The 58,273-nt window shown below is 44.8% G+C and overlaps 12 protein-coding genes across 12 annotated transcripts; 6 read left to right on the top strand and 6 right to left on the bottom strand.

The window, feature by feature from the left end:
• Positions 1-18: 18 nt before the first annotated feature.
• F5147DRAFT_780554 (uncharacterized protein) lies at positions 19-1,013 on the bottom strand (the record flags this gene model as incomplete). Its single annotated transcript, XM_041442477.1, has 2 exons — positions 19-98; positions 122-1,013. 2 exons carry the CDS (start codon positions 1,011-1,013, stop codon positions 19-21), a joined length of 972 nt encoding a protein of 323 aa, XP_041286010.1.
• A 3,086-nt stretch (positions 1,014-4,099) lies between these two features.
• Positions 4,100-4,615, bottom strand: F5147DRAFT_780552 (uncharacterized protein; the record flags this gene model as incomplete). Its single annotated transcript, XM_041442476.1, has 2 exons — positions 4,100-4,273; positions 4,523-4,615. The coding sequence occupies 2 exons, from the start codon at positions 4,613-4,615 to the stop codon at positions 4,100-4,102; spliced, it is 267 nt and encodes an 88-aa protein (XP_041286009.1).
• Positions 4,616-14,265: 9,650 nt separating this feature from the next.
• F5147DRAFT_787586 (cytochrome P450) lies at positions 14,266-16,608 on the bottom strand (the record flags this gene model as incomplete). Its single annotated transcript, XM_041442965.1, has 12 exons — positions 14,266-14,702; positions 14,754-14,890; positions 14,939-14,963; positions 15,014-15,070; positions 15,121-15,310; positions 15,359-15,372; positions 15,425-15,554; positions 15,611-15,726; positions 15,782-15,933; positions 15,983-16,171; positions 16,221-16,350; positions 16,404-16,608. 12 exons carry the CDS (start codon positions 16,606-16,608, stop codon positions 14,527-14,529), a joined length of 1,521 nt encoding a protein of 506 aa, XP_041286008.1. The 3' UTR covers positions 14,266-14,526.
• A 1,776-nt stretch (positions 16,609-18,384) lies between these two features.
• On the bottom strand, positions 18,385-19,745 carry F5147DRAFT_725600 (Arl8a protein). Its single transcript, XM_041439127.1, has 11 exons — positions 19,637-19,745; positions 19,538-19,583; positions 19,438-19,482; positions 19,236-19,381; positions 19,150-19,171; positions 19,012-19,092; positions 18,904-18,962; positions 18,822-18,855; positions 18,757-18,765; positions 18,683-18,708; positions 18,385-18,618 (listed from the first exon to the last, which is right to left on the bottom strand). The coding sequence occupies exons 1-11, from the start codon at positions 19,672-19,674 to the stop codon at positions 18,579-18,581; spliced, it is 546 nt and encodes a 181-aa protein (XP_041286007.1). The 5' UTR covers positions 19,675-19,745; the 3' UTR covers positions 18,385-18,578.
• Positions 19,746-20,840: 1,095 nt separating this feature from the next.
• On the top strand, positions 20,841-22,935 carry F5147DRAFT_725592 (Creatinase/aminopeptidase). The gene is made up of 7 exons (XM_041439126.1): positions 20,841-20,936; positions 20,994-21,061; positions 21,116-21,804; positions 21,854-22,074; positions 22,125-22,210; positions 22,259-22,567; positions 22,616-22,935. Exons 1-7 carry the CDS (start codon positions 20,915-20,917, stop codon positions 22,826-22,828), a joined length of 1,608 nt encoding a protein of 535 aa, XP_041286006.1. The 5' UTR covers positions 20,841-20,914; the 3' UTR covers positions 22,829-22,935.
• Positions 22,936-24,037: 1,102 nt separating this feature from the next.
• F5147DRAFT_841092 (mitochondrial protein Pet127-domain-containing protein) lies at positions 24,038-27,935 on the top strand. Its single transcript, XM_041444346.1, has 12 exons — positions 24,038-24,629; positions 24,693-24,908; positions 24,968-25,037; positions 25,091-25,223; positions 25,280-25,426; positions 25,690-25,818; positions 25,942-26,064; positions 26,171-26,293; positions 26,436-26,533; positions 26,596-26,839; positions 26,897-27,188; positions 27,251-27,935. Exons 1-12 carry the CDS (start codon positions 24,092-24,094, stop codon positions 27,841-27,843), a joined length of 2,706 nt encoding a protein of 901 aa, XP_041286005.1. The 5' UTR covers positions 24,038-24,091; the 3' UTR covers positions 27,844-27,935.
• Positions 27,936-28,374: 439 nt separating this feature from the next.
• Positions 28,375-31,029, bottom strand: F5147DRAFT_31793 (cytochrome P450). The gene is made up of 14 exons (XM_041429200.1): positions 30,601-31,029; positions 30,421-30,550; positions 30,183-30,371; positions 29,979-30,130; positions 29,802-29,917; positions 29,620-29,749; positions 29,548-29,561; positions 29,310-29,499; positions 29,203-29,259; positions 29,122-29,146; positions 28,939-29,075; positions 28,753-28,885; positions 28,520-28,695; positions 28,375-28,468 (listed from the first exon to the last, which is right to left on the bottom strand). Exons 1-13 carry the CDS (start codon positions 30,809-30,811, stop codon positions 28,608-28,610), a joined length of 1,572 nt encoding a protein of 523 aa, XP_041286004.1. The 5' UTR covers positions 30,812-31,029; the 3' UTR covers positions 28,375-28,468; positions 28,520-28,607.
• Positions 31,030-32,442: 1,413 nt separating this feature from the next.
• On the top strand, positions 32,443-34,510 carry F5147DRAFT_780546 (cytochrome P450; the record flags this gene model as incomplete). The annotated part of the gene is made up of 12 exons (XM_041442475.1): positions 32,443-32,653; positions 32,704-32,833; positions 32,883-33,071; positions 33,125-33,273; positions 33,335-33,450; positions 33,502-33,622; positions 33,680-33,693; positions 33,741-33,930; positions 33,981-34,037; positions 34,092-34,116; positions 34,164-34,300; positions 34,359-34,510. 12 exons carry the CDS (start codon positions 32,443-32,445, stop codon positions 34,508-34,510), a joined length of 1,491 nt encoding a protein of 496 aa, XP_041286003.1.
• Positions 34,511-35,972: 1,462 nt separating this feature from the next.
• Positions 35,973-38,302, top strand: F5147DRAFT_755550 (cytochrome P450). Its single transcript, XM_041440335.1, has 12 exons — positions 35,973-36,128; positions 36,179-36,308; positions 36,358-36,546; positions 36,595-36,746; positions 36,809-36,924; positions 36,974-37,103; positions 37,230-37,412; positions 37,459-37,515; positions 37,581-37,605; positions 37,652-37,788; positions 37,840-37,972; positions 38,031-38,302. Exons 1-12 carry the CDS (start codon positions 35,981-35,983, stop codon positions 38,113-38,115), a joined length of 1,485 nt encoding a protein of 494 aa, XP_041286002.1. The 5' UTR covers positions 35,973-35,980; the 3' UTR covers positions 38,116-38,302.
• Positions 38,303-40,715: 2,413 nt separating this feature from the next.
• Positions 40,716-42,110, bottom strand: F5147DRAFT_780544 (uncharacterized protein; the record flags this gene model as incomplete). Its single annotated transcript, XM_041442474.1, has 5 exons — positions 40,716-40,871; positions 40,937-41,548; positions 41,603-41,704; positions 41,753-41,805; positions 41,879-42,110. The coding sequence occupies 5 exons, from the start codon at positions 42,108-42,110 to the stop codon at positions 40,716-40,718; spliced, it is 1,155 nt and encodes a 384-aa protein (XP_041286001.1).
• Positions 42,111-45,043: 2,933 nt separating this feature from the next.
• On the top strand, positions 45,044-45,558 carry F5147DRAFT_587027 (uncharacterized protein; the record flags this gene model as incomplete). The annotated part of the gene is made up of 2 exons (XM_041431962.1): positions 45,044-45,225; positions 45,336-45,558. 2 exons carry the CDS (start codon positions 45,044-45,046, stop codon positions 45,556-45,558), a joined length of 405 nt encoding a protein of 134 aa, XP_041286000.1.
• Positions 45,559-45,602: 44 nt separating this feature from the next.
• Positions 45,603-46,538, top strand: F5147DRAFT_542268 (uncharacterized protein; the record flags this gene model as incomplete). The annotated part of the gene is made up of 4 exons (XM_041430264.1): positions 45,603-45,776; positions 45,826-46,197; positions 46,240-46,412; positions 46,463-46,538. Coding segments are annotated over 4 exons (795 nt in total), but the record flags the coding sequence as incomplete, so codon positions are not given.
• Positions 46,539-58,273: the final 11,735 nt, after the last annotated feature.

The raw sequence follows: 58,273 nt of genomic DNA, 5'->3' as shown, positions 1-58,273 counted from the left end.
TGAACAGGTACAAGGCGTCTAGGCCAGGGGCGGGGTCATAGCATCAGGCGGGGGTCCATAACGCCATGAGGCGGTGTCATAGCGGTCCAGACCGCTGTCTTTCTAGGCGCAGGCGGCGTACCGCCGCGCGGGGAGTCTAGCAGAGCGGGGGCAGGTGTAGGGAGAGCTGGGGCTCTAGTAGGTGTTACAGATCCCTGTAACATTACCCCGTTACTAAGGTTGAAGTCACCGGCTTCAATTAACACTACGTCCAAAGGCTGGGAGGATGGTGCGGGTGTCGAGGGAGTTGCTGGCACAGGCGTCATGGGTATCGGCGTCGCGGGCATAGGGGAAGGTGGAATGGGGAAGGCGAGCGCGAGGTCGGCGAGTGCTTTATGGTTCTGCTCCCAATCTAAGAGAGCTTCGAAAAACTTCTCTTCATCTAAAAACTCTTGGAGCACGATGCGTCCCTTGAGTCCAGGGCAGTGGATCGATAAATGATCCGGTCCAATCTCGCTGCAGATGCAGCAGACGTAATCAGGACACTGTCTAAAAGTGTGCCCGTATCCACCGCAACGCTTGCAGAGCGTGCGGGTTCTATCCATCGTGGCCGCTCTTTTTCTAGGCAGAGGTCGCACGGGTCTAATTTCTTCTTCGGCGTGTGGCTTTGACATAACCGTTCTAACCGCGAGGTTCACGAGGTCGGGGAAGTCGAGCGGTAGGAGGTGAAGCGCCATAGCGCGAATTCTTTTCTGAAGGTGGAGTACGGCGAGTGTACGAGAACCTTCGTCTAGGTCTTTACGAAGTGCGGCGTCTTCTAGCAACTTCGTGGTCTTTATTATCTGTACGGCGAGGGAAGTGCTCGCGGCAGTGGTTGCACTCATGTCACCGAGGATGTTGTCGATCTCTCGGGAGTACGCGGGGGTGAGGATGGCGGTTTCGCTAAACGCGCAGTTCTCAATTGTGCTGACGATCCGTCCATAGTCGGAGTCCTTCAGCGTCACAGTGGTAGGGTTTTCGATGGGAGTCGTCATGATGGTAGGAGTTTCTGAGGAATGTACAACCGTAGGGAGAGTGTCTTATATGTTTCTCCAGGTGGTTCCAAGCTCCGCTTGAGTCAGACTTATCTTTCGTTGTTCCTATCAGAGTTCAATCAGCGAGGGCGTGTCGCTCCTCGGTTCTAATCTATGCATCAGAGGGTGATAATCATTGCCATGATGGGTGGGCGCGTTCCGTTATCTATTGTTGATACGGTCGGCGGATCTAGAGGATCTAGCGGGCTTGCAGGAGTTTCCGAAAGGTTCGCCTCATGATAGTTTAAGCGTCTTTCCGGACGATCAGGGGGAAGTAAGGGCCATGAGGCTTGCAGGAGTTTCTCTGGGGATTCCCTCGTCTTCGTCGTCTTCTTGATCTTTCGTTAAGTTGGATCGTCGAAGGGTAATCTAGTTTAAGCGTCGTTTCGGACGTACGGTGTCTTAACCTTTTGTTAGTACGCGAGGTCGTGGACAGGGGGTATCCAAGCATAGGGGGCCGGAGGGGTATCCGGGGTCGTCCAGCGAGGAAAGTAGTTTAATGTCGTTTTTCAGACAATCTTAGTTTAATGTCTTTCCGGACAATCGCGCAGTTTTATAGTCGTGCTGGACTCAGGTCTAGTTTAGCGTCATAGTGGACGTGTCGGCGAGAATCGAAAGGGGTAGAGACCTATTAGATAGCAAAAGGTGTGGAAAAGGTAAAAGTAATGATGAATTTACCCCGTCACAAGGACGTTAATCTACCACGATTAGCGAAATTAAAAGTCCAATTCGAGTTCTCCGCAGTCAGGGTCGTCAGAAGGAGAGGCGAAAATGAAATCGCCGATCGTCCGAATATATGAGGATCCGGGGTAGTCTTCTTCGTCAGAATCGGAGTCGGACTCATTAGAGTCCTCATCAGCCGATAAGGCTGGATCAGGAAGCGCGGGGGGGTGTCAGAGGACGCGCATTCAAGCGCTGAATTACCATGTCAAAATAGTTTTCAACTCGGTTCTGGTTGGGATCAACCGACGACATTTGTACGTCGGTTGCTGGGGGTGTCGCGGGGCTTACAGCATGGCCCGGTTCGGTGTCTTCACTGTCGGACGTAGGCATGTCTTGGTGACAGAGAGGGACGGGTTCTTCGATATCGAACCGGAGTTTCTTGGCTGCCGGTCGATCTGCCGTGAAGGTGGCTCTTCCTTTTCCGAGAACAGAAACTGGCTCTCCGGAAAACATAAACTTCGTCTGAGTTTTCTCTGGTTCAGGGGCCAGTCTAGGGTGCTTGGCAGGGGGTGGCTCTGCGGTAGCGATAGCGCGTCCTTTGCCAAGGACAGACGCGGGTTCTGCCGAGAATGTTAATTTCGGCTCAGAGGCGACGGAAGGCCTCTTCTTTTCATTAAGAGTCGGGAAGGGATTCTTCGGGACTGATGGGGGCGCCAAAGACGTAGAAGTCTTGGCGGCTTGGCTCCTCACAGCTTCTTCGGGCTGTGGTGCGGTCTGCTGCGGCTGAGAGGTTGCGGCAGTCTGGGGTGTGGGTCCTTCTTCGGGGATTTCCACAATCGTGGCATAGGGCATGGCAGCCGGTGCCGGTGCTAGTTTATACTCTTTACGGAGTTTCTTCTTCGTCTGAGAGCGGTCAGCGACTCGCTTATCTTTCTTCTGGAAGAGAGGCTTCAGGCCGTTCTTCTTCCGTTCTATATCTATATCCCGTTCCATGTCTCTGGATTCGGGGGTGGCGGCGAGGGTCAGGGTGGACGCCGTCCAATCTATGCTAGGGTTGTTGGCGATTAGCCATGGTTGCCCAAGCAGGAATTTATCTGAGTATGATAACTCAGCGAGGTAAAACCGAACAGGTGTTACCCGTTCATCAACTTTGACCGTGAGGGTGCAATATCGGGAGATAGGCCCTCCGGCCGTAGTAGATCCGTCCGCGTTAGTTACCGTGATTGGCTTCTTCAGCGGGTGTGATGAGATGCGGTGCTTCTTGCAATAATCCTTATGAATGAAGGATCGGCAGGCACCCGAGTCAACGACCATAGAAGTCGTTATCGGTGCTTCTCTTCTTTCTGAAATCAAGGTTACAGGAACCCTAAATTCACGTTTCTTACCGATGGTCTTAATTGACCTAATCGGGTCTTCATCGACAATCTTTCTCCTATCTCGGCAGAGATTGTCACTGGCTCTGTGGCCGGTCGCGTTGCAGTTGAAGCATCGCCTGCTGTTAAGGCGGATGCGGATTTCTTTCCCTTTGAGATGGGAGGCCGCGGCGATCTTCGTGCGTGTGGATGAGGGTCGGGCTTCATTCTTTTCTCGCCTGGCCAAGGCGGTCTTCGATTGATTCTTTTCTCGCCGTATCACGGCGGTCTTCATCGTCAGCGCCTTCTTTGGGGACACTACGAGTGTACGGCACTTTTCTTCGGGAGTCGTCCGTGAGGATGATGCTATTTGGTTGTCGTAAGGCATGTCGTCCTCTACAATGCTGGTCGAGGCAAGGTGCGTATCTGGGTGTGCGTCGCGTAGATAGGCGACGATCAGATAGACTTTAATCTTTTGTTACGTCGACTGTTGGTCGGCGTAGTGGGAACTAGGATAGGTCTTCTCTGCGACGAGTCGAGTGACTCTACTGAAGCTGAGCGTGGTCTGACTCTGACGGAACGTCAAAGGTTCCTCCGGCGATCTCGGTAAGACGGCGCTCGTCGAGATGCAGGGCTAGCGGATACGTGCAGAGGCGTATGGGAACGACTCTGAAGTGCGGTCTCACACAAGGAAGCAGTTAAGCTTATATGAGCAAGTTCTTGGTAGAACCTAGTAGATTAAAGTAAAGATAATCTATGACAATGTAGCTACTCTTATAGGGTTTAGCTATAGGTATTCTAGCTCAGTCTGTAATCTATAGTATATCGGTAATCTGAGATAACTAGACATGAGGAGAGATAGCATACATGAGGTTTTAACCTCTGATCATACATGCGGCGCCAAGGGCTGCTGCGCATAGGTACAGGAGGCGCCAAGCGCTCCGGGTCTTCATGAAGCGACATGCTGTATACATGCGCTGATCTAGGGTGTCCATGAGACGTACAGCCTCCATGGAACAGGTACAAGGCCGTCTAGGCCAGGGGCGGGGTCATAGCATCAGGCGGGGTCATAACGCCATGAGGCGGTGTCATAGCGGTCCAGACCGCTGTCTTTCTAGGCGCAGGCGGCGTACCGCCGCGCGGGGAGTCTAGCAGAGCGGGGGCAGGTGTAGGGAGAGCTGGGGCTCTAGTAGGTGTTACAGATCCCTGTAACACTTATTGCAAAAGACATCAGAATTCTTTTGGGGCTCTTGACTTCAAGACCTGTTTATCTAGCAATTGCTCTGAAAAAGTGCTGATGACAGACCACCATGGTCGGCCAATGATGTTTGTGATGTCTTGGGATTAACAGCTAGGTCATGAGTGAGGACGGACAATGGAAGGATCACATGTGATTGGACTCAAGAGGGATGTTAGAAATTAATGTTAGAACTGATAAAATGCAGATAAATGTACCTTGAGGATTTGGTTCTGAATGGGCTCATTGGGAGTGCATCTAAGTGGTCTTAGCCAAGCAGTTGATACAACAGAATCTAAATCTGTCTGCATGGGTTCAAAACCTGCTAAAGATGAAATTGCAAGTGAACATCAGAGTCAAAATCTGTTTCTCTTGGACTGTGCAGGTTTGAAACCTGCCAATGATAACATTTTTATTTTATGAAATCACACCACCAGTGAGATGGTGCTCTCAGGAAAGTGCACACGAGTCCATGTCGAGGCATGTTCTAACAGGAAAAAAATAAAAAATAAAAAAATAACATATATCATCCATGAGAAAATGTCAAGGTGTGATTTCATGAAATAAAAATGTCATCATTGGCAGATTTTGACTCAGATGACAACTTGACTAAGACCAATGAAGATCAATGTCTGGGTTGCTGTCTATGAGCAAATATTAAAGGCATGTTCTAATAGAAAAAAATGCGACATTCAACAGGTTTCAAACCTGTTACATTCCAGTGGAAACAGATTTTGATTCTGTTATGAAAACCACTTGGCCAAACACAACTCTGATGAACTTTTAAGCAAACCAACCATGAGAACATATCAAGGCGCATTTTTATAGAAAATGAAAATTATCCTTGGCAGGTTTTAAAGCTGCACAGTCCAAGAGAAACAGATTTTGACTCTGGCGATCACTATTTGGTAGGTTTTGAACCCACACAGTGTTACGACAAACGGTCGTGTGCGACTAGGATAATCTAACAGCGACAACCACGACAGTGGTACCGAGTGCTGAGAGTCGTTGGCCTTTACAGACAAGCAAAGGTTGCGTACTTGAACGTAGCTCGTGGTGGTTAACGAGGGGTTACGCTGAGATGATAGCAGGGTTTACAGACAGTGAGAGGCGTCACTGAAGGTACAAGTCGATGTCGAGCAGGTAGCTTTAGTGGGACAAGGAGTTCAAGGGTAAACCTAGTAAGATTAAAGTAAGGAACGTCTGCTTGTAATCTTCGACCTTATATAAGGCTACTCTTCGTATCTAAGCTCAGCCTAAAGCTGGGTTCTAATCTGCTTATCTACATGAGTCAGAGATAGCGTCCATGAGGCGGGCTTCTATCGTAGATAGGGTCCATGCGGTGCCCTTCTATCAGTACATGCGGCAGCACGAGGCTTGCCTTCTATCATCCTCGAGGCAGCACGAGGCTTGCCTTCTATCATCCTCGAGGCAGCGCAAGGCTTGCCTTCTATCTTCTATCAGTCCATGAGGCAACACGAGGCTTGCCTTCTATCTTGATAACATGAATAGGTCTTCTAGACCTATGTCGTCATGTGTCGTCATATGCGGTCCAGACCGCTTATCTAAGCCGGCAGTTGCCACTTATCGTCTATCATCATCTGTCGTCATCTATCGTCATCTATCGTCTATCGTCACAGAGCTGGTGAGGCTCCGGTATCGTCTATAGCCGTGCGGTGGCAGAGGGCTGGTCTGCTGGCAGGGGACTCGTGCCATGTTACTGTAACACACAGACAGATTTAGATTCTGTTGTATTGACTGCTTGGCTAAGACCAGTGAGATGCACTTCCAATGAACTCATTCAGAAGTGAACCCTCAAGGCACAAAAGTTCAATGTATGACCAAAGTCTTGATGCAAACTCGGAATGACAAGTACAAGAACAATTTAATTCTCTCCAAAGATCTCGACTTGATTGAAGAAAAAGAGCAGATTAGACATCAAACTTTCCAGTTTGATTCTAATGACCTGAGGAAGTTCTGAGATAAAGCAGAAGTATTTAGACAACAGTGCGACATTCTGCGCTTAGGTGCTTTTGAGCGCTCAGTGTCAAATAGCAGTTATAGCGTATTTTAGACTTTGAGTCCCACAATATGCAAGATGGTGATGGAAAGATTGTTCAGAGTCAAAAGATACATGGTGCTATGTAAGTAATTTTAATTGTGTTCTCAGCATGTGGAAGCAAGTCAGAAGTGCAGCCAATAGGCAAAAGTATGTGAGTCGCTTCTGAATGGGTTCATTGGGAGCACATCTAACTGGTCTTAGCCAAGAAGTTGATACAACAGAATCTAAATCTGTCTGTGTGGGTTCAAAACCTGCTAAAGATGAAATTGCAAGTGAACATCAGAGTCAAAATCTGTTCCTCTTGGACTGTGCAGGTTTGAAACCTGCCAATGATAACATTTTTATTTTATGAAAACACACCCTGAAATCTGCTCATAGTCGGTTTGCTTGCAAGCTGATCACAGTTGTGTTTAGCTAAGTGGCTGTCATAACAGAATCAAAATCTGTTTCCATCAGAGTGCAACAAGTTTGAAACTTGTCGAATGTCACATTTTTTCTCTAGAAATGTGTGTCTTGAATATTTGCTCATAGACAGCATCTCAGAGATTGATCTTCATTGGTCTTGGTCAAGTTGTCACCAGATTTAAAATCTGTTGGTCTTTAACTGTGCAGGTTTGAAACCTGCCAATCACAATGTTTTTATTCTATGAAATCCAAAATGGTGGAATGCGATGAATCATGAGTTAATGCAAAATACACATCATTATACAGATTACAAACCTGCTTAGTTCAAGAGAAATATATTTTGACTCTGGCAATCACTTGAATAAGCACAATAAAGAATCTCAGCCTTAATAGATTTGTATTTTTACTAATTCCCCAGGTTATTAGGATCAAACTTGAAAGTTTGATGTGTAATCTGTCTGCTCTTTTTCTTCTTCAACCAAGTCAAGACCTTTAGAAAGAATTATATTGTTATTGTACTTATCCTTCCGAGTTTGCATCAAGACTTTGGTCATATATTGAACTCTGTGTCAAAAATACACTGTGTGATCCTTTCATTGTCAGTTTCCACTCATGGACCCACTGTGGTGGTCTTCCATCAGCACTTTTTCAGGGAAATTATTAGATAAACAGGTCTTGAAGTCAAGAGCCCCAGCAGGAAGTCTGTGTCTTTTTCAATAAGAGTAGGATAAAAAATCAACACTGACTATGCTATTGAAAGAGCTGAAAAAGATGCAGATAAATGTACCTTGAGTACTCACTTCTGAATGGGTTCATTGGAAGTGAATCTAACTGGTCTTAGCCAAGCAGTTGATGTGACAGAATCTAAATCTGTCCGTGTGGGTTCAAAACCTGCTAAAGATGAAAATCTCAAGTGATCACCAGAGTCAAAATCTGTTTCTCTTGAACAGTGCAGGCTTGAAACCTGCTAATGATGACCTTTTTATTCTTATTCTATGAAGGCACACCTTGACATATGCTTCTGGTCGGTCAGCTTGCAAGCTGATCAGAGCTTTATTTAACCAAGTGATTGTTGTACATAACAGAATCCAAATCTGTTTCTATTGGAGCGCAACAGGTTTGAAACCTGTGAAACATCACATTTTTTTCTATAAGAACATGCCTCAAATATTTGCTCATAGACGGTGTGTGCGAGGAATGATAGCTAGTTGAGAAGGGGTGAAAGGAGAAGAAAGGGTGAAGTGGGGTAAAAACACAAATAGACCTCTGGATGCGAGTATAGATTCGGCCCAAGGGGATTGCTGCTGAGAATGATTCCTCTAATGTAAAATATGAGGGGAAACCTAGAAACTGGTAAGGGTAACTGAGAGTAGAGGGAACACGAAAGTTAGCGCTGGTGCGATGCGAGAACAAGTGAGTCACCAAAAGCGCGATATGATGCGCAGCCATGCAGCTGAAGATTTGACAAAGTGCAAAAGCATGTGGTCGAGCTGAAAGGTTATTGCAAAAAGCCACGAGCGCAAAAACGAGGTGGCACAACAATAAACAGAAAGGGATGTTTGATGATAAAAAGTGGGTGTATGCAATGCAAACATTAGCACAGCCATTTAGAGACATGCGCGCAGAGGTATGCTGAAGGTTTAGATTTTTAGTCCTAGTGTTATTGCATGCAAACAGATGATAATTTGATGGGAGAGATAGATGTTGCATGAAAATCATAAGTACTTAGTATATATGAGAGCGCGCCGAAGCACTATTTGGAGCCGAGTAGGTAGCAGTGATATGTAACAAGGGTTCATAACACAAGTAATGAAAATATACTTCAGAAATATGGTCAGTCTAATATGAATCAAGTAAAATATGCACCAATGGACAAGCGGAGGACACAGATAGGATGGAGGAAGGACATGTCACTGAGCCAAAGAAAAGCCAATGTGAGCTGATGCACATCAAACTCCATGAGGAAATGTCAAGGCATATTTTTTATAGAAAATAAAATTTATCATTGACAGGTTTCAAACCTGTCATGGTTCAAGAAAAACATGATTTTGAGTCTGTTGATCACTTGCAATTTCATCTTTAGCAGGTTTTGAACCCGCACAGACAGATTTAGATTCTGTTACATTAACTGCTGAGCTAAGACTAGTTGAATGTACTTCCAATGAACTCATTCAAAAGTGAATTCTCATAGCACATTTATTTGCATTTTGTCAGTTCTTTCAATACACATCGATCAAAGTCCGAGAAACTGACCATGAGCAAATATTCAATTGAGCATGTTGTAACATGAAAAAGAAATGCATCATTTGACTGATTGCAAACCTGTATGCTTTGATTGAAACATATTCTGAATCCATCGTGGCAATGATGTGGAAAAGAGTATTTATGATGGGTTTTGGAGAAAACTATCCATGAGAAAATATCAGAGTGTAATTGCACAGAATAAAAACATAATCGTTAGCAGGTTTCAGATCTGCAAAGTCCAAGAGACACAGATTTTAACTCTGGTGACAACCTGACTAAGACCAATGAAGATCAATGTCTGAGATACTGTCTATGAGCAAACATTCAAGACATGTTCTCATAGAAAAAATGTGAAATTCAACGGGTTTCAAACCTGTTGCATTCCAATATAAACAGATTTTGATTCTGTTATGACAACCACTCGGCCAAACACAACTTTGATCAGCTTGCAAGAAGACCGACCATCAGCATATTTCAAGGTGTGATTTCATATAAAACAAATATCGCAACTGGCAGGTTTCAAACCTGCATGGTCCAAGAGAAACAGATTTTGACTCTGGTGATCACTCGACAATGACATCTTCAGCAGGTTTTGAACCCACTCAGACAGATTTAGATTCTGTTGTATCAACTGCTCGGCTAAGACCAGTTAGATGAACCCCCAATGAACCCATTCACAAGTGAATCCTCAAGGCATATTTATCTGCATTCTGTCAGTTCTTTTAATTAATAACATGGTCGCTGCAATTCATTTTTTTTAATTCTACTCTTATCAGCAAAAGACATCAGACTTCTTCTGGGCCTCTACTTCAAGACCTATTTATCCAGCAATTTCTCCAAAAATGTGCTGATGATGTAATGTTAGAACTGACAAAATGCAGATAAATGTACCTTGAGGATTCACTTCTAAATGAATTCATTGGGAGTGCATCCAACTGGTCTTAGCCGAGCAGTTAATAAGACAGAATCTAAATCTGCCTGCGTGGGTTCAAAACCTGCTAAAGATGAAATTGCAAGTGATCATCAGAGTCAAAATCTGTTTCTCTTGGACTGCGCAGCTTTGAAACCTGCCAACAGTAACATTTTTATTTTATGAAAATGCACCTTGACAGTTTGAAACCCATTGAATGCTGCATTTTTTTCTATTAGAACATGTCTTGAATATTTGATTGTAGACAGTCTCTCAGACACTGATCTGATCTTCATCAGTCTTAGTTGAGTTGTTACCAGAGTCAAAATCTGTTTCTCTTGGACCGTGCAGGTTTAAAACCTGCCAATAATAACATTTGGAGCTCTCAAAAAGTATGCATGAGTCAATGTCAAGGCGTGATTTCATAGAATAAAAATGTTATCGTTAGTGGGTTTGAAACCTACAAAGTCATTTGGAGATAGTGCCATCCAACTCGGCCAGCAGATATGAGCCTCCTTTTGTGCATGGTCCAAGAGAAACAGATTTTGACTCTGGTGACAACTTGACTAAGACCAATGAAAATAAATGTCTGAGATGCTGTCTATGAGCAAATATTTGAGGCATGTTCTTACATGAAAAAAATACAATGTTTCACTGGTTTCAAACCTGTTGCACTCCAATAGAAACAAATTTGGATTCTGTTATGATAACCACTCGGCTAGACACAGCTCCGATTAGCTTGCAAGCTGACCGACCATAAGCATATGTCAAGGTGTGCTTTCATAGAATAAAAATAAAAATATTATCATCGGCAGGTTTCAAACCTGCACTGTTTGAGAGAAACATATTTTGACTCTGGTGATCACTGGATCGATTTCATCTGTAGCAGGTTTTGAACCCACACAGACAGATTTAGAATCTGTTGTATCCACTGCTTGGCTAAGACCAGTTATATTCACTTCCAATGAACCCAATGATTCAGAAGTGAGTCCTTGGAAAACTGACATAATCTGTATAATGATTTGTATTTTGCATTAACTTGTGATTCATTATGTTCCACCATTTTAGATTTCATAGAATAAAAACATTGTCATTGGCAGGTTTCAAACCTGCACAGTTGAAGAGTTGTCATCTGGGTCGTTGTACCAATCAATGGTGCTAGTGTCTTTTAATTTACCATCAGATCCAAGTGCACACGCCATTCTCACTGCCAGAGGAGTGAATATTGTACCTGTAGTAGATCATTTATACCAAATTTGTGGTAAGAGATCAGCAAAATGTGACACACCTTGAACATATTGTTGCCATGTAATTGAGTACCTGAATGAGCATCCCAAAGATAAGTCTGGACATAAATTAGATTATAATCCGAATAATAATGGACAGTGAGCTTACTGAAACATCGAGTAGATTACTGACGAAGTCAGACATTGCTAATAGACATGTGTTGAGTGTTTTGGTCCTAAAGAGCCATTCTTGGTCATTCAATGTTCCCAGGACTGACAATGGCCATATTAAGTTTGTTGCCAGACTGTTACGCACTCAAATAGATCTGTTATACAGAGCCCTAAGAGGGGTGTCGTCCGCTAACGGTCATTGACGTAACTGGAAGGATCCGGTATGGCGAGTGAGACTGGCGACGACAAGTCGGCAGTGGTCACAGACGCACGTGTCACGTGACTTCTAAGACGGATGTCTGTGAAGTCACCAGGCTCAAAGTAAGGACAGTCTTGTCCGAACAATGAGTGTCGATCGAGGTAGGCTTAGTTGCGATGAGCAACTAAGAAAGATACTAGAGACTGAAGCTAAGGGGGCTTCAGAGGGAAGTATGTTCCAGGGAAGATTGAGTAGATTCAAGTTAGAGAATCTAGTACAGGGTGACCGACTACTTATACTAAGTGGAGAGGGTTAAGGGCAAGGCTACCGCACTGTAGGTAAGGGCAAAGGGAAAACGAGAATGGTATAGGTGTGTTGGCAACAGAGCCAGATTAGTGATGGATGGTCGAATGTGGAATGAGACCGAGAAACATTGGAATGGTCCAACGGTAAGAATACAACGTGCGGGAATCCACAGTCAAAAGGGAACTGGAAAGGAAAGCCACATTGGTGGCATGAGTCAGACCAAGTCATAGGTGTGGGACCACATTGGTGGTCGAGTCAAAGGAGGAACGTGTGTGCACGTTTATAGAGGCAAGTGATGCGAGGGACAGGAATGGTCCCGAGGATCTGGTCAACGGAAAGTTGGTAAAGGAGGACGAGCCAAAAGATGGTGAGGGCAAGGATGAAGGGAAAATGATAGGGGGGCCATGTGACCAATGTTACTTGTAACACAGACGATCAGAGAAAATATTAAGATAGATGGATAGTAATAAGCCTGAGGACATTGAGTGGATCATATACAGATGTAGGAATGGTTTAAACACGTCCGGACGGGTTTGGACGGGTTCAGAACTTTCAGGCATCAGCCAAACGCCAAACGTCATGATGCATTCGGTCCTGAGAGCATGTCGAACGTCGGACCAGACCGACGGTCTGGTTCGGAAGGGTTCAGGTTCGAACCGAAGTTCTGAACCGGACTTCCACATCACTATTCTAGTGCAGTCAGACACTCGACATTGATGTTGGCCACAAAGCTGTTGGTGTTACGACAAACGGTCGTGTGCGACTAGGATAATCTAACAGCGACAACCACGACAGTGGTATCGAGTGCTGAGAGTCGTCGGCCTTTACAGACAAGCAAAGGTTGCGTACTCGAGCGTAGCTCGTGGTGGTTAACGAGGGGTTACGCTGAGATGATAGCGGTTTACAGACAGTGAGAGGCGTCACTGAAGGTACGAGTCGATGTCGAGCAGGTAGCTTTAGCGGGACAAGGAGTTCAAGGGTAAACCTAGTAAGATTAAAGTAAGGAACGTCTACTGTTAATCTTCGACCTTATATAAGGCTACTCTTTGTATCTAAGCTCAGCCTAAAGCTGGGTTCTAATCTGCTTATCTACATGAGTCAGAGATAGCGTCCATGAGGCGGGCTTCTATCGTAGATAGGATCCATGAGGCATCCTTCTATCAGTACATGAGGCAGCACGAGGCTTGCCTTCTATCTTGATAACATAAATAGGTCTTCTAGACCTATTTCGTCATGTGTTGTCACGTGCGGTCCAGACCGCTTATCTAAGCCGGCAGTTGCCGCTTATCGTCTGTCATCATCTATCGTCATCTATCGTCATAGAGCTGGTGAGGCTCCGGTATCGTCTATAGCCGTGCGGTGGCAGAGGGCTGTCTGCTGGCAGGGGACTCATGCCATGTTACTGTAACAGTTGGTAGGATAGCTTATCATGTGATCAGCCCAAGCCATCTGCACGATAGTAAGGGTTTCTTCTCTAGGTCAGAGGAGACAAAATGAAAGAATGCTTAGTAAAATAAATTTTTTACTGCCTATGGACAATTACAGTGTACGATGTCTAATTCTGTCAGGATAAAAGGAACACTGTTAGAATATCAATTATTATGACAAATCTAAAATAAAATATATCTAAGTTATATGGATAGTGTGACAGTTGAGGTGGTGAGGTCTGATGCGGCATGTGCTACTTGTGACGCAGTATGAATGAAGTTTGACGCAGCACTGACATGGCATGGAGGAGGTTTGATGCAGCATTGATGTAGCATGACTTGTTCGATGCAGCACCGATGCACATGTGATGTGGCACTGATGTGGTATGTGCTATGGTTGACATGGCATAGAGTGTGGATGTTGATATTAGTACAGAGACTGTGAAGATATTTGGAAAAACTTGTCATGGTGTGAGTGGTGCTTGACCCAGCCTAAACGAAGCTTCTGACATGCCATGGTTGGGGCTTGACATGGTGGTGCAGAGTATAGAGAGTGGATCAAACTTGACACGGTGAGGTTGAGGCTTGACACAGTGAGATAACACTTGACACTGCGTCTGAAAACCAACATATTAGATAAATGAATTATAGGTAATGCAACAATACAGGACTGACATGCAAGATGCATACTAGTAGTAGTGTGGTCAGAGGACAAGCACTGTAAATTTGGTGAGAGGTGAATACAGCACTATAGAGCCTGTATGCAGGCAGACACTCATAAGCAGATCTGAGATTTTGCTGATGTGGCAATTTGCATTGTGTACCTTACAGACAGACTCCACAAAAATTGATATCAATTGAAACTACTGAGTACTTAGGGTCACCAGCGAGATCACCATACCAGCATTTTGAAAATGAGCAATGTTAGTTTGCTTATTTATAGCACCAGTTGAAGTGTACCGTTTCTTCTTAGTGACCTTATTTCTCGTACTTTGCACAAAATTGCTAATGGCGTGACGGATGACTCGAAATTTCAAGTCGTGCATACCACGTGCGGAAAACGGAGCTAACGAAAAGGGTCAAACAAGGGGTTGTCAAATGTTGTACAGATTGGCGGTGTGGGCCCAAGAAAGGAAATATACATATACAACCCATTCACCTGATAACATTTCATACTTCTGTTCGGAAAACATTCACAAGTTCCGAATGGGCACGAGAGCGTGATGAGATATTGCAAGGGAAGACCATTAGGGAGCTAAAGCGATCAAACTGTTAGTGACGGGAAGATGGAATGATACGAGAAAAAACCAAGTACCGGAAGAGTCCCATCGTGAATTGGGGGGTGAATTCGATCACTTTGCCCTGATCATCTTTGGCAGAAGAAAACTCCACCGTGGCTAACATAGTAACAATAGCAGACCATACAGAGGCATCAGCAGCATACCGGCCTGATCGAAGAATGTATTAGCTCTATACGGTGATGAAATGACTCAACCCACCTGGACATCCACGCCGGCCAAAGCCAAAAATATATCCAGCGGGGTTATCATCTGTTAACGCGCCATTGACGTCTAGGAACCTTTCCGGCATAAAACGAGATGCATCAGGGTACCGCTTTTCATCTCGTGTAATGCCCCTACAATATAACATCAGTATTTTGAAAGCTAGAGAGGATCTATCTGACCATGTATTCCACATGATGGTCGTTCCTGATGTACGATATTACAAATGATGTACTCGATGAATAAGAACAGCAGACCTTTCGGAATGAAATAACCATCATATACATCATCACTCATACTGGCATGTGCAACGCCTACAAATCAACCTTCAGCAAAGCTAAAATAGCATAGCAAGGGGGGTTACCAAGGGGTCCGATAGGCTGCCATCGCAAAGTCTCCCGAAAAACTGATTCGATATATGGCAGTGAGGGTCTGTCCTCAAAGGTGGGTAAGCGATCCAGCCCAACGACTGAGTCAATCTCCGCTTGTGCGCGTTTCTGAACATCTGGATACAATACCATGGCGAGAGAGAAAACCATCAAGGTCGACGTGGTCTGTCAAGAGGTTGAGCACCAGACAATATGACTCGGACATCTGCTGACCGTCTCATATGAACCTGCATAGACATCTATTAAAGAGCACCGTACCCCTATAGAAAGGTGACCAACCTATAATAGCAGTAGTCGCTGCTTTCTTTAAGGCAGTCTTGAACATGGGTTTTGATGCCTGATCTATCTTCTCCATTCGTTGCAAATTGTCTGATACCATTGAAACCTGGTCGAGGGACAAACTTTCGGCCTTAGCGAGCACATGATCAACATCTAGGACCGAACTAGATTAAACAAGATGCCCACCATATGGTCCTGCGCATATTGGAACGGCACGTCAGTCATTTGTCTCATGCGATCGGCCGACGTTCGAGCATCGCGTTTGATTGAGGATCCCCAACACCAGTCAGGTAACTTCAGTACTGCGTGATGGTACAGAATGTCAACTCTTTCCACGAGAAAGAATGCTGAGCTTACAAAAGGAGAAAGTCTTGAGCAGAGCTGCTCTCTCCGGGGTCACCACTGCAATGCCAACAGCCAGTGCATTTTCTACGATTCGAACCAGAGGATCATCACGAGGACTAGTTTGGTAGCCGTAGGTCGTTGACATTGCAACAGATGACGAGAACCTATGGACAGGTTAATAAAAATTCGATGTTTACAAACACATCGACTGACGTTGCAAAGTGAGAATGGTAATGGTGAGGGTCATCGATTAGATTGACGATCATTTCACCAGCCTGCTTGATTTGCATTGGACGAAACTTGAGCGCAGAGTCGGGACGGAAAGTTTGGTGGATGAGTCGTCGACAAAGACGCCATTCGTCACCATAACCTGTGAGTACAAAGAAGACCGACCAACCAAATCTGCCTGTACTCCATAACGACTGAATGGAAGAATTTTAGAAGAACGCACGGCTCGACTGTGGCTAAATATGGCCGATCAGAGTGAATGCGACCACGCTTGTCCATTAAGGCTTCTGCAACGTGCTGAGAACTGATCACTACGACATCCTGATCCAGAAGTCGCACGAAAAATAAATCTCCTGATATAACGATCTGCACCACATATGCACCGTAGTACTATCTGGCCACATACCATAAGCAGCAGCCCATTCTGTATAAGTCAACCATGGCTCCTTGGCGTCGAGAGACAAGAAGTTTCCTAACAGTGGGAGCGGCACGGGGCCGGGGGGGAGTTTGTTCTGTCGGTTCCTAATGAACCTCTTGAGGGATGTGATGATAACAACAGAAGCAGGTAAGATGGCGAGGATAGCAAGGCGACGATCAACTGAAGGAAACATGGTTAGAGCGGTGCGTGGGCAGACGCACAAAGGGGACTTTATAACTGCACGCAGAACTGCTTACCACACCCTGTACGTGGTGTTCAACTCCCACGTTAGCGGGAGGAGGGCTTTGTCCGACGTAAAAAGGTTCTAGTGTGGGCAAGTGAACTGGAGGAAATGAAACGGAGTGAAGCTTAGGTGATGCGAAGACGGGCCTTCCCCAGGTTATGCGGAGTTTACAAATAGTCTTATCGGATTGACCATAAAGGAGATCAGGTGTATGTCGAGGGGGGGACAAGGGACTCCCGCCCCAAGCCGTGTGCAAGACAAAGGCACAACTAAACTGGGAAGCAAGCCTGAAAATTCTGCATGCAACCTTGTTAGAAGTTCGAGAGTGCCAGTAGTGGAGGACAGAATGGGAGGACTGATATCCAAGAGCTTGAAAGATATCGGGTGGGACTCCTGACAGTAGACATGCCATTGTTCCATCAATGCTAAATGAGTGACCTAGGCAAGTGGAGAGACCAAAACTGGTCTCGTTGATGACACAGGTGACAGAATGACATCTTCGTTGCGCGTTTTTATTACTTTGGTGGAAGTTAAGTGTAGTTTGCGCGATCCATTGGAGTTAAGAAGTAGCGAGATTGCGTCTGCAGGCAACATGTGTCAATGTTGCGATGGATGAACTCTCCCACTGCGATAAAATTTCTCCCAAACAGAGTCGACCCTAAGTTGCACAAGTGGCGGCGTGAGACAGCAGATCTTGCAAGGATTGGAAGCATCTAACTTGAATGCAAGGATCAGAGCATAGCTCTTGTAATGGGTGGTCACGAGTCGCAGGGAACGTTTCGAAGAAGCTGGCAGGCACTAATTTAGATTTGCGATTCGGCCCCAATGTAGTTACGAAGGATGTTGTTTACATAATGATGGTTGGACCCGACATGAATCTTTTCTTATGTATTATGATATTATCGTCTTCGTTGTCCTACTCGTCGAGCTCGCGTTCTCATCCTCTAACATCCTGTTCCAACCCTAGTGCCCATGAACGCCGCCGATGATCTATTTGCATCCTGTCCATAATGGGACCTGCAGGATAGTTATGCCACCGACATCGTCGCCAGTTTTTTTAACAGCGCATCAAGACCAGCCAGCACGTCCACACCAAGATTCAACGCTAGATCTTATTGCGCACGCAGTCGACATCCCCTCCCTCGTTAGTCACCGGTACTGCTAGCATTGGTGCGGCCTTCACATTCTTTCCACTGCATCCCGAAGTTTTTCTTATTTCCCTAGCTTGCAGCTACACATTGTACATACTACCCTACTCAATATCAGTACCAGTCGAAGTGTAGTACTTCGTACTAAACCGTTAATGGCGTGATCATGGATAACCAGTCGACTTCCCGCAGGTAACGTTGTTCTAAACCTAATTCTATGTTTGTGCCGATGTGCCGCTGTCCAATGTCAGTATATTTTACATGTCCGCATGTCCGTCGTTCGATACTACCACTCCTCCTCTGAGAAACCAATTACCATTCGGAGGGTCCCCTTCAACAGCACGTTCATGCGATCATGTGTCTTGTAATTGCACTTTGCATTGTGTACCTTACGGACAGACTCCACAAAAATTGAAGCCAATTGAAACTGAGTACTTGGAGTCATCACGCTAGGGTAGCACCCGGAGGTATATTCTATGTATTTTAAAAATGTGCAATGCGCAATTGGTGATCCCATAATATACCAAGTTAAGCAATGCGGTGCAGATGTCGGACTACGCCAGGTGTCACAAATTCATTCCGTTCAAAGAATTACAGTCTGATGTGCTTCTTCCCCATGTCGTACTAGGTCTCATGACAGTATGTCTACATTAAATAATGCGAGTATCGCACAATGTGCTTCAATCCTATTAGATGCCTGAAAATGGGTGATGTTGACTACGTCCAATCAATCATGCGGTGAGTCGGCACAACACTTTACAGGTGCTAAGCCTAATGACTACGATCTGAGAGCCAGCGGAGGACTATGTCCCTACAGTATAATTAGTCAAGAATTCAAGGTTCAAATGAGTTCATGATAGAAAAGTGGAACGCACAAATTATGTTGGCTTTTCATCGAACACTGATTCGGAGAATTAGCGCACGTGGTATCCAGTATGAGAAGGCTCACCGAGTAACACTGAAACGATATCTCATTAGTGGGTTGAAAGCTCACAATAATTCCGAGAGACGTACTGAGACTGGGCGGTCTTGTATCTTGTCCAGTTGACTTCCCTCAAGATGAGTGGGCATGCAGTACTAAAGACACTGTACTCACAGGTCGCGTATAAGATCCTTGACAGATGCATGCGAGGGAATGTCATTCTTGTTTCCAAGCTACCTCAATGTAAGCAATCCTATAGATGCCTCGAGGTAGTAAACTCACCACCAAAAGAGGGACACCTGTTAGATTAGGCTGTGCCAATAGTTGGTGCAATTCGAAGCATGCCGTGTCAAACTTCTCTTGCTGTGAGCAGCCATCGGCGTTAGAACTAAGACCTGCCAATTACACAGTGAAGCCTACATCAGCTGAGTCGACTACAAATCTGTAGCGAAAGAGCATTCTGCAAGTAAAACATGCTATCAGACGCAAAGAAACGGACGACGTACACTAGAGCATCGACTCCGTTGCAATAGCGCTCCCACATTGAGCGAAACTTGGGCTGTCCTGCGACATCCCATATCTTTAGGGTCACAGCGCCCTTGCGTACCTTGCGATAGTTGAAGGCGATAGTTGGAACGACGTCTTCTGACCACTAAGTGAGGGTGAGCCGCTTGGGCGAAGGAAAAGCCGTGAATGAAACAGTCGCACCTGCCCCGACCCGATGACATTCACAAACGAAGTCTTTCCAGAAGACTTCGTGAATGTATTTCAGTACCATGTCCTGAACTTGGAATACGGATCCACGCACCTGCAGCCCAACCACAGATATTTCAGCGGCTTTGGAGAAGAATATGCTGCGGGATTCAATATGTAAGATCTTGTCCACTTCAAGAAAAGGTTGGCTTACCTACTGAACCAGGAGAGTATCGAGGATATAAAGGTCATGGTGGACTGCCCGGTGCTCGACTGCCGAGTCCTTGAAGTTACAGTGCTAGTGATACTATTAATGACGACGCTGCAGGACTACAGAGTGCGTGGGAATTATATATTAATTATAGTAAAGCTCCCGTGGGCCGTGGCCCAGGCCATTTCTGCGGACCTGACTCGGAATCAAATTGCTTGAATGACTTTTATCGTCTTGGATTGGTTACCCAAGCCGGAAACCCCCACTAGTCAAGTTGCATGGTAGGTCTAAAGTTCGAACTGAACGGTTCATGGCTGCCAACTTAAGGTATTTGGCTGGTAGTGCAAATTTCAATAATATGATTTGACGAATTCATTTCAGTTCAGCGTTGCTGGCCTCAAGCTGGCCCTCATCAGACGTAAATATACCACATAGGCTTCCGGACGAGAATATTGCATATATGGGTATATAAAGCTTGTCGCGATATACCAGAGCGATGTACATGTGAGTTTTCAACTCTGTCCAAGTCCCGTTTGCTGTTAATATCACCTGGCACAAGGGAACTTCGATCGTGTTCGCAATAAAATTTCACGGATGACATTATCTGGCGAACGTCAAGCGCAACTAGCATGCTGTATGTAATATGCTGCAGAAAGTCTCATGTCCTGATGGACATGAGAACATGACTGCATGGAGGCTTTGCACACTTCCTCCATCTTGCTTTCGTCAAATAGGTCAATCAGGATACTGTTCGAATGGAGCCTGATTTCTACACTTGCGAAGTGATCAGGCTGTCCAGACTCTACATCCTTCAAACATCCTCGTCATGAATATTGTTCACTGCACATTGACACTACTACGACATTGCATGCACTTTCCATAGCCAGTGTGATAGGTCAGTAGTTTTTTTTTTCTACGACTGTTCATCGTAGTGAAGATCTCAGATTTCAATAACTAGTTGAACGATGCGGAAGATTGGGGACGTTGCTAATCAGGTTTCGAAAGCATACAACAGGAGATATGTCACGTACACTAGCTAGGTAGTAGGGCTTACTCGTCACTACTTCATATTGGAGATTGGAGATTTAGGTACAATTCAGCCAAAAAATTTAGGACTGACATGCCTTGCTACGATGTTAACGAAGCAGTTCCAAATCAAGTGACCGGCCCGGCGGTCCATAATGGACAACTTGGGTAACACCCGGCACGGATCTGCTATTGCAATCTCTCAGTCATTTACAAGAATCACAGCTCATTCACTTCATCACTTCATTCAATATCATGTCCGGGTCGACTTACTTCGGTTAGTGCTTGCAATATGGACTTATCGACGAAGGGAGACTGACTTATTTGAACGCAGCGAGGTCGCACGTGCAGAGGACGTTCGAACAACTTATGAATGTGCTCCCATCGCAGCTGAAGGAGAAGGTAGCTCGATATGATATCCCGCAGACCAACGTTAGAATTGATCAACGCGATTAGCCCCAAGTCATTCTTCTTGCAGGAGGAAACACACCCTTCCGAAATGACACAGATCGCGAGCTACCATTTCGCCAAGAGTCCAATTTTTACTACCTCACAGGATGCTCTGTGCCTGGATCATTCCTTCTTGCTCTGTATCAGCCTGAACAGACAAGTTCTTCTACAAGGCTGAGCGTCAGGCTGTCCATCCCGGAAGTACAGGCCGCCGACCTTATGTGGAGTGTTCCTCCACCCACGATCAAGGAAGCGAAGCAGTTGTTCGATGTAACCGATATTTCGTATAGCTCAGAGCTACAAGGTGCAATCACATTACTCCTCCAGTCACATCCCGAAGCTGTCTTCCATACCCTGCCACGCAACTCGCCTCAATTTCCCACCTTGCCCGAGGAGTACATGGTGACTATTGTTACATCAGAGACCCACACCGCAACGGATGCGTACTTACTCTCTTCCTTGCACAAAACACGATTGGTCAAGGATGAGAATGAGATCACAATGCTCCGACGCGCAAATGATATCAGCTCCAGGGCGCATGAGACCGTTATGCGCGTTTTGGGCAACGCAGTACAGGGTAAGATTGCTCAGGGAGAAGGTGCAGGCATTGATCGTCCACTTCTTCCCGGGGAGTGGCTGATTGAGAAAGAGGCGGAGGCGGAGGCAATCTTTGTTGCGTCATGCCGACGTGAAGGGTACGAACGCATCAAATATTGATGCCCGATAACTCACCAATGATACCAGGGCCGTTCATCAGGCATATCTCCCTATTGTTGCTGCCTCCAGGAGAGCCGCTACATTACACTACTGCTGTAATGACCGAGAGTTTACCTGGGGACCTGTAAAGCCACAGGATCATTTGAACCACGGTGCCTTGGCACACGGTCCTGCACCCGAAAAGCAGTTAGATCCTCAGCTACTCCTTATCGACGCAGGATGTGAATGGGATTGCTATTCTGCGGACAGTAAGTTGGGGCGACTAAGTGCCAGACAGATCTGAACTTCTATCTTCAAGTTACACGCACGATGCCTGTTGGCAACGGTGGAAAGTTTACTGAGAAAGGGAAGCAAATATACTCTCTTGTGTTGGAAATGCAGCAGGTAGGTTTCGCATGCATCCTTTGCACTGTCATGTGACACTCTGCATAGAAATCGATGAAAAAGCTCAGACCTGGTGTCCACTGGGATACCATCCAGCTGCTCTGTCATCAGATTCTCGTGGAAGGGTTCCTCAACATCGGACTCTTCAAAGGCCCCAAAGACGAGATTCTGCGCTCTGGAATTAGCTCGGCCTTTTTCCCTCATGGAGTCGGGCATTCGCTCGGGATGGATGTACACGATGTCCCAAGTGCAAGCAAACCAACCAACAACACGACCATTCCACAAGATAAAGTCGGCCACCCCAGTTTTTACACGTACCTGCGGCTCCGGTTGCCGCTTGCAGAAGGCATGGTTGTGGTAAGTTCGAATCCCTTGTGTGGATTATTCGCCTGCTTACTCCGATAGACCGTTGAGCCGGGGATCTACTTCCATGAACATCTACTCAAAGCTGTAGAGGAGTCGGAGTATGTGAACCACGACTTGTTGAAGGAGTACCGCGGAATGGGCGGCGTGCGCATTGAGGACGATATATTGATCACTTCAGATGGGTGCGAGAACCTGACCAAGGTTAGGAGTGATGTTGAATGGCTGGAGTCGGTGTGCTCTGGGGAGATTTGAATGTAGAGAATTGTTTGTAAGGTATTCGCTGTGGATGATGATGTCAATGAAAATCGGTGGAAACACACTAATGCTGAATGTTTAACAGGAATTGAGATGACATGTAGTCAATGAAAATATCCACAACGTTGCAGTGTTGAGCTAGCAATGCTTGTAACTAGCTCAATATCGCAACGGCTAGACATACCAACGAAGTTTATTGGGGGACTTTTATCCAGCACAAGATTTCAGCAGCGACTTCAAGGATAATGTAGAACAACAAACATTACTCTTTCTAGCCCTAGTAAATTCTCAAGGTGGTCGTAATACCCTGCTCTCGCTCATTGCTGCCGGATTTACATACTTATCCCCAGAATAACGCGAATATTCGAAGCACCAATATATCAAAGAACTATAGCTATTGACGGGTATCCGTCGGACGCTGAGTGATATCCACCTAGTGAGTCGTAGCAGATGAATTTGAACGCTTCCCGCTTGGGAGCGCCGTAGGGTGGGCATCAGTGCATAATGTTCAACAGCATATCTCATCTAGCTGGGTGCTGTGATGTCCTAAATACACGGGAGAAAGCCAATGAGCATGCATTCCGTCGTCAACCAGGCACACTTGTAGGACGCAACCTTACTGTTATGGCGCAACCAATCTGCCAAGCCAATATTTAAACTTCCAAGGGTCTTCTGACATCCTTCCCATGAAGTTCTGCCATCCACATGCACTAGGCGCATCCAAACTGTCAAACTGATAGAACTATTTTCACGACATGAAGGCAAGCTGTGTTTAGCGTACCCCTTAGCTCAGTGATATTAGTTCAATTTCCCCAGTGCAAAGCTCATATCACCTCGCACAAATTATGCGTTTGCTCTTCGTCGTTGTCCTTACAGTTTTGGCATGCAGCTCATCGCAACAGCGTTGCCACAAGAACATCGATAGGCTAGTCATTGTAGTTGATCAAGGAGTGGCATAACTGGATGGCGAGTCGTGTTTCTGCTTTCACTGCATTAGCAATTAAGTTGTCGATCCGACTCGATGCAGAATATGATGGGCAGTTCGTTGCTGACCTGGTCGGTGTGGTTACTTCTGGCGTTTGGATAAATTTCACTGGTGCATGCGCAATGGCGCTGGTAACACCAGCTAGTCAATAGAAAATGATTTTGACTATTTGAAGATGTATGACGTATGAGCAATTTGATTTTATGTAAATAAGCGCCCATCAAAAAGCTTTTCGTTCAACTCGAAAAGCTGAAGCTTTGAACTACGACTTTCGGATGCACCGTCTCCACAATGCACGCTCCATTGCTATCAGTGCACTCACTTGCAGAAGACGACCATTTGGCGCTTCTGCGGGCGTTTCAAATGCCAACTCGGACACGAACTCAAAACAAAGCCCGAGCCAGGGCCAGAGTCAAACCGTGGCCTTGGGAGAGGATAATAGCCGAAGCAGAGAGATAGTGAATGATGAGCAGGGACAACAGGGTGGGCATGGACAAGGACAAGAATACACTGTTGGGAAACTCTCGCGCTCTTTGCGTAGCCAGCGTGACTCTTCGCGCAGCAATTCGTGCATTCAGAACCCTCATCATGTCATTCCGGCGGCAGGCATTTCGAAGAGAAGAAAAAAGGAAAAGCATTCAAAAAAAAAGAAGTCTGGCAGTGCTAGTGCGCGACCTGCTGTAGAATCAGCGCGTGCTTCTCTTGCAGGGTCCAACGCGAAGCGTGCCGGAGTACTGAAGCTACTGTTTGAAGGTTCCGGCGAAACTAATCATGTGGCGAAGGATGGTTGGACGACGGGGTGGGGCGAGGACGGTGCGTTTTCCATGAAATCATTGTAGTTCTGCTTCTCATTCAGTTTTGGTCTATCATGTGAAGTGCTTCGACCGGGGGAGAATGAGAATCTTGGATTGCAGGGGTCTGTCAGTGGAGATGGACGACCAAGTAAGATGAAGTCCACGGGACGTGGGCAACCGCCGCACGTACGCCATCCCTTACCTTATACCCGTCGCGTAGAGGGTCTTTTCGATGACGCGCGAGATTTGAGTGCTCCTTCATCAAGCGGACCGAGCTCTATCAATAACGTACTGGAAGGTTCGTGTTATTCAACATCCGCAAGGTTTTGAATGTGGTTCTGATACATGGATCGGCAGATATCGACCCACCCTCAGAACACAAGCCTATTGCGCGACTTGCGCATGGGCTTGATAGGGTGTTATTTAAGTGCGTCTTTCTGCCTTGTGGATTGTGAATGTCATTTTAACTCTATTTCGTAGCCCTGGCGTTCATTGGCTCCAAGATCCACGCTCACGTGTATATAATTTCACGCCTTGGCTTGAGAGCATACCCAAAGTCACAGATTTCGCGTTCGAGCGCGTCACTGGGTTCATACGGAGTTCTCAGGATGATGTACGTTTTATCCTTGCTTTTTCCGTCTACAGAATCTTAGGACACTCACTCCATAGGACCTTCATACCCTCGCCAAAATACACTCTCGACCATACGTTGGCTCCACATCCTCACTCACCGGTCTGCTCAGCCACATTTACTTCCTCATCTCTGGTGGAAAGGAAGTAGATACGAGTGTTTTGAGCGGTGCTTTTGCGCATGAGGTGGGTGATTATCTATAGTTCCTGAGGCCAATTTTTGGGGCATGAATTTCATCATTCTCTTCTAAATCCGTGTGTTGCGCAGTGCGGTTCAACGTGCTGAATATCGAACTCTTGTCATGTGGCGTATGCTCTTATGCCTTCACGTGCGGTATACACTCGCTTCTTGATCATTACACCTGACTGCACGTTCCTGGATGCGTCTATATACCTCCCGTTCTACTTATACACATTTTGCAATACTTGCTGACATATCTTATCCACAGCCAACGAACTTTACCCCAGGCCAGCGCATGCCCGTATCAATCGTGTTACGATACAAAGACGGTGTATGGGCGATCGACTCCAACAAAGATGGTGAGGATGACAGCCAGAAGAATGTATTGACCTGGATGGTGCGTCGCGCAAGTGCATTTGATTTTATCTTCGTTTCTTCTTTCTCACTTTTCATCTGTGAAATGCGCATTATGAATCTTGATTCACGTATCACGTAACTAATGCATGCGTTCGCATTACAGGGCACTCTCCTCGAAAAATTCTTGACAGTTCCGGAACCTGAGTTCAAGACTTTCCTGCGCTCCTCGCCCGCCCTTGCGGAAGGTGAGGAGGATAAAAGGAGGGAGGCATATCGGTATGCGAAGGTGCGTTTTTTTCTTACACTTTTTCGCGCGTGAGTTTCTGACAATGTCCGTGTTGTATGGGCGTGGTTAACGATGGGCAACTTGTTGACTGATATGATGGAATCAGAGTGACCGCTTTTTGATGCGTTCCCAACTAGATTGTGTCGACCCGCGCTTACCAGGAACAGGCGTTTTTGATGTCAAGACCCGTGCTGCGGTGCCGATCCGACTGGATTTGCTGAATTTCGAGGTGCGCATTTTTTTGGTTTGGGTCTGATTGCCATCCATTATTGTAATTCTATCGGAGCACATCATTTACATATCAATGGCTCGATGTTTTCGCATCCATACTCTGAACTGGGACTTTGGCTAACGGATTTCGTTGAATGTAGGAGAACTCAGGTTACCTCATTCGCACGCTTCACGGACCACTAGAGAGCTTCGAGAAAGAATATTATGATTTGATTCGAAGTGCATTTTTGAAGTACAGGTGGGTTTGCGCTCCACCCTTTCTGCTTTCTCTCGTCTTGACCTGACACCATCCCATACCAGCTTCCAAGCTCGTATCGGCAACATGGATGGCGTATTTGTTGCTTACCATAACACGGCCCGCGTTTTCGGGTTCCAGTACATTTCGCTTGAGGAGATGGATGCACGCTTGTTTGGACAAGATGTGAAACCTGCTGGTGTTGTCAATAGCGATAGTGCACCTACCAGAGGCACGCGCGTATTTGAGAAGTGTGTGAAGCTGCTGGAAGTAGTGATGGATGAGATTGTTGGAGTGTTTGGGGAGAGAGTGAGTCCACTTCTTTGTCTTCTCCAACTTTTTATTGACCTGTGTGGTCCTGGTTAGAGCGTGAAATGCACCTTCGAGACACGGGAGCGCTCGTCGAAAATGAATATATGGGTGGAGCCTGTCGAGTGGGATGCTGAGAAAGAAGGGAAGGGAAACAACGTAGCAGAGTTGAAGGAGGTAGAGGACGAAACGAAGGTTGTGGAGCAAGGGAAAAATTGCGAGGAAGATGGAGACCGAGTGAAGACAGAGGAGCCCCCAATCGTTCAGATCGACGTAGAGGTGCAGAACTTTGTCACTGGCCAGCCTGTGTGGGGCTCAAAAGCGATTGGTGTCACGCCTGACGATGACTGTGCGTCGTCACATCTTTCTTCCAGTCTCGTTATCATGCGTGTTAATGTTTCGGTGTTACAGGGATTCTCCATTGGACCGTTTCGCATAGCTCGCTAGAAACCTCCAGAATTCGGGCCAACCTCGCATCTGCGAAAGATAGGCAGTTCCGTGCGTGGAATTTCCCAGCAAATATCAGCGGACCGGAGGAGATGGAGGTATGGTGGAATGCGCTGGATTTTGGAAGACGGAAGACTGCTGCCTCTTCAGGCGATGGTGAGGAAATAACACTAAGCAGGCTACAGGACTTGGTGGCAGGTGCCGAGAGCCCTGTCGTAACGGTCGAGGAGAATGGTTTGGTAGAGGAGGAAGGACCTAAAGCCGATGAGAATGGCGTGCCGTCGTTCAATCGCAGGCTCTTCCGACCGGCGTCGACAAGTATTGAGGTATTGCGCCGGCTGTCGAGGGACGGGAGGGAAGAGACGTTACGGGCGGAGGCCGAGGAGGAGGCAATGGGAAGGGAGAAAATTGTTTGGAGTCTCGTGGGGAATGGAGGTATTGTGAACAATGAAACAAAGGAAGTGCCTGAGGATGGCAGCTCAGCATCGACCATTACTCAGGCTCCAGAGATGGGGACGGTCGACGCGGTGGAACAAACCAGCCAGGAGAAAGAGTAAAACAACGAATCTTCATATCACAGCGCTGTCGCTGAGTGGTCAAGTGTACGAACCCGTACCTCCAGCTAATCATTGCATTGTCATTCAGCGCTCACTATTCAGGACATGCAGGCTATATTTTTGTGCGATTTACATTTAGGTCGACATCGTACGCCATATACCACACTAGAAATGTCAGAATTCTGATCACCTGGGTCGGATGCAAATGCACTTCGGTTCAGGTTTCCGGCGAATAGCTGTGTCTGACAAGATTTCTGAGCAGTTACCAATGACTTGATCCTTATTGGACTTAGCTTCATTCACCATGCATCTACATCAAATGATTATCAGTGGCGGCGATCAAACATCAACAGCGTCAGTAAGAGAGGAGTTGCTCCTGAACTGTGTGATGAGCCTAGCCTAAGCAGGACATGTGCATCAGTCCATCTCCCATTTTCAGAAGTACTTACGAACGAGGCTGTTGTTACACGAGGTATGTACCTGAGGATGATATGGTTGTTGCTGGCAGTCATTCAATTGGGAACTGGGGGCACGTCGTGGGCGTGACATATGAAATGCAGATGACGCAGTGCAGCATATTCTGCCACACGGTCACCGAAACATCGCAGGACCCTCGACACAGCAACTAGACATGCAGGGTGACTGAAGTCTATTTCTGTTCATCGCGACTGCTAACCTGTTATACACTAGAAATACATACTTGATTGATTACTCCTCGAGCGTTCCAATCAGACCACCGATAGGGAAACCTGTCATCCATTCTTTCAAAACTCAGCAGTTCGCCAACCCTGCACAAGGTCTGGATGAATGTGAGATCGTGCCGAGATATTGCAAGGAAAGATTGCAGGACAGCTAAACCAACAAACTATTAGTAACGATACGATAGAATGACACGAGGAGGTCAAGTACCGAACCACTCCTGGGATGAATATGGGAGTAAAGCTGGTCGCTTTGCCCTGGTCATCTTTAGCAGAAGATATATCCAATGTGGCCAACATGGTCACAATGGCAGACCACACAGAAGCAACAGCAGTATACCGCCCTGAAGTTTATCTGTGAGAGAATCTTTGATAAGATTAAAATAACTCGACGAACCTGGACATATACGCCGACCAAAGCCGAAGACGTATTGTGCGGGGTCATCAGCTGTCAACGCACCATTAACGTCGGTGAACCTCTCTGGTATAAAATGAGATGCGTTTGGGTACCGCTTTTCATCTCGTGTAATGCCCCTACAATCAAGTCAGTGACACGAAAGTTGGGAGCAACATAGCAGACCATGTGTTGTATGTGATGATTGTGCCTGTTGTACGATATTATAGATGATCAATGTGTTGATCCGGGACAAAAACAGCGCACCTTTTGGAATGAAGTAGCCATCGTACACGTCATCATCCAAGGCAGTATGTGGTATACCTATGAGATCATCTTCAACACAGGCAAGATCACTTGGCGGAGAAGAATACCAAGTGGTACAATAGGCTGCCATCGGAAAGTCTCTCGCACAATTGCATCGATGTAGGGTAGTGATGCACTGTCCTCGAATGTTGGCAGCCGATCTCTTCCAACCACTGAGTCGATTTCCGCTTGTGCGCGTCTCTGAACGTCTGGATATAATACCATCGCCAAAATAAAAACCATCAAAAGTGCTGAAGTCTGTAACGAGGATAAGGAGCGGACGACGTGATGGAGTTACTCACTTACCGTCTCATATGAAGCTGTGTGATATTGGTGTATGTTGAGAGGGCAATGTTACTTGTAAAAAAGCTTACTTACCCCCAAGACCAGTAGCAGCTGCTTTCTTCAAGGCATTCTCAAATACAGGTTTGAATACCTCCTCTTGCGTTTCCATCCGTCGCAAATTTTCTGCAACCATTGAAGATTGAGCGAGGAACGAACTGTCGGCCTTTGTGAAGGTCGAATCAATGTCTGGAACCAAGAGAAAAACCAATACCCACCATGTGCCGTTGCGTATATCGAAACGGCACGTTGACCATTTTATTGATGCGCTCTGTCGAATCTCGAGCACTACGCTTGATCGAGGATCCCCAGCACCAGTCAGGTAACTTGAGTACTACATTCCACGAAGGTGCCTGTCATGTTAACGCTTTCTCATCCAAGTAGGTTGAGCTCACAGAAGGGGAAGGTTTTCAGCATCAACGCTGCCTCCGGGGTCAACACGGCCGAGCTCAGATTCAGTGCCTCTACCACAATCTTCACCATAGGATCATCACGAGCCTCGATATCGTAGTCATATGCAGCTGACATCACAACAGTTAACGAGAATCTGTGAATAATCAAATAAGCGTTCAATTTGTAAAAAAAAATCATTTGCTTACGTTGCGAAGTGGTCATGATAATGTTGAGGGTCATCGACTAGGTTGACGACCATCTCACGAGCCCGCCTGATCTGCATTGGCCGAAATTTCACTGCGGACTCGGGACGGAAAGTTTGGTGGAACAGTCGTCGGCAGAGACGCCATTCATCGCCATAACCCATGAATGTAAAGCTTATCGACAATCCATACCTGCAAGAACCTCAGACTAGTTGAATAGAATAATATCGGAAGAACGCACGGCTCGATTGTGGCTAGGTATGGTCGATCGGAGTAAATCCGAGAACGCTTTTCCAATAAGGCTTCTGCAATGCGCTGAGAATTGACCACGACCATTTCCTGGTCTAGAAATCGCATGAAGACCAGATCCCCTGAAATAACGATATGCAGTACATATGCCATATACAATCTGTTCACGTACCATACGTAGCACCCCATTCAGTGTAAGTCAACCAAGGCTCCCGAGTGTCAACAGATAAGACGTTCCCTAGCAATGGGAGCGGCGCTGGGCCAGGAGGAAGAGGAAGGTTATTCTGTCGCTTCTTGATGAGCCGCTTGAGTGCCGTGACGGCAACAAAGGAAAGAGAAATGCCAGCGAGGATAGCAAGGTGACCATCAACTGTAGGGGCCATGATTGAGCAGTGGGTTAGCAAACTGTATATAATGCAAGCGTCCCTGTAACCACGGGGAATTAGTAAAGCGTCGTCGATTATGCAGCTCAGCGATGCGTTTCCGTGCTATATATACGCAGGGCGGCAGGGCAGCTGATGATCTGGCCGGATGGGGTAAGGAAGGATATGATCAGAGGAAAATACATACACAATATATGAAAGGGCGTGAGATCAAGTGAGCGGCATACGCATTGGAGCGTCGCGCTTGGCCATCTTTGCACTCCAGATTTTTACTGCATCCTCATGGTTTGTGCCCATCGCAAATTTTGTGTTATTGGGTAAATAGATCACCACCCACACAGACATCTCCACCGCTGTCTCCGCTTTTTACATCCCACATTCCGGAGGGAGTCGTATTATGCACCATCCCCCAGTCAGGTGCATGACATTTTGCACTAGATCGGCTCTTGCTCCTTGCTGGTCAGAGAAGACATGGTTGGCATTCGGTGGCTATAGCGAATCTTGATTATGTATGCGAGCAAAGCCCTTGAATGAGAGGGTTTGTCTGGCAGCTGGTGAGTCTACGGGCCTATCTTTTGAGATAGTCACAAGAACTGGTAATGTGACACGTCTTGCCGCTATCGAAAAAGCCTGGCGGTGCTCGGTGGTGATCCTTGAGCTTGGCTCGACATTGTATGTTCACTTTAAGATGTCGAGTTTTATAACGGGTAAAAAGATAAAGAAGCTCTTCATATACTTACAGAAAGTCTGAGAGTGATTCGTGGAGTTCGGGAACTCGAGTCTGCCAGATAGTTCTGGTTTTTCGACAAGTCAGCGGCGTTTCGACCGGTGGCAGAACGGCGGCAGCTCGGCAAAATCATGCGGGGCTTGAAAGCTTGCATCAGCTAATGCGCGCACTGCAGCCAGACTCTAAATCAGAACCTGGAGACAGCGCGTATAATACGACTGATATCGGGGAATATTCGAGCCTTATCGAAAGATTCTCAGGCTCTCTTCCTCAGTACTGAGATATTGATTGCCAAACATCATTATCGTATGGCATGAGTTGTTTGTACTACTATGCGGATCCATGTCAGGCCTTCTCTTACCAAGATCTTCGTTGCATTTCTAGCTGACAAGATTACAATCGTAGAATGGCGACGGAAGATGGCTTGTGTAGGAAATAATCGACCGTCCGCGCTCTGTCGATCAGTAGTACAGCTAAGTTCTTTCATTCAATCTGTCTGGTACGCTGATGGTGAGTTAGCGCTGTATTTCGGGATGTGGGGACTCTCAGTGCCACTATATACACATGCAGTGCTCAACTTTCCCGATCTCTAAGACAGCTCAATCATAATTGTAGTTGGTAAATGGGGCCCATCGAATGAAGCGTGACGCGATCGATGATCGAACGCGGGGCAGCCACCTGGGACCTCGGAAATTGGGAACGGAGATCATCGATCATCATACTTGTGCATGCCACGTCTCTGATCGTGTGTCCTTTTCCCATCTTGTGTATGTCTTCTTCCGTGATCAGTCAAAGACATCCGCTAGATCAGAGTGAGAAGCAAGTGACTTTTTTTTGTTCCTGCTTGCACTTATAAGAATCCGATTCATTGGATTATATGGTCTGCTCACCCACTGCTCAAATCATGGGCCCTATGGTTGATAGTCATCTTGCTATCCTTGCCGGCATCTCTCTTTCCTTTGTCGCCGTCAAGGCACTGAGGTGGTTCATCAAGAAGCGACAGAATATCCCTTCTCTTCCTCCTGGCCCAATGCCGTTCCCACTGTTAGGGAACGTTTTATCTATTGACACTAAGAAACCTTGGTTGACTTATACTGAATGGCGCGCTGTCTATGGTATGTAGACAGATGGTATGGGGCATATGTGTTGCAAACCACTCCATCAGGAGATTTGATCTTCGTGCAGATTCTAGACCAGGAAGTGGTTGTGATCAATTCCCAACATATCGCACAAGCCTTGCTAGACAATCGTTCTCGGATTTACTCCGACAGGCCATACTTAGCCACACTCAAACCGTGCGTCCTTCCATTATCCCTCTATTTGAGCAGTCTGAGGTGCATGCAGTTATGGCTGGTTGGTCAGTTTTGCATTCATAGGGTATAATGACGAATGGCGCCTGTGCCGACGACTCTTTCACCAAACTTTCCGTCCTAAATCTGTAGTGAGGTTTCGCCAAATGCAGATTAGGCGGGCTCGTGATATGGTCGCCAACTTAGTTAGTGACCCTCAACACTACCATTCCCACTTCGCAACGTCAGCAAATGTATTGGCACCTATTGGGCGATTACTTATTCACAGGTTCACAGGTTCTCGTCCTCTGTTGCAATGTCAACTGTATATGGCTACGATACCAGCACTCGTAATGATCCTCTGGTGGAGATCGTGATAAATGCAATGACGGGCTTAGCTATGCTGACTCCGGAGAGAGCAATCATGCTAAAAGCCTTTCCCTTCTGTGAGCTCCACCCTCTTCGATGAAGAAGCGTTAACATGCCATCCACTTTTGTGGCATGCAGTATTGAATGTACCTGATTGGTGCTGGGGATCCTCAATCAAGCGTAGTGCTCAAGCTTCGAGTAAGCACGTCAATGAAATGGTCAACGTGCCGTTTCAACATGCACGGGAGCATATGGTAGGTATTTATTTTCTCTTTGTTCCAGACATTGATTTAATGCTTGCGAAGGCTGATAGCTCTCAATCTTCAATGGTTGGAGAAAATTTGCGACGGATGGAGATGCAAGATGAGGCATCCAAACCGATGTTTGAGACTTCTTTGAAGAAGGCAGCTACTACCGCTATTGTGGGTCAGTAACATTCGTTTACAGGTTACATTATGCCCTTGACAAACCCGCTGCATGCAGGCTCATATGAGACAGTAAGTGGGTGTTCAAACCGTTTGTCTGATCCTTGACCTCTTCACAGATGACTTCAACTTTGATGGCTTTTACTCTTGCTATGGTCTTATATCCAGATGTTCAGAAACGTGCACAAGCAGAGATCGACTCGGTGATTGGAAGAGATCGGTTGCCTATGTTTGAGGATAGAGCATCACTACCCTACATTGATGCTATTCTGCGGGAGACTTTTCGGTGGGCACCCGCTGTACCCCTAGGTAATTCCCTTTACTGAGTGGTCTCACCTTTGCTAAAGATCCTCGTGTAGGAGTGCCACATGCTACATCGAGCGCGGATTTATATGATGGTTACTTCATCCCAAAAGGTCTGCCGTTTGTTTGATGAGTGCATGATTTGTAACGTGACTCTCGTGCATCAGGAGCGACCGTCGTGTGCAACACATGGTGATATAGATTCTCCCCACCTTTCGTGATACTGACATTATTGTCAGGGGCATTTCACGGGATGAAAAGCGGTACCCCCAAGCATCTCATTTTATACCAGACAGGTTCATTGACGTCAATGGTTTGTTGACGGATGATGACCCTGCAGAATATATTTTCGGTCTAGGTCGGCGTATATGCCCAGGTGGGTTCAGTAGGTCTTGATAGCTTAGAGCATGTGAACTTATACACGTTTCAATCAGGTCGATATGCTGCTGATACTTCTTTGTGGTCTGCCATTGCTACCATGCTGGCCACAGTAGACATTTCTTCCGCTAAAGATGACCAAGGCAAAACGATCGATTTCACTGCCAAGTTCATGGTGGGAGTGGTTCGGTACTTGGCTTCCCCATGATGTTGTTCTATCCTGGTGTCACTCACGGTTTCATTGCTCTAGCCATCTTATGATCTTTCCTTGCAGTATTTCAGCACGTTCTCATTTTCACTCCGGACTTATGGATGTGTTGCAGGCTGGAGTGTAATATGTGCATGATGAGAGAAGACATGTCTGTATTTTCTTGTATGTGAATCGTGATGTAGCTAGTATGTGGCAGAAGAGGACTGTGAACAATTAATAATTGGTGAGCTTGTCTTACAAAAAGGTAGCTCAAATCGCGGTTGGTTCACCTTCAGACCATTATTACTCGAAAGCCCTGAAAAGCGTGATTCAAAGCTTCATCAGGATATCTAGGTTGAACAACCTTGGATCAACGAAACTCCAGAAGTGGGCTCTTTACGTGTCTGAAAAGTGATCCAAAAGGTGAGAGGCGAGGTCTAGTGTATGAGTGTTGAGAAAGCTTAGCTAGGTGCTTCTAGTACTCTTGATGTGGGTCGCGAAGGGTGCCGGGGACCGGTGAACGGAGATCTGAGGAAAAAAGCGACTGGGTATAAATATCGACGAGCGAAGAACAATTAATTATGTAATGAATGTATATGTATGTAACGTTTCAAGGAAGTTCTTGATCTCCGTTTCACAGCCTAACTTAAGTGACGCTACACAGTGGAGCCGAGCTCAAGGATCGCTACCAAGTATCGCCAACAATTTTTCAATGGCGACAAGAAGATTACATTTTTGACCAGTTTTTGTGACTGTTTCAAGAGATAGACCTGTAGTCTAAAACTCACGAGTCACCAGCAGTTCCTGCAAGATATAATCCCCTCAACTATTTTTGTGGGCTTCGCTCGCGTACATACTATTCAAGAATCTGTTGTAGTCATCGAACACCTATCATGTCCGAGTCATCCCCGACCGGTAAGGAGCACGGGTTGATCGGGTACAAGGAGTTAGTATGTACCTGCATGGCAGACAGTGCATAATACGACTCCTTCCGGAATGCTGAGTGTGAAGAGTGGAGATACGGCCTTGGAGATGTATGCGTGTGTGGTGGTCTATTCACACAATAACACAATTTGCGACGGGCGGACACCATGAGGGTGCAAACAAAATCTGGAATGGGCGAGGTGCTTGACACGTCCAAACACGACGCTCCGGTCGCGGTGTATGCTGCTTGCCTGTCAGTGGTATCACATCTATTTAAATCCTGCGTATGTCTTCTCCTTCTATAGTCATATTCTTTCTTACTCCATCTGGCCAGACTATCTGCCGCTCCAGCAGAAGTCGACATGGTTTGACGAGAAGCAATGTATATATGGCGATTGGAGATATCACTGACTTGCATAATCAACGGCCATTTCCTACTTCCCCGTGGTTATAAGAACGATTGCATCATATGCGGTTTATTAACTCACTGCTCCAATCATGGCGCCTGCAGTTGATGGTCGCCTTGCTATCCTTGCTAGCATTTCTCTTTCTTTTTTTGCCGTCATGGCACTTGGGCGGCTCATCAAGAAGAAGCAACAGAACAATCTTCCTCTTCCTCCTGGCCCAGTGCCGCTCCCACTGTTAGGGAACGTCTTATCTGTTGACGCTCAGGAGCCTTGGCTGACTTACACCAAATGGGGTGCTGCGTATGGTACGTGAACAGACTGTATAGGGCATATGTGTGACGAATCATTATATTAGGGGACTTGGTCTTCGTGCGAAGCCTAGATGAGGAAATGGTCGTGGTCAATTCTCAGCACATTGCAGAAGCCTTATTGGAAAAGCGTTCTCGGATCTACTCCGATCGACCATACCTAGCCACACTCGAGCCGTGCGTTCTTTCACTATCCTTCTATCCACTCAGACTGAGGTTCTTGCAGATATGGCCTGTCGATCAACTTTGCATTCTTAGGTTATCACGATGAATGGCGTCGCTGCCGGCGACTCTTCCACCAAACTTTCCGTCCCGAGTCTGCCGTCAAATTTCGACCAATGCAAATCAGGCGGGCTCGTGAGATGGTCGTCAACCTAGTCGACGACCCTCAACATTATTATGACCACTTCGCAACGTCAGCAAATGATTTTTAAAAATTGAACGATTATTTACCTGTTCACAGATTCTCGTTATCTGTTGTGATGTCAGCTGTATATGACTATGATATCGGTGCTCGTGATGATCCTCTGGTGCAGATTGTCGTAAGGGCACTAATTCCGGGCTCGGCTGTGTTGACCCCAGAGAGAGCACTGATGCTCAAGACCTTTCCCTTCTGTGAGCTCAACTCACCCGAAATGAGAAAGCGCTAACATGACATGCACTTTTGTGGGATGTAGTACTTAAGTTACCTGACTGGTGCTGGGGATCCTCGATCAAACGTAGTGCTCGAGTCTCGACCAAGAACATGAATGAAATGGCCGACGTGCCATTTCGATATGTGCAACAGCACATGGTGAGTATTTATTTGTTCTCTTAGTTCCAGAAATTGATATTTTGCAAAGGATGGCAGCTCATTCCTTGCTCGATCTTCGATGGTCGCAGAAAATTTGCGACGGATGGAGACGCAAGAGGGGGCACCCAAACCTGAATTCGAGAATGCTTTAAAGAAAGCAGCCACAACTGCTATTATGGGTACGTGAGCTCTTCACAAGCAATGTTGTACTCTTGACATAAACTAATATCACATAGCTTCGTATGAGACGGCAAGTGGGTAACTCTATCACGTCGTCCGCTCCTTATCCTCGTTACAGACTTCAGCTTTTTTGATGATTTTTGTGTTGGCCATGGTATTATATCCAGACGTTCAGAAACGTGCACAAGCGGAAATCGACTCAGTGGTTGGAAGAGATCGACTGCCAACATTCGAGGACAGAGCATCACTACCCTACATCGAGGCGGTTGTACGGGAGACTTTCCGATGGCACCCCGTTACACCCCTTGGTATCTTCTTTGCTAAGTGATTTGGCCTGTACTGAAAAATTTACAGGCGTAGCACATGCTACCTCAAGTGATGACGTATACAATGGCTATTTCATTCCGAAAGGTCTGCAACACTGTTTTTGTCTTATCCATACAATGATCATTTGTAATACTGACATTGTACATCAGGCACAATCGTCATGTACAACACATGGTATGATATGATGCCCCCAGCTTTCGTGACACTGACTTGATTGCAGGGGCATGACGCGAGATGAAAAGCGTTATCCTGACGCATCTCGTTTTATACCAGAGAGGTTCATCGATAGTGATGGCGTGTTGGTAGCTGATGACCCCACACAATACACTTTTGGCTTTGGCCGGCGTATATGTCCAGGTCAAATTATCTTAATCCTATAAGATTCACTGACAGACAGACTTGAATCAGGACGGCATACTGCTAATGCCTCTGCGTGGTCCGCCATTGTCACTATGTTGGCCACGTTGGATATTTCTTCTGCCAAAGATGACCAGGGCAAAGTGATCAGCTTTACTCCCACGTTTATCCCGGGAGTGACTCGGTGCTTAACTTCTTCATACCATTCTTCTCTCTCGTCACTGACGGTTTTGTTGCTTCAGTCATCCTGCGGTCTTCCCTTGCAGTATTTTGGCACGGTCTCACATTCATTCGGACCTTGTGAACAGTTGGCGAACTGAGCTTTGAAATATGGGATGATGACAGTTTACCCCATCTGTAGTCTGATTAGGGGGGCATTAGAAGAGTGGTCAATCCGATGTGTACCAGGTTAGCAGTTGCAATGAACAGAAATATATCATACTATCTCCTACAGTGACTTTGTGACTGCCTGTTAGTTCATAATTTCTGTCTACAGCACACAATTTTTCTCCAATTGCTTAGAGCTTGTATGGTAACCCACAGTAAGAAATTGAAGGATGTTGTAATGTTGGCATAGTAGATGCCACTGATAGCTGAGTTTTAATTACACGATACTATCAATATTGGTACATGCTACCTAAGATTATCCATCGCACCATCATCGATGGATGCCATCAACCCCCTGCTCCAACAGCTTCAAGCTTAGGCTACTCAGCCACCAGGCCGTCGTCCATTCCAATGGGATCACATGCGAATTCTCTGCATCAGCAAAACCCTGAATTTATCACAGCTGCCATAGCCGATTACAGCATCTTACAGCATCTTACAGCATCTTACAGCATCTTACAGCAGCACAGGCAGCCATAGTGATGTGTAGTGATATATTTATAGTGACTTACAGCATCTTGTAGTGTATTTACAGATGGTACAGTGATACATGATCGAGGTAGTACTACACAGTGCGCCACAGCGCGCCGGTCAGCTACTCTGGTACTAGGAAGTCTGAAAAAAATTAAAGTTTATACTACAGCAAACATAGGGTACAGACATCTCTTATCATAGTACTGGTAGTTCATAATAAGAACCATCTGAAAGTGAACATGCGAGTAATAGCATTGTGATCATGTACACTTATTATTATTACTACTACTACTAGTACACACTCTCCGAGTCCAATGTCGCTGCCTCAGATTCAAATGTCATGGATGGAGTCACACTTGCAGATCCTGCTGGCAAATAGGAGTAAAAATGCGTGAGTAGAAGTAGTCAAATAAAAAAATGAGTATTGGTACCTAATGTCTGAGTCAAATCTCCTTCTGGCCTGGGTAAATTATCATCAATCTGACTAGCAGATTCACAATGGCGTTTTCGAGGCTTAGAGTCCTCATACAACATGATGCCACTTTTCTGGACAGAGTGGTGTACAAAGCTGATGTCGATATCAGCATCTTCCAGCTTCCTCTCAGCTTCTGTAGCCTCAAACTTGTACAGGTTCCCAAGCGCAGCATTCTCCTTGAGAATGCAATCTGCCAGTGTCTTCTCTGCGAGGCAAACATCTCACTGTGCTCGGGTTGCATTTAAGACAAGCTGTGCTTTAAGTTTGTCGCTGGAGTCTGTAGATTCCTAAAAAAACACATCATTATTCAGATAGCACATGTCAGTACCTATGAACTCACACTCAGGCTGTCTTCGTGGTCTTTGCAGTCTGACTCCCTCATTATTGGGAATTTCGGTGATGCAGGATTTTTCACGCTGAACCTATAGTTGCCTGGCGTGCTAGTCAAGTGATGCAGTAATGCAGGGGATCAGCAGGTTTGCAGTGCACCCATAGCCCTGGGAGTTCCAATTTGAATGTTCTTGGAGCTTAAAAACCCCATGTGTAGGTAAGGTTTTTTTTGCAAGAGATGGACCCAGAAATTGTAGTGGTAGTGTTTTTCCTGGGTCTGGGTGTGCTGGATAACCCAGAAGTCTGAGAATGTGGCAAAATGCTCACCGAAATCTCTCCATGATTTGCACTTACAAGGGTCTGAGCCTCACATGAGCAGATTAGAGGGCTTGGAGGAGCCTCGCTGCCCTTAACAGATGCGGATGTTGCAGGTTGGATGCTGGAAGACATTAAATGTAGTTGTACAAATTCGAGAAGTGTTGTCACAGGCACCCGTGACTGACAACTCCAAGTCAACCGTGATGTGACATTCAACAGAGCACGATACAAGTATAAGTAGTACCTATGTGATACTACTATAGTCTGATGCAAGAGAATCTAAGACTACAAGTACACAGACAGAGTGCATTGAAAACATGACAGCATGTAAGCAAGAATGACGGTGATAGTACTGATAGAGCAACAAGCGGCAGCCCAAGTCATAATGAGATTATTGGAGAGAATTGACTTCGAATAGGTAACTGACCTTCGATGATGAATAGCACTCCAGCTTAGAGCCCTGACTTCCCCTTCCCCTTTCTGTTCGTCTTCGTCTTCTTTGACTTCGACTTGGACTCCTCAGCAGATTGGGTCTTGGCCTTCTTTGCCAAGGGCTCGGGGTGTGCATCAGGCAAGAGCCCAGTGGATGAAATCATTGTGAGGTGAGATGAGGAGGTGCTCGGATCAGACGAGACCAATGTCGGAGCCAAGTAGGTAGCGGTAGTATGTAAACAGGGTCCATAACACAAGTAATGAGAATATAAATGAGATAGCATCGGAAATAATGTTAGTCTAATGCAGATTGAGATAAGTACGCACCAATGGACCGGCAGAGGACATGGATAGGACAAGGGAAGGATGCGCGACGGAACTGAAGGGAAGCGGATGTGAGCCGAAGCGTGCGCGTGAGTCGTGGCCGTTGGCCGATAATGGAAATGGCGCGTGCCATGTTAGCTATAACGCGCGCTATGCGAGGACCTAAGGGACGCTGCAAAAATGGCCTCTATGAGGCTACAAGGACCCCAAGTCCTACAACAGGATTGGATTCATGCACAAGCTGGATTTCAGATGCCTCTAAATTCATCCCCTCCATCAAGGAAATAATGTACCCTTTCAATGTGTTGGTGCCGTCCCTCAATATATGTTCGATGTCAGACATCTGTACCATGGGGTAAAGAGTCCGCAGAGTGTAAGATTAGAAAAAAAATGATAATGTAAATGTACCCCCTCTGCAAACGTGTCTGGATTCTTGCTGTTAAAATCAAAGTGGCCGTCCACACCATGTCTGAACACAGTGTATTGAACCTCGCTAATGTCAATCCACACATGAGAGTGAATGATGACCGGACCGAACTTCAGACTCTTCTTGATGCGTGTAGGGATGAACTCTTTGTAATCCAAAGTGGGACTCATACAAAGAGTTTGAGCAGTGATGCTCATCTCCTTGGGCTGTTGCCATGTAGCCCGCTCTTTGAACTCCATGATCAGAGCAAGATCAATGTCGCGATGGCCATTGCATGTGCCGCTCAGTTTCCATACCATGAAGTTATAGTCTGACGAAAGCCCGCACTCTCCAACCCATTTGGAGATGGGCTTCAGAATTTTGATGTCATCCACACTGTCGTCCTCTGGTGGTTGTATTGTGACAGCGAGGTATAAATCTGGAATGTTTGTCATGTCTTTGTTTTGAATGCGGTAGTTGAGGTGCATGGTAACGTCGATCAAGAGCTTGTCATATGGAAGGTTATCTGTGTATTTGTTGATGGCCTTAGAGAGGTGGGCAGCTGGTTGTTCATGGATGGGGAGGGGAGGCATGATCTGAAGTTCTTGGGTGTCCTAAAAATAGGTGAATCTATTTAAAAAAAAAGATCAGTAGTGTAAGTATCAGACAGCTGATGATAGTGCATACTTTGCTCGAACTTCAAAATCTCTCTCTTCAGATGTAAATGCTAATACCACTGCGTACTCTGCAGGTATGATACCAATGATGACCTTGAAGGGTGTCAGGTATCGCTCAATGACAATGACAAAGCAACCTACAATAGTATTTGATTGAGGATTTTGTAGAGCTTCAAGAATGATTGCACAGTGCTCTGTAAGATGATCAAGATGATGGATGGTCAAGAAGAAGTTTGGAATCAGATAAGCGATCTGAGAAATACTAACCTAAGCTAGGGCTGGCTTGATTATCATCTGTAAGGTCGAGTCTTGCTTGTATTGCTGCTTTGAGGTCTGCAAGTACTTGTTTTTCTGGAAGTTGTCTTTCCATTGGGGATGTGATAGTAGGTTTTGCTGGTTTCTGAAGTTGTTGTTGTAAACATTGTTTTGCAGGGGGAATGAAGGTACTGGTAGTATTAAAAGGTGATGTTGGGAGCCAGCCCTTGGATCCAGAACTCATATTGAGCTTAGAATACATGACTGGAAGTGTCATAATAGTAGTCAGAGGCATCAAGAGGGGATGAGGCTGTCAATGTGCCACAGCCCAGTTGAGAGCCCAACCAATGTCATTTTAGTCAGCTGAAAAACCATGTGCTACATCATGATGGGTAGTGCTCCACAGTGCTGTACAGTGCTGCCCAGCGTGTCCTGGCACTGTATAGGCTGATTGTGATGTGCAGTGTTACACAGTGACGCACAGCGACACACATTATTAGATATCTACCAGTAGTATTCAAAATTCTAGTTCAAAACTACTATGAGTTCGAGATAGCATAGTAAAATTCCTTGTCAATATATTTATTCAAGAAGAATACTTGTGCAGAGTGAGCACTATTTTCTGCTGTTAGATGGGGATCGGCAACAGGACCAAAGCGGGGGCTAAATGAAGTGTCTAGAACTTAAAACTTAGAAAGTCCAAACTTCTTTAGATCATGATCATATATGAAATTTCATTCTACTTTCAAATAGAGTGTATACATGAAAACTATCTAGTCTAGTATTGCGTGACCTGGCTCATGTGGTCTGACAAATCCTCAACATGCGTCCATATACTATCCTCACTTGAAGTTGCAGATAACAAAGGCGATACTGGGTCAGATGGGGCACAGACTATAGGTGGCCCAGTCTGAGGGACACTAGACAGCCAGAAACAACTGCCTACATGAGGGCGTGCTTCCACCATGCCTCCATTATATTTCCTCATATACAGGTGCAAAGCATCCGCCCAAGTCTCTTGCCTGACTTGGATGGTGCCACTGATGCCATGCACATGTTCACCAACATCAACCCAGAAGTAGTTAGACGAGTAGTTAGTAAAACGAATGAAATAAAATATAAGTCCCAATAAGCATCAGGGTTCTCGCCAGTGTAGCACTTGGATCGGCATTGGGCACATATCCTGCCAATCTCATAGGTACCTCACATTATACTCCTCAACACTCCTTTTACCTTCCGAGAGTTCTGTGTGTTCATCCGAGTTGTTCGAAGGTCATCCATCCCCTTCTGAGGCCTGTATACACTTCCGATACTCTGTATCATGTCCCATCCGTGTCTGTTTGACTTCGCTGGTGCGTCTTTCACTTGTTCATCTGTTATTGATTATGTCTTAGGGGCACATATGTTGTTGGCCCGTTGAAACCATTGGTTAATATGTATAGCAGCACACCTCGTGCGTTATTACATGCATATCTCTGTAGCAGCTCGCCTTGAGTCTTATTACATTTCAGATAGCTTATCTCGCTACTGTTTTCGCCTACACAGTTTCCGGACTTTCATGCTGTAGGATATAATCTGCCTCACTAGCTACTCACACTTCACTTCACTTTCCCTACTATGAGTCATAGTTAGTAGAGTCACTTTGGATAGTCATACTTTTGCGCAATTGATCTTTGTTCATTCGGAATGATTGTTTGGCCTGACTGCTGCCATTTCGCATCTTGCTATCTCTTAGTTTTCCCAATAGACTTTGCTTAGTTGCACTTTGCAAGTCTTATACTTTGACATACACACTGTACTTCTACCTTGGAACCTTTGCTGTTCATCGGAAGCTCTTTGGACACTTCACGCAACCTCAGACCTTCGTTTCTTGACGTCAGACCACCTTTGGACCTCATCGGACAAGTACTTCAGTACTTCAGACACATCTTCAGAACATTGATCACACTTGGGTGACCTTTCTGTTCTTTTTACTATGATCTTAACTAGATATGCCTTGCATTTATATCAAGGAGTATTTCTATAAGCAGTCTCTTTGGGACGAGCATTACACTCGCACATTGAGTTCTGAAGGTAACACTTTGTAGCGCTGTAGGTATACAACACAGAGTGGGGCTATACAAAGATGGCTCCAAACTGATATCTTTATGTTGTGGTCTTGCACTGCCTATCTGCTATACTTGTGGGACAAGTGCGTTCGACCCAGGGGTCTGCGGTCTGGGAATAGTTTTGAGGGTCAGTGAGTGATGTGAGGTCAATAATCCCAGCGCGGGAAACAATGTCTGAAGGTATAATTATGATGTCCGATGTCCGATGTTTTTGGGTTTGGTGCATATTGAGTCGGATATGATAGGGAATGATTTGGGTAATGATTAGCATTCAACATGCATCAGAAAATAGACCTCTATGAGGCCACAAGGACTCCAAGTCCTACAGCGCCTACACAGAATCAACTCTTTACACTGGGATTCGGCACATGCAGCTTGCTAGGGTGAGGGATACACGGAACATAAGAAGGAACATGGATCACAGGGGCATTTGTCATGGGGATGCCAGAATCAGAAGGTGAAGCACCTGATATTAGTACAGGCATGGATGCATGAGGATGAGGGTTAGAGAATGTGATCTGTTCCTCGTTGGTCCTAGTCGTGCACTGCTTGCTGTATGTGATAGTATTGAAGGGAATATCTGAATCATATAAAGTCAGCTTTAGAATTGAGCTCATGTATAATAAAGCCATCACGCACCTGTCAATGTCATCGCCTGCAAGAGTTCTTCCAACCTACAAGATCTACCTGAGGTGGCCAAAGAATTTGTGGAGGTAGTTGGTATCTGTGACATCTCTTGACTCTTGAGTGATCTTAACTTGAAGTTCAGCCTGAAATGCCAAGGTCAGTGGTCACGTAAATTATTCTGTGCTTTGTTGATTAGTATGTCAGCCAATGTTGCCAATGTTGACAAAATCTCGAAATCAAACAAGACTTACCACTCAAAAGGTCAGGCAAATCAAAGCCAATCACAACCACCAGGGTCTTCACATCCATGTTAATGAACTCTATGGGCCAAAAGCCCTCGCATCTCACGCTGTCAAGGCCCATGGAGAGCAGTGTGCTCAACTTCAAGGTAACTTAGTTTCACTTTTGTTATATTGTAACAAAGACTTACAGTTCTTCAGCAATGTCTCCTGAAGAGTGTCGCTGGCTCGAAGCACTTGCTCATCAGCACAACACTTTTGACAGTATGGACTATGACAACGACAACACAGACTTCAAGAATGTACTAGACGGCACTCACTCAATTGACATCAGCCATGCAGGAGATGAGTTTCAGGATCTCGCAAGAGAGATATACAAAGACTTGTGGACACTGTAAGTCTGCATCTATTTGATGGCTATCATAATCACTAACCTTAAATTGATAGAAAGTCTGCAAGCAAACACAGACCTTGTATGGATAATCAGACTCGCAGTGACCACATTCAGCAGCATGTCAATGCATTTGATCAACAATTATTTGCACTTACTGATGCCTACCTCAAATGGAGCTATGGCTGTGCCCAGCACAGGTTTAAGGACTTCATGGAGGTCCATAGGAATGCTCAATCACAGTCAGACCCTAACTCAGGTGTTTGGGATGTCCAAGTGGTTGATATTTTTTGTAAGTTTCATTTCCGGACTACTTCCATTGGCTAATGTATAATTTAGATGCTGAGAAGGTTTCAGTAACTATTGAATCAACTGACCACTTTGTTGCATCTGCTCTCGTCCACCATAGCATTATTCCTTGTTTCCCCATATCACCATCTGTTGCCATCTCTATAGATGCTCTGGAGTTTTACCGTGTTGCTCAATTATGCAATCCTCACTTTTCTATCCAAGTGTATGTGAAATCTATTTGTGACTTACATGGAGTAGGTGTTTGACATTATACTTGCAACTAGTGCTAACTTTCTACTCAAGACTGTTTTTTATAGGTACTTATCACGTCAATTTTTGATCACATTCGACCTCTATCTGCAATTGTGCACTCGCATGGACTCCCTTGTCAATGTAGTGATTCATCATGATTCTCCTGACTGGTGTTTATGGAATGCTTGCCACTGCTGCACCTATGAGTTGCAAAATGAGCCTGCAATGACTTTCTGTCTGCTCTATGCCATGGATGGCAATGACTCACTCAAGAGAGTCTCACAACGACTGATAGGCGCTGACAGAGACTATTCGGGGCCATCAATTGAACTTGCTACTACACAGTGGGTGTGCAACGATCGGTATCTTTCTCGCAAGTATGTCAACATGTGGGCAAATTTAACACAAAACGACAGGAAGTCAGTAAGTCTATGTTTTCATTTTCAGAAATGATATATTGACAAGTATCTACAGGTAGAACTTGATGACAAGAATCCCTGCACTGGGCGATGGAAGAATATGGATGATGAGAAGATGAAGAGATCATGGGGGGTATATGATGAAATGGGCATTTTCCTTGCCATATGTCATCACAGTTTCTGTCTTCTGATCGCTGATATGATCCAGAGTGGTGAGCTGTAAGTCAGAGTTCATTTCTTTCAACTTGTACTGACCGTTTTTATTCTAGTGCTAAGTACCCACTCTCTGTCGTCGCCAAGCTCCTTGATGCCTTTGGCGCAGATCTGGGTGGTGGCTATGATATCGGATGCCAGTTCAAGACCACCCTCGACAACAGCGCATTAAGTCCACATGTTTGCTCACTTGTTTGGTCGGAGCCTTTCATGGGGTGTGAGTTCGAATACACTGTTAAGAACGTGCTCAAGAATCGGATCCGAAGGGCTTGGCTTCAGCTCATGCACTGCGCCCCTTACCCGAGTATGTGCCCCTAACTTCCGAGGGCTGTTGGACAATGTCCGGTGGTTGTCGGATGAGTCCAGAGTCCGATGTCCGATGTGTGGGAATTCCAGCGGATGTTCAGGGACAAGGGGTAAGACTAATCCGGACAATGTCTGAACTAGAAAAGAAACAGCGGAGGACTACCAGAGGTAGAGGCGGAGGTGAGAAGTCTATAGGAGTCGATCCTAAGACTAGCGGAGGGCGACAAGAGGAGAAACTCAAGTCGGATGGAGGAGGGAATGAGCAGAGTCTAAGATAATATTTGAACTGAGGAAGTACAAAGATTCTACAGGGTTTATATACTACTGAGGACTTAATGGAGAATCAGTCAGCGCAGTCTGAAGCTATGCGAGGCTGTGGACAGAGCGTATAGAAAAGTCAAACACTAGTCTATCGGAAAATAGTAAATGAAGACGGAGATGAGAACATAGGAAAATAAAGGCGGAAATGAAATGAGGTATGGAAAATGAGTATAGTCTAACTGGAGAAGGAACGTACAAAGGGATAAGGCACAGAAGATAGACGTGGATCGGATCCGGATGTCCGGATGTCCGGAGATGTTCAGATGTCTGGAGATGTTCAGATATGAGGGCGTGATTGGTCTGGGTCCGGAACGTGGGATATGACAATTTCATAGAATAAAAACATTGTTATTGGCAGGTTTCAAACCTGCACAGTTGAAGAGAAACAGATTTTAAATCTGGTGACAACTTGACCAAGACCAATGAAGATCAATGTCTGAGATGCTGTCCATGAGCAAATATTCAAGACACATATTCTTAGAGAAAAAATGCAACATTCAACAAGTTTCAAACTTGTTGCACTCTGATGGAAACAGATTTTGATTCTGTTAGGACAGCCACTTAGCTCAATAGAACTGTGATCAGCTTGCAAGCAAACCAACCATGAGCAAATTTCAAGGTGTGTTTTCATAGAAAATGAATTTTATCACTGGCATGTTTCAAACCTGCGCAGTCCAAGGGAAACAGATTTTAACTCTAATGATCACTTGGCAAATTCATCTTTAGCAGGTTTTGAACCCACACAGACAGATTTAGATTCTGTTGTATTAGCTGCTTGGCTAAGACCAGTTGGATGCACTTTCAATAACTTCATTCAGAAGTGAATCCTTAAGGCACATTTATCTGTTGGGTTCCCTTCCCAAGCAAGTTGTAGTGCTGCCAGTAAATTGAGGTGTGCCAACCAAAATTAGAAATTTCTGACAGAATACTCCAAAATGTCTAACTGTCCTCATTTGTATTTGCTTGCACTTGGACCTCTGAGAATCTATACACTGCAAAAAAATAGTGAGCAGGTTTTAAAGAAACAGATTTTGATTCTGTTGCAACATTAACAGGTTTCAAACCTGCACAGTCCAAGAGAGACAGATTTTGACTCTGATGACAACTTGACTAAGACCAATTAAGATTGGTGTCTGAGATACTGTTTATGAGCAAATATTCAAGGCATTGTTACAGTAACATGGCATGAGTCCCCTGCCAGCAGACAGCCCTCTGCCACCGCACAGCTATAGACGATACCGGAGTCTCACCAGCTCTATGACGATAGATGATGATAGATGATAAGCGGCAACTGCTGGCTTAGATAAGCGGTCTGGACCGCACATAATGACACATGACGACATAGGTGTTACAAGTAACATCGGTCACGTGGCCCCCCTATCATTTTCCCTTCATCCTCGCCCTCACCATCTACCGGCTCGTCCTCCTTTACCGCCTTTCCATTGACCGGATCCTCGGGACCGTTCCCGTCCCTCGCATCGCCTGCCTCTATGCACGTGCACGCACGTTCCTCCTTTGATTTGACCACCAATGTGGTCCCGCACCTATGACTCGGTCTGACTCGTGCCACCAATGTGGCTTTCCTCTTTCTGTTTCCCCTGACTGCGGATTCCCACACGTTGTATTCTTACCATTGGTCTGTTCCAATGTTTCTCGGTCTCATTCCGCATTCGACCATCCACCACTAATCCGGCTCTGATGCCAGCGCACCTATACCATTCTCGCTTCCCCTTTACCCTTACCTACTGTGCGGTAGCCTTGCCCTTAACCCTTTCCACTTAGTATAAGTAGTCGGTCACACTGTACTAGATTCTCTAACTTGAATCTACTCAATCTTCCCTGGAATGTACTTCCCTCTGAACGCCCCTTTGGCTTCAGTCTCTAGTATCTTTTCTTAGTTGCTCATCGCGACTAAGTCTACCTCGATCGACCTCATCGTACGGACAAGACAGTCCTTATCTTGAGCGACTTCACAAGACATCTGTCTACGAAGTCACGTGACACGCGCGTACTGTGATCACTGCCGACTCGTCGTCCCCAGTCTCACTTGCCATACCGGATCCTTCCGGTTACGTCACGAATGTTAGCAGACGACGCCCCTCTTAGGGCTCCGCCTAACAGATCTATTTGAGTGCGTAACAATAGGTCTAGAAGACCTCTTTATGTTATCAAGATAGAAGGCAAGCCTCGTGCTGCCTCATGTACTGATAGAAGGATGCCTCATGGATCCTATCTACGATAGAAGCCCGCCTCATGGACGCTATCTCTGACTCATGTAGATAAGCAGATTAGAACCCAGCTTTAGGCTGAGCTTAGATACGAAGAGTAGCCTTATATAAGGTCGAAGATTAACAGTAGACGTTCCTTACTTTAATCTTACTAGGTTTACCCTTGAACTCCTTGTCCCGCTAAAGCTACCTGCTCGACATCGACTCGTACCTTCAGTGATGCCTCTCGCTGTCTGTAAACCGCTGAAGGTACAACAATTCAGATGGTGAGTCTGAACAATGTTGGGTCTTGCAGAACCTAGCTGCTATTCGACCCTAAAGGGTTTCTGGACCAGGCTCAAGGCTCAGAGAAGAGGAAATATGATAGAAACTTGCTGAATACTCAGACTCATAGTAGAACTGGTGAAAAGGTAACTTGATTATGTAAGCTACAAAGTGCCAACATAAGGTAAGGTAAAGACAGTCTCTCCAAGCCTAGCCAGAAATGAATCCCTACACCGCTATCATCTCAGCGTAACCCCTCATTAACCACCACGAGCTATGTTCGAGTACGCAACCTTTGCTTGTCTGTAAAGGCCGACGACTCTCAGCACTTGGTACCACTGTTGTGGTTGTCGCTGTTTAGATCATCCTAGTCGCACACGACTGTGTGTCGTAACAGGCATGTTCTGATAGAAAAAATGCGACATTCAATGGGTTTCAAACCTAAGTGCATGAATTCACTGGATGCTGAGCTTGTACTGACATCAGGAAATGTTGGGGTGTAATTGCATAGAATAAAAATATTACCATTGGCAGGTTTGAAACATGCAAAGTACAAGACAAACAGATTTTGACTCTGATGATAACTTGACCAAGGCTAATGAAGATCTATGTCTGAGATACTGTCTATGAGCAGATGTTCAAGGCATGTTCTTATGGAAAAAATGCGACACTCAACAGGTTTCAAACCTGTTGCACTCCAATAGAAACAGATTTTGATTCTGTTCAGGACAACCACTTGGCTAAAACACAACTCTGATGAGCTTGTAAGCAAATTGCAAATTGACCATGAGCATGTATCAAGGTGTGGTTTTATATATAAAAAATGAATTTGATCATTGGCAGGTTTCAAACCTGCACATTCTAAGAGAAACAGATTTTGACTCTGATAATCACTGGCAATTTCATCTTTAGCAGGTTTTGATCCCGTGCGCACACACACACACACACACACACACACACACAGATTTGAAACAGATTTGAAACAGATTTGAAACAGATTTGGATTCTGTCGTAGCAACTGTTTGACTAACACCAGTTAAATCCATCTTTAAAGAAAACATTCAGAAGTGAATCTGCAAGGCAAGTCTACAGTTCCCTGTCACTCGCAATGTTTTCCCTCAGCTGAACAGATGAATTGAATACAGACTGTAATACAGCTTGAAAGTTTGATGTGTAATCTGCTTTTCTTCTTCAACCAAGTCAAGACCTTTGGAGAGAATTAAACTGCTCTTGTACTTATTATTCCGAGTTTGCATTTGTCTCTGGTAATTTTTTAGAGAAACAAAGCAGAATAAAAGAATCAACAGTGACCATGCTATTGAAAGAACTGACAAAATGCAGATAAAATGTGCCTTGAGGATTCACTTCTGAATAAGTTCATTGGAAGTGAATTTCACTGGTCTTAGCCAAGCAGTTGATACAACAGAATCTAAATCTGTCTGTGTGGGTTCAAAACCTACTGAAGATCAAGTTGCCAAGTGATTATCAGAGTCAAAATCTGTTTGTCCTGCACTGTGTGGGTTTAAAACCTGCCAATGATAAGTTTCATTTTCTATGAAAATGCACCTTGACACATGCTCATGTTCGGTTTGCTTAAAAGCTCATCAAAGCTGTGTTTAGCCAAGTGGTTGTGATAACAGAATCAAAATCTGTTTTCATTGGAATGCAACAGGTCTGAAACCTGTTGAATGTTGCATTTTTTCTATTAGAACATTCCTTGAATACTTGCTCATAGATGATATCTCAGACACTCATCTTCATTGGTCTTAGTCAAGTTGTCATCAGAGTCAAAATCTGTTTCTCTTGGACTTTGTGGGTTTCAAACCTGCCAATGATAACATTTTTATTCTATGAAATCACATCTTGACATTGACTCATGCATACTTTCCTGAGAGCTCCATCTCACTGGTCTTAGCCAAGTAGACATTGAATTTCTATCGGAATGCAACAGGTTTGAAACCCATCGAATGTCACATTTTTTCTATGAGAACATGCCTTGAACATTTGCTCATAGACAGTATCTCAGACATCAATCTTCATTGGTCTTAGTCAAGTTGTCACCAGAGTTAAAATCTGTGTCTCTTGGACTTTGCAGATTTGAAACCTGCTGATGATTATATATTTTATTCTATGCAATTACACTCTGATATTTTCTTGTGGATAGTTTTCTCCAAAACCCATCATAAATACTCTTTTCCATATCATTGTCATGATAGATTCAAAATATGTTTCAATCAAAGCCCACAGGTTTGCAATCAGTCAAATGATGCATTTCTTTTTCATGTTGCAACATGCTCAATTAAATATTTGTTCATGGACGGTTTCTCAGACTTTGATCTTCATTGTTGCTAGTTCAGGAGTTATCAAAGTAAAAATCTGATTTTCCTGGACTAAGCAGGTCAAAAACATGCATCACTCAGCATACATACAAAATGTAACTTTATCATTGGCAGGTTTCAAATCCGCACATTCCAAGAGAAACAGATTTTGACTCTGGTGATCACTTGACAATGTCATCTTTGGCAGGTTTTGAACCCACGCAGACAGATTTAGATTCTGTCGTATCAACTGCTTGGCTATGACCAGTGAGATGTATAGAGTCTAGACAATGTCAGACCTCAGTCGTGGAACAACAAACTGATATTGATATGTACCTAGACAACGTCAGACTATAATAGATGTGTCAGTGTCTAGGTAACATATAGCGAGACGATGAACATACCCTCAGTCGTGGAACAATGAACTGAGGGAAGAGAGGTAAACAAGGTAGCCATTATATATAATGGTTTGAATTCCTATGCGACACTCCGCTGAGCTGCGTCGAGTTGTCACGTGCGTTATGCGCCAATAAGATGCACTTCCAATGAATCCATTCAGAAGCGACTCCTTAAGGCACATTTATCTGCATTTTGTCAGCTCTTTCAATAGCATGATCACTATTGATATTCATGACCAAAGTCTTGATGCAAACTTGGAAGGATAAGTAAAAGAACAATCCAATTCTTTCTAAAGGTCTTGACTTGGTTGAAGAAAAAGAAGAGCAGGTTATACATCAAACCTTCAAGTTTGATCCTAATGACCTGTGGAAGGAGAAAAAATACAAATTTATCAAGGCTGAGATTCTTTATTGTGCTTATTCAAGTGGTTGTAAGAGTCAAAATCTATTTCTCTTAAACTAAGCAGGTTTGTGATCTGTATTGAAAGAACTGACAAAATGCAAATAAATGTGCCATGAGAATTCACTTTTGAACGAGCTCATTGGAAGTACATTCAACTAGTCTTAGCTAAGCAGTTAATAGAGCAGAATCTAAATCTGTCTGTGCAGGTTCAAAACCTGCTAAAGATGAAATTGCAGGTGATCACCAGACTCAAAATCTGTTTCTCTTGAACCATGACAGGTTTGAAACCTGTCAATGATATATTTTTTTCCCTATCAAAATATGTCTTGATATTTCCTCATGCAGTTTGAAATCCATTGAATGGTGCATTGTTGCTATTAGAACATGTCTTAAATATCTGCTCATAGACAGCATCTCACATATTGATCTTGATAAGGAAATGACAAGGTGTGATTTCATAGAACAAAAATGTTGTTATTGGCAGGTTTCAAATCTGCACAGTTCAAGAGAAGCAGATTTTGAATCTGGCGACAACTTGACCAAGATCAATGAAGATCAATGTCTGAGATACTGTCTATGAGCAAACATTCAAGACATGTGCTCACAGAAAAAATGTGACATCCCACAAGTTTCAAACTCATTGCACTCCAATGAAAACAGATTTTGATTCTGTGATCACAGCCACTTGGCTAAACACAACCATTATCAGCTTGCAAGCAAACTGACTATGAGCAAATTCCAAGGTCTGTTTTCATAGAAAATGAATTTTATCACTGGTAGGTTTCAAACCTGCGCAGTCCAAGAGAAACAGATTTTGACTCTGATGATCACTTGGCAAATTCATCTTCAGCAGGTTTTGAACCCACACAGACAGATTTAGATTCTGTTGTATTAACCACTTGGCTAAGACCAGTTGGACTCACTCCCAATAAATACATTCAGAAGCAAATCCTCAAGGCACATTTATCTGTATTTTGTCAGTTCTTTTAATACCATGATCACTATTGATTTTTTTCATTTTTTTTCTATGAAAACATGCCCTGACATTCACTCATGGATGGCTTCCTCACAAGCCTATCTCAATTGCATTTAGCACAGCGGTTCTTATGACAGAATAAAAATATGTTTCTATTGAAATAAATGTGTTTGAAACCCATTTGATGTTGTATTTTTTCTGCTGAAACATGTCTTAAATATTTCCCCATGAATAGCTTCTCAGACACAGATCTTTGCTAGTCTTAGTCAAGTGCTGAACAGAGTCAAAATCAGTTTCCATTGGTGACATGCACCAAACTTGTTTTGTGCATGGTCATGGCTACTTTTTAGCTTTGACATTCTTTATGAAATTACTAAGAGTTTTCCATACACATTATGATTTGATTTAAGTAATTTTCAGACATAACAAACCCATAATACTACATAATGATTCAATTAATACTTATCCAATTTAAAGATAAGTTCCAAACATACCACAACACATTAGTCAGCATTCTATCACAATCTTATGATTGTTTTTTTTCACAATTCTTCACATTTTTTCTGTATGTTCTGAAACATATTTATGGTAGCATTCCAACATTTCAACAGTTCATGTGTGATTAATGGCTTAGTCAGATGAAATGGATTAGTAAGATGAGATGGATTAGTCAGGAAACTGAAGGAAGAAAGTTGATAGATGGGAATATTTGAGAAGTGAACAAGTCATCATGAGACATTTCAACCATGACTCAGTATGAGTCATTATGAGTCATTATGAGTCATTTTCTGTCTGAGTCACTATGAGTCATCTTTAATATGACTCAGTATGAGTCAGGATGAGTCATATTTCCTTAAATAGATAGTTACACAGCCATATTTAGAGTAGTATATAAGGGGCCCAGTTTCCCCTCTGAATAATGAAAATCTCCCTTTTGAAATAAGCTTCCTTTGAGAGGACAGACATCTCCCTTTTAGAGAGAGGGAGGAGGATTTGAGTATCTTCCTGAATTTCTCACCCTATATTTGTGTGAACATCTGAGTGAATATTAGTTTATTCCCTCCATTCTTTTGTCATCATTTCCCACAACATTCTGATCTTCTGAGGCCTACCTTGAGCCAATCCTTGAATTACACTAGCTGGTATACGGTTATCAGTCATCTAGTTGTAGTTTCGTCACATTCTCTTTACAACACAGGATACCTTTTCTGTGGGGAGAATTTACGTATTTTTAACGATTAGGAGGACGACAAATAAGACTAGCACTTTATTCAACAATATTAAGAGCTTGGCTGCTTTAAGACTACATCAAGAGGGTGTACTCTGTTCTAATTCTGCATCATACTCATTGTGAGTGCCTGAGCAGCAGAGAAGTTAGTTTTGAAGCTGCGTATTTCAGTTGATTCGATTGTGTTAGAGGCTTAGTTTGATCTCCTCTAATTTTTGAGAATAGGGAGTGTTTACAAGATATTACTCTGATTCATTGTGTACTGTTGTGATCCGTATATTCATCTTCATATTGCACACCTTTGCAATCTTATTCTAGTAGCATCATAGTACTGCATCAAGCCAGTTATCGATTCGGCTACATCATTTACAATATTTATCTTTAACATCCTAAGTACTGCATCAAGCCAGTTAACCGGTCACTGTCTCAACCCACCTAAAGTCATTAGAAGTTGTTTAGATTGACCCAGCTATTTACGCCTCCTCCCATGAACGACCACATTATCAACCATTGGTATTTGTCTGAACCGTTGACCGTAGAGGATAGTGAGAACTGGTGATTTTATTGCCAATCACATCCTAGTAAGACATCGGACTGTGCATGTTTGAAACCCACCAACAGTGATGTCATTTTGTTTTTATAAAAAATACATCTTGTTATGACTCATGCCAGACATGTGGCTTCCCTTTCTTGACTTGTGCCTCCTGCACATTGTATTCTTACCATCAGTACATTCCAAAAAATTTCAGTCTCATTCCCATTTTAACAATCCATCACTAATCAGGCTGTGTTGCCATCATACCTATATACCTTTTCTGATCCCCCTCCGCCCTTACCTCACAGCAACTACAGTGGATGGTGTTCTTAAAAGCAGACTTCCTTTTGATCCCAAAGCTCGCTGCTGATAGTGTGAACTGCATGATATATAAAGAAAGACTCTAGTGGTGCATAAATGCTTATGAGCTGCTTGGCCATTTAAATGGCACTGAAAAAAAGCCAATAGATCATCCTTAGATGCTGTCTAACAGAGAAGTATCATGGGTACCAGCTACTCTGGACAAAGTAAAAGAAGTTAGCATGTACAAAACCAAGCTAAAGGAATGGTACGTAAGCAAGGCCTTTGACACCAAGATAAAGCAGTTGTGCTCAGATCAAGAAGGAGAATTTACTGGAGAACAATTCTCACATCATCTATAACTCACTATCCATGACACTCCAGAGTGCAATAGAGTAGCTGAACATCAGAACTAAACACTTGTTGAATGCATGCAAGCGGATTGCCCAAATTCTTATGTGGAAAGGCAATCATACATGTGACATGGCTGAAAAATAGAACTGCCACCTGGGCACTGAACAGCATGAGGCCCTATGAAGCACTGTGGAGAAGTAATATTGACTGGCCAGCAAGAAAGCTAGAGCACTAATAAATCCTACTGAGTGCAAGTGATGTGTGTCGAACCAAGAGAATTGCTATAAAGCACTTCCTTCAAGTATAGTGCAAAGGGAGCAGATGCGGAATGGAAAAGAACTAAGGCAATCCTGGAATGCAAATATGCTGATGATAATGAGACTGTAACCACAGATCCAATGAGTGTGTAATGGGGAATGAACAAAAATGAGAGGAAACTAGATAAAGTGCAGTTCTACAAAGTAGCAGCTAGGTATAGACGAGATTTAAGGCTGAGGTATAACTAGGTATGGAATGCTAAGTCAAAACCTGAGAGCGGTTTGGATTCACATAGAGCCTAGGTAAAGAAACTTAGATGTGCATTCTTGAAGCAGTCAAGATGTTACAGTAACATGGCACGAGTCCCCCGCCAGCAGACAGCCCTCTGCCACCCGCACGGCTATAGACGATAGACGACACCGGAGCCTCACCACCTCCATAGACGACACTAGATGATGATAGATGAGAGATGATAAGCGGCAACTGCCGGCTTAGATAAGCGGTCTGGACCGCACGTGACATGACATGACGACATAGGTCTAGAAGACCTATTTATGTTATCAAGATAGAAGGCAAGCCTCGTGCTGCCTCATGTACTGATAGAAGGATACCACGTGGATCCTATCTACGATAGAAGCGTACCGCATGGACGCTATCTACGATAGAAGCCCGCCTCATGGACGCTATCTCTGACTCATGTAGATAAGCAGATTAGAACCCAGCTTTAGGCTGAGCTTAGATACGAAGAGTAGCCTTATATAAGGTCGAAGATTAAAGTAGATGTTCCTTACTTTAATCTTACTAGGTTTTCCCTTGAACTCCTTGTCCCGCTAAAGCTACTTGCTCGACATCGACTCGTACCTTCAGTGATGCCCCTCACTGTCTGTAAACCCTGCTATCATCTCAGCGTAACCCCTCGTTAACCACCACGAGCTACGTTCGAGTACGCAACCTTTGCTTGTCTGTAAAGGCCGACGACTCTCAGCACTCGGTACCACTGTCGTGGTTGTCGCTGTTAGATTATCCTAGTCGCACACGACCGCTTGTCGTAACACAAGAATACACGGGTTCAAAGTGAGAGTAAACAAAGCTTATCAAATTGCACAAAGTACTAGGAACATCTAAGGTGACTTTGCAAAAAAAAGGTAGCATCCAAGGGAAGGAAAGCATAGTATTCTATGTAGCGCATGTGATTTTATCCTACTGCATGATAGAGCAGGACACTCTGGCAGAACAGGACAGGATGAGAATGGCAGAGGTCCTGGTATAGTGGCAGGAGTCCTGGCTTGTAGTTGGTAGTCCTCACACATGTCATAGTCTGTCCTCAATAGACAGAGCCATAGCCTCTCACCATAGAGGTCTGGCTGTGGTTCACTTGCAGTCCATGTCTATCCCAGCGAGTGTGTGGAATTCATTGTGTATGAGGAATGATAGCTAGATAAGAATTTAGTCCAAGGAGATTGCAACTGAGAATGATTCCTCTAAGTAATAGCTAGATGAGAATTTGGCCCAAAGGGATTGCAACTGAGAGCGATTCCTCTAAGTAAAAATGTGAGGGCAAACTTTGAAACTAGTAATGGTAACTGAGAATAGATGAAACACAAAGGTTAGTGCTAATGTGATGCGAGTGCAAGCGAGTCACTGAGGGCATGATGCAATGTGAAGGTGTGCAGCCAAAGATACAATGTAGCATGAAAGTGCATGGCTGAGCTGAAAGGTCAATGTGAAAGCCAAAAGTGCAAAGGTGAAACAGTGTGATGATAGATGGAAAGACGTTTAGATGATATACAGTCAATGGAAATGCAAACATTAGCATGGCTGATGAAGACGTGCGCACAGAAGTATGCCAAAGGTTTAGTTTTTGAGTTGAGATGTTATTGCATACAAATAGATGATAGATTCTACAAGGGAGATGGAAAGAATACATGAAAATTGTAAGTACAGGATATATATGTATGTGCACCTAAGCAATACTTGG

Source organism: Suillus discolor (assembly GCF_016758755.1).
Source record: "Suillus discolor strain FC423 chromosome Unknown F5147scaffold_109, whole genome shotgun sequence".
Classification (NCBI taxonomy): domain Eukaryota; kingdom Fungi; phylum Basidiomycota; class Agaricomycetes; order Boletales; family Suillaceae; genus Suillus; species Suillus discolor.
The sequence above is the reverse complement of the archived record's forward strand: the minus strand, read 5'-3'. Positions and strand labels throughout refer to the sequence as shown.

Excerpts from the sequence above, each read along its gene's own strand:
- F5147DRAFT_725600 (XM_041439127.1), bottom strand. The coding sequence starts at position 19,674 with ATGACCTTTATATCCTCGATACTCTCCTGGTTCAGTAG. Across the intron at positions 19,172-19,235 it reads AACGGAGTCGATGCTCTAGT|ATTTGTAGTCGACTCAGCTG; the intron begins GTACGTCGTCCG and ends CTTTCGCTACAG. Across the intron at positions 18,963-19,011 it reads CAGGTGTCCCTCTTTTGGTG|CTTGGAAACAAGAATGACAT; the intron begins GTGAGTTTACTA and ends ACATTGAGGTAG.
- F5147DRAFT_841092 (XM_041444346.1), top strand. The coding sequence starts at position 24,092 with ATGCACCGTCTCCACAATGCACGCTCCATTGCTATCAGTGCACTCACT. Across the intron at positions 26,065-26,170 it reads AGGCATATCGGTATGCGAAG|AGTGACCGCTTTTTGATGCG; the intron begins GTGCGTTTTTTT and ends TGATGGAATCAG. Across the intron at positions 26,840-26,896 it reads TTGGAGTGTTTGGGGAGAGA|AGCGTGAAATGCACCTTCGA; the intron begins GTGAGTCCACTT and ends GGTCCTGGTTAG.
- F5147DRAFT_755550 (XM_041440335.1), top strand. The coding sequence starts at position 35,981 with ATGGCACTTGGGCGGCTCATCAAGAAGAAGCAACAGAACAATCTTCCT. Across the intron at positions 36,547-36,594 it reads TATTATGACCACTTCGCAAC|ATTCTCGTTATCTGTTGTGA; the intron begins GTCAGCAAATGA and ends ACCTGTTCACAG. Across the intron at positions 37,789-37,839 it reads TGGCCGGCGTATATGTCCAG|GACGGCATACTGCTAATGCC; the intron begins GTCAAATTATCT and ends GACTTGAATCAG.
- F5147DRAFT_31793 (XM_041429200.1), bottom strand. The coding sequence starts at position 30,811 with ATGGCCCCTACAGTTGATGGTCACCTTGCTATCCTCGCTGGCATTTCT. Across the intron at positions 29,147-29,202 it reads TGGCTACTTCATTCCAAAAG|GCACAATCATCACATACAAC; the intron begins GTGCGCTGTTTT and ends ATCGTACAACAG. Across the intron at positions 28,886-28,938 it reads TGGTCGGCGTATATGTCCAG|GGCGGTATACTGCTGTTGCT; the intron begins GTTCGTCGAGTT and ends GATAAACTTCAG.
- F5147DRAFT_725592 (XM_041439126.1), top strand. The coding sequence starts at position 20,915 with ATGTCCGGGTCGACTTACTTCG. Across the intron at positions 20,937-20,993 it reads GTCCGGGTCGACTTACTTCG|CGAGGTCGCACGTGCAGAGG; the intron begins GTTAGTGCTTGC and ends ATTTGAACGCAG. Across the intron at positions 22,568-22,615 it reads TTGCAGAAGGCATGGTTGTG|ACCGTTGAGCCGGGGATCTA; the intron begins GTAAGTTCGAAT and ends TTACTCCGATAG.